At 41.2% G+C, this 67922-nt stretch overlaps 2 protein-coding genes and 1 pseudogene across 2 annotated transcripts in view; 1 reads left to right on the top strand and 2 right to left on the bottom strand.

The window, feature by feature from the left end:
• The window catches only part of REG4 (regenerating family member 4), a 14684-nt gene extending 2346 nt beyond the window's left edge, over window positions 1–12338 (bottom strand). The window contains exons 1-4 of the mRNA XM_054454482.1: window positions 12272–12338; window positions 6630–6727; window positions 3292–3425; window positions 2067–2170 (exon numbers count right to left, since the gene is read on the bottom strand). Coding sequence (XP_054310457.1) covers window positions 2067–2170; window positions 3292–3425; window positions 6630–6727; window positions 12272–12338 — 403 coding nt within the window. The remainder of the gene's footprint in view (window positions 1–2066; window positions 2171–3291; window positions 3426–6629; window positions 6728–12271) is intronic.
• Window positions 12339–45356: 33018 nt separating this feature from the next.
• LOC129040869 (putative neuroblastoma breakpoint family member 7) lies at window positions 45357–54250 on the bottom strand. The gene is made up of 8 exons (XM_054495758.1): window positions 54034–54250; window positions 52183–52285; window positions 51126–51340; window positions 49997–50069; window positions 48918–49129; window positions 47133–47184; window positions 45828–46039; window positions 45357–45562 (listed from the first exon to the last, which is right to left on the bottom strand). The coding sequence occupies exons 1-8, from the start codon at window positions 54248–54250 to the stop codon at window positions 45357–45359; spliced, it is 1290 nt and encodes a 429-aa protein (XP_054351733.1).
• A 6581-nt stretch (window positions 54251–60831) lies between these two features.
• Window positions 60832–63461, top strand: LOC129040795 (profilin-1-like; annotated as a pseudogene).
• Window positions 63462–67922: the final 4461 nt, after the last annotated feature.

Genomic DNA, 67922 nt, shown 5'->3' with positions numbered 1-67922 from the left:
AGAGGGACACACACAATAAAATGCTCTGGAATTCTTTCTAAAGAGTTATAAGAAAGGAACAGCCCTGTTACAAAGAGAGAACAAGAATGTGTGTGTGGCTGTATATTGGGGCATTAATATACATTTTGAATTAAAAAAAATAGAAACTGAGTGGAGAGCAAAATCCATTGTACTGATGTGGCTGAGGGGGATGTGCTTTTAAATTCTACCTTCCACCAGTTTTTCTCAAATCCTTACTTCATTCCTTGCACTTTTCTGCCTTGAGAGCCTGTGTTCTGACCGCCACGAGCTGTGTGAGTAACCATGGGAAAGGAAAGGAACCCAAAGACGTGCTGTTCTCAGAGAGCTTCAGGCTTCTGGATCCCATCCACACAACAGAGGCAACTTCGCTACTGAATTTTGCTGATGTGATCATCGACTCACAGGGAAAGGACTTTTGTTTGAGAACTTTGTCCAATGGGAATGTCAGAATCTGGGGAATGTGAGGGACTTGGGGAGGCATCTAGTCTACTGCTCCCAAAGCAGGTCTGGCCTCCAGTCCCAGAGATTCTGATGCTGCAGGTCTGAAAAGCAAATCCCTGATATTGGTATTTTTACAATGTTCCTCATTTGATTCTTTTGTGCCACGGAGCCTCGCTTCTAACACTTTTAATGTGTCAACTGCAATAACAACTACAATGTCCACCTTTTGCTTGGTTAACTCTGGTTATAAGGTTTCTCGCTACTTCCTGGGGTAGCTCATTATGTGTTTGAGCAGTGCTAACTGTTTAAAATTTTTTCCTTGATTAGAGTAAAAATCCACTTGTTGGTAGCCTCTACCTATTGGTTTTGGTTGTGTTCTTTCCATTTGACCCGACTTCTGCCTTAAACAGCAGCAGCTGTGCTCTCACTGGTCTGTGAAAATCCCCTCTATGGCTGTTTATCTCTGAGGGCTTTCCTCAGAGTGTGTCTCCTCATGCCTGCCCTTTGCCTCATGCTGTTAGAAAGTTTTCTCACTCTCTCTTTCCTTCTTATAAGTTTACTCCTCTGACAACAGTAAACTGCCCCCATGTCCTGCTGTGGGTAACCGAGTCCCTCCCTACCCCAGTCCAATAGCTGAGACCTCAGCCCAGGCCTGCCCCAGGCCAACTTCTTGGCTGGCAGGGGGTCCTGGTGTCACTATGATGGCCTATTAGACCCACTGGGATATTCTCAAGTATACGAACTTTGGCATTGAGTGTTCTTTAATATTCTGTGATCTTGTACAGCTGAAGTTTTCTACACCGCTTATTAATCATGGTTCTCACCAGGGGGTGAATTTGCCCCCCACAGGAAACACTTGGCTATGCCTGGAGATATTTTCAATTGTCATGACCTGGGAGAAGGAGTGCTACTGGCACCTACTGATTAGAGACCAGGGATGCTGCTCAACCTCCTGCAATGTACAGGATAGCCCCCACAACCAAGAAGTATCCAGCCCAAGATGTCACCAGTATGAATGCTGAAAAGTCTAACTCATGAGCATAAAGACAAAGAATGAAAGCAGGCCAGAGAAAGGAGAAGGCTCACGCGAGTGTGTGCAGCCTGCGCTGAGCTTCGGGCCACCACATTCTGGGGACAAGATTCAGGGAAACAGACAGGAGAGAAGAACTCAGGCAAAGACTGGCTTTCCAGGGCTCATGGCAAACCCTCATTTTAAAGAAGTCAGAAGAGATTTATCTGTTTTCACCACATATATTTACTCCCTGTGGTCTGGGTTTCACAAAATGGGATACATATCCCCCTCATGGTATAGAATGTGATTTTAAAATAAGTGTATTTCAGAAAGAAATGAATGGATTTAAAGAAAATATTGAGTAAATAACAGAACAGCTGGTACATTGATATGACAAAGACTGTAAAGTGATCACAAAGGACTGAAGGTTGGTAACCAATGTCTGTGGCAAGGCCACTGCCCTGCTGGAGAAAAGAGTTGTTGGTGTAGAATGAGGAGGGCAGTGGTCCCCTGTGCTTATTTTTGCGCTTACTAGGTAAAGGGAAGAGTCTGCGCATTGGGAAGTGGTGAGGGATGGTGCATTATAACTTACTGTTATTGGAGCTCATCTCAGCACAGTGCTTATTCCCACCCATGGACTTGCCAGACCAGGATCTGTACAGATACATGGCCCCATCAATCCACTGCCACTGCTGCCTCTGCAACAACAGGAGATGGAGAAGTGTACAGCTCAGCAACCCACCTGCCACAGCCAAGGAAGTCCCCTCAGTCCCCTTTAAAACATGGTTTTCATTGCAAACATTGGGAAAGTACAGAAATGCTTAAAGAAGGAAAAAGAGAAAGTCATTCCACTCAACCACTAATAGGAAAACATTACCCATATTACTGCAAAAAATAGAAATAGATGTAAATATTTACTCCATCTGAATGACAGGGTTCTGATTGATAGCAATGTGAATACATAAAAATGTAAAATTTCTGATAGTCAAATAAATGACATTAAAAATGAAATAATTGTATAAAATATTTGTAACAACTATGGTAAAGAATTATCTGTTTTTCTGTAACATAATATTCAAAAAGAGAAAAAGCCATAAGATGTTTATAGACAAGTACTAAAGGATGAACACATACATATTCATGAAAGAGGGTGAACAAATGTGCGGTATCTTCAGCAGTTTTATTAAGAAGTAGGAAGTATGGGGCTTCCCGCTTTATGTTCCCTGTGTTTGTCTGAGTCAATTAAAGAAGCCCCACCAAGAATCTGTGAACTGAAGACCCCACACCTAGACCTCACCAACCAGCTGTTCCTTACAAAGACCACTCACTTCATTTCTTACAAGAAGGTATTGATGAAAAGAACAGGAAGTTACATTGAAAAACATCAAGGATAACATAAAAAAAATTACAGCATCTAAAAAAAAGACTGGCTGAAAGTTTTCAACTTTAACTCAAGATCCAATGGAGATTTGATTAATCTGTCTCATAATAGGCCTGTGTGTACACACACACACACACACACACACACACACACACAAACTTTTTAAGGCTCTAGAAAGCTGGTAATTTTGTGTTCTGCCATTCAGGAGGGCCTTAATTAGACAAAGGTCTATACAATGGAGTCATTTAAATCATATCCTCCACCGAGGGCCAGAACTGGGCCCCTGACCTTGACGCTTTGGTCTCCGTCAGCTGGAGGCACATCTGGAGAAGATCCACCCACTGTGTCCTTGTTATAGGCCGGGAGGCCATTCCCCAAAAAGAAGATGCCAGCCTAGCTTTCCCAAGAGGGCCTTTGTGGCCAAGTCTGAGGTTACCTTCTGTCGTGCAGGCCAATCCATATGGGCTGGCTTCTCTGATAGCCACTTATGTACTCTGCTATGGTGCTGGCTTCCTTTAAACTCCGGATAGATGCCAGGTGGGCTCCGTTTCCGTAAGACTGACACTCGAGCTACATACAAGGAGAGGTCCTGTTAATGATGCTTGCGTCATTATGCCTGCATAATGTGTTTAAAGCACAGCCCTCCCCTCAGAATGCTAGTGTGCCAAGAAGGAGGGACTCATGCAGCCCCCACTTCCTCCACACATCGTGCTCTAAGCCCCACAGAAGGCTTCCTGCCACCCTGGGAAAAAACACAACTGCCGCAGCGTTCGGTCTCAGAGAAAGAGGCAGTACAAGGCCAGGGCAAGAGATTTAGGGTCTGAGGACATGCCCGGGGTCCTGGTCTTGCCTCTCAGTGGTGTATGTGACCTTGACAAATCACTTCACCTCTCTGAGGCTCAGTTTCTTCATCTGTAAAATAATTACTGCTACCTAGGACCTGTCATGAGGCCTATTGTATTATAGTACTGCATTTCAACAGATCTAAGAAACTGCTGATTGTAAAATGTGCCATTATTTTGTGTCCCACGAAGAAAGAAAATAAAATCACTGTCAATGAATCTATGATACACTGTGACACAGTGTGTTTGTAGCACACGCCTGATTTTAGAGGTGTCAGTACGTGAACATAATGTGCATCAAAGAACAGACATTACGGCACTGCTCTTCGCAGGACACCTCCAATACACTGGGCACCTCACCATTCAGTCCTAACAGCAGCCTAAGGAGGTGGGGCCCACCTTTAGTTTATGGATGGGGAGACAGAGGATCAGGAATGGGCAACTGGACACAGGAAGAGAGCCCAGCTCTCCCTAATTCCTAAGCCTATATTGTGTTTATTTTAAATTAATATTACCCTATGTTACATAAGAATAACACATTGTAAATTGTAAACAGTGGTCTGTAACTTATTTTGACTTGCTAGTGAATGGGCATGGATCAACTGCCTAAACATGTGAGGTGATCCTCCAGAGGAGAAGAGTCTGCTCCCCGTGCTGGTGTAGAATTCCTGCCGATTGGGGGTGAATATGCCCACCGCTTTGTCTTTCCTCAACAGTAACCATGCCGCCAAATCTGGTTGGATTTGGGGGTTTCCTGGGCACTAGAGGCAGATATGTAACTATCTGCTTTGTTGCAACTTTTGAAACTTTCAGCTTTAATCCCAAATCTGTTTTACTTCTGTATGTCTGCATATCAATCCCCAATTTTTCCTTCTTCCTTTGCAAAAGTGCTGTCTTCTTTCATATCCAAGGCCATGCAATCTGAATTTTTCTTGTGGGCAAATAAATGGTAATCACTCACATTTTAAGGATTGTATGAAACACATGACATGAAAAATTCTTATTCTGTAACCAGAAACCTATTGTTCAATTAAACAAGGCAAATGTTTATATATATGGGTGTGTGTATATAAACTTTATTTTATTCTCTTCTGGGGTTGTGTTACATGACAAGAAATTGAATTAATTCAATAAAATTTTAGTTTGGGTTGCTTAGGTTTTTACTGCTCCCATTCTTGCTTTTACTAATTTATCCAAGATTAGATGTGATTACTATTTAATAATAATTTAGTCATCACACTTACCACCCACTTACAATACCAGCATGCTTCTATCACTGTGATTCTATTTAATTCTCAGGCCCATGAGGCATGCCAGCCAGATGACCAGATAGCACTTATTGAGTGGCCACTGTGTACCTGCCACAAAAGATCCTGTATCAGAAGGGGAAACAGGCTTGGAGGCTTGGAGTATGTACGTGATAGCCTCCCTCCCAGTCCACACAACCGGTACTGCTGGAGCTGTAACTAGAACTCAGGCCTCTGCCTCTCAGGCTCAAGGTCGGATGTACATGTGCTTCTCACGTTGCCTCCATTAGCTTCCAGGGTTCTCAAGAGCCAAGGGCGGTAGCAACACTGGTGAGGAATCAGGGAGCCGCACAGCCCTTGTTGGGTTTGAGGGGTCCTCTTTGGCTTCGCCGTCCTAGCACCCTGTCTGCACTCTGGTCCTGTTAACTTTGTTAAGGTTCAGTGTCAATCCTGTGGGCTGTTCTTTCTTGAGACCCTGAATTGGCATCTACCATGTGCCATAGGCTTTATGAGAGTCGTTTTAATGAATCCTCCTGACAAGTCCATAAAGTAAAAAGTATTATCCCACTTTCCAGTAGGGAAACAGGTAAAGGGAGGAACCTAGGGAGTGGCAGAGTAGTGATGTAAACTCAGGTCTCTATTACTACTCGGTTCCCAGACATCTTCCTCTTTGTTCCCTTTGTTTTCACAGAGAAAGTCTATTCCTCTCCACGAGCTCATTTTCTTTCCGGGGACAGAGTCTGGGAAACCCTTTCTTCACTCTGTTTCTCTCCCTTTTTTATACAATTATTCAGGACTCAGCTCAGACTTTGCTGGGGTTGCTGTGTCAGTTACTCTCGGTGTAAACTTGGGAAAGTCATTTATACTTATGCTGTATTGAAATGTTTTGTTTAAATGTCGCAATCCTGCATTAATCCTGGGCTTTCTAAGGCCAGAGAATACGTTCATAGCCTCAGTAGCTGGCATGTGGTAGGTGCTTCATTCTTGTTTTTGTTTGTTTGTTTGTTTTGTTTTCTGTTTTTCATTGTCTAGTTTTCTACAGGGATTCTGAGACCGCATGGGCCCAGATCATGCCAAATGTACCTATATGGCTCCCCCAATTAATCACAATTCAGCAACATCCACTCTCCATATGTGGCTGAGATAACTTACTTTGACTATTTGGCTATCTCTCAGACAAAGCTTCAATGAAATAAAATGGACAAGTTTGTGGACTGTGTAGAGCAGCAGAAAAGTTTCCACATTTTCTTGGACTGCTTCACCTTCTGTCAGCGGCTCCAAGGTGTCTGCTCCAGGCATGTCTACACACCACTCTCTTTCTGGTAAATCTCGTACAGACACTCCATTATCCTTTCTGCGAATTCCTCATCTTCTCTTCCTCCTTTGATTGATGTATTTCTGTCTCCTTTACTGACAGTGAGCTTGCTGAGGGTAGGGGCTCTTTCCTATGTATCCGTATGTGCTTGTAGCCCATCTAGGGTCTGGCATACAGCACCTGCTTCAGCAATGCTTACAGAATTGAATGAGTTGAACACACAACCCTCTTCTCTCCATTTCACCAGCCAAACGGGCTTCTCTTCATAGTGCCCAGGAAGGACATTTGATCCTGAATCAAATGAGATCTGGGGCTCTGGCTAGTCCTTTGCTCTGGAAAGGCCAGGCCAAGCAGGCAGCAAGTTTCTTACCTCGGCATCAGACCAGTTCCTCAGCTTCCTGAAGTAACCATAGCAATTGGACTTGTGGTAAAACCATCCAGGAGCACAGCTGGGTCTCATGATGATATCTGCACATAAACAAAAGGCAATTGCACATTATGATAGCAAAAACAATCAATTCCCAGACTTGATACAGTTTGCAATCAGGAACCCCTTGAATGAAGAGAGTCCCTTCATGAAGGGTCCTGCTACACTGCCAAAAATGTATACAGCTTACCCTTCTTCTGGCTTTACCCAAAGGGACCTATAGCCTTTTACCAGCGTGACTGTGTTTCTGCGATTACTGGACACTGCCTCTGAACAGACACTAATTCCAAGAAAACATCACTGTGGTCCACCAGTCAGAGTAGGGGTTATGGAAGTCAGGTGATCAATGGAGTTTTAGCTTGATCTGCCTCACAGTGGGTCCAGTGAGTCCAGTGGGTCCCCTGAACCCATGCTGTGGTTATCTCCCCAGTTCTGGAATGCATAATTGGAATATACATACATACATAATTGGACTAGATAGACACTCATAATTGGAATAGATTCTCAGCAGCTGGCAGAATCTTGTATTAGCAGTGGGTCAAACAACTATAATTTAAGGCATCACAAGAGTGGATGAGGGACACAAATTGGTAGTTTGGGGCATTCCAAGGAAGGAGAAGTCACTTTGGCCTGGGAGACAAGGGACAGGTTACATGGCAACTTGACTGGAACTTGAGCATAGGTGGGCTATGTGTCAGTACTGGGGGAGGGAACATTTTAGGCAAAGGAGGCAGGAATGTGAGGGTGTGCATAGAAACAGCAAGCACTTAAGTCTGCCTTAAGTACAGGGTGTCTGTCAGGCAACCATGGCAGAAATAGGAAAGAGCCAGGGCCTAGAAGCAAAGGAATCCATGATTCAGGGAGGCACATGCTTTTCCTGCTAGTCCATTGGTGAATGTGCCATGTCACTGAATCTGAAGGTTTATAAAGAGGGTGAGATGGCTGGATGTACAGAGGCACCAGGTGATCAAGGGGATGTCAAGCTAGCAAGTGTAGGCTTTGTGACTATGTGGCTACCTTCTGACACCATGATGGGTGCAAAAGTGTTTCCTTCCATAAGGGAGGTCCACAGACTGCAGCTGTCATAACAGCATTTTCTCTCTCCTCATTCAAATGATACTACTGTCGCTTGTTTGCCCCACTCTTCTGTTTTACTTCAGCCCCTGCCTATGCATCTCCCAGGGCTCCCCATTGCTTTCAGATGAGCTCTCTGCTCATCTGGCATGTAAGAGATTTTATAACCTGGTTGTATGCCCCTATCCAGCCACATCCTTCTATGCCACAGTCCCAGCTCCGTCTTGGAACATGAATGCTCAGTGTAGCTTTAGATCCTTTGTATGTGCTATTGCTTGTATCTATGAATAATGAATAATGACCAACCTAGCTAAGGCAAGGCAGAAAAGGTTTCAGTGAATATGTCAAATATACTACAAACAAACAGCAAAGATATTCATATATTTAAATGTTTCATTTTCTACTACATTCAGAAATATGAACATAATTTTATGATAAATAAAACACAGCCTTTATGCCATTGCTGTTACTACTAGTACCACTGTCACCAGCTTTTGTAGATAAGGTGCTTGACTTTCTATCATCTCTCTGTTCTCTCCCTGTCTTTGCACTCTGTCTACATCTCAGTCTCTTTTGTCTCTGTGTTTCTGTGTGTCCCTCCTTGTCTATGACTGTTTTCTGCTCTCATTCTTTTTTCTCCCCCTCCTCCTTCCTCACTTTTCTATCTCTCTCCCCTCCCCTTTCTGCCCCTCACCCTGCAAGGTGCTTTCTTGATGCCAGGCACCATGTTAAGTGTTTTATCCATATTGCATTTTTATCATAATTGCTTGAGGAGGTGAGGAAACAGGCTCAGGGTGGTCATCTGCCCATGGTCACACAGTAAGATGGAAAAGCTGCTTTGCAGTTCTCTATGATTTAAAAATCTATGTTACTGCCACCAATCCTCTCAACCTTTGTAAAAATGAGAAATTCAAAACTTAGCAACAGAAATAATTAATTGGGCTGCCTTGACTATTTTGTCAGGAAGAAAAGAAATCCTTGCACTTCAAGTAAAAATTGATCTTCTTAAAAGAAGGCTGGCGATTGATTACCAGAGGGCAGATAATGACATGGGCTTGAATTTCAGAAAGGGACAGCTGTGAAAACATGCCTTCCAATGTAATACCGGTGAGACTGTTCTGAAAGAGGTGGCAAAGAGGAACCCAAATTTCTGACCTTTGGCCCGAGGACAAAGACCCCTGGCATCACACCTGGTGCTCCTGGTTTGGTCTTGTGCACTCTGAAGCAACTGTCCTTGGCATTCCGTGAGCAAACATGTTAGGACAGACCCTCTACCACCATGGTCTTTGTTTCCCCTGGATCCAAGCCATGAAAGCAGAGGGCCTAGGGACACACGCAGAGGACTTGGAGGACCATGCCGGAGCCCAGACAATCATGACTCTCTCTCTTCTCTTTCTCCCCTTTCTCTGTCTCTCTTTGTGTTTCTCTGAGTGGTGCTCTCTGTCTGACCATCTCTCTGTGTTCAATTTTCTCTGTTTATGCATCTCTGTCTTTGACTTTCTATGTATCTCTCTGTTCTCTCCCTGTCTTTGTACTCTGTCTCTTTTCTCTCTGTGCCTATGTGTGTCCCTCCTTGCCTATGACTGTCTGTTCCCTGCCTCTCATTCTTTTTCTCCCCCTCCTCCTTCCTCACTTCATCTCTCTCCCCTCCCCTCTGCCCTGCACTCTGCAAGTTGCGGCTCTGGCCGTGAGCCCCCTGGTGGAGACATTTCAGCTCCTAGATATGCAACTAACGGCCGCTCTGCTGCGCTATGGCTCTGCCTTGCGCTACCCCACTCCCATCGCCCAGGCTGGAGGGCAGCGGCGCCATCTCGGCTCACTGCAGCCTCGACTTCCCGGGCTCAGGTGATCCTCCCACCTCAGCCTCCCGAGTAGCTGGGACTACAGGCGAGCACCACCGTACCAGGCTAGTTTTTTGTACTTTTTTTTTAATAGAGACGGAGTTTCACCACATTGCCCAGGCTGATCTGGAACTTCTGGGCTCAAGTGATCTACCCGCCTTGGTGTCTCAAAGTTCTGGGATTACAGGCCTGAGCCACCACACCCGGCCTTATGCCACACATTTATTGAGCATTTAGTATGTACCCAATGCAGGTCCAGGCCATTTACATATATTCTAATCATCTTCGTAATAACCCTGTCATTATTCCTACGTTCCAGATGAAGAAACAAAGGCAGAAAGAAGTCATCGTGTCCCAGGATCCTACAGCAAATAAATGATAAAGGCAAGATTTGACCCCAGACAGAGAGTCTGACCCCAAGTCTTAGTCATCTTAATAATGATGCTCAAGTTATTGCTTTAAATCCTACATGGGTCAAGCACATTCGTTGAGATTATTTTGTTTAATTACCAGAGCCTCCCTGAGAGATAGGTGTGGATAACCATTTCCACTGTACAGAGAAGGGACCCTCCTCATAGGGGCGAGTAACCTGCTGACGTTACCCAGATGGGGAGTGCGGTGGAAACTGGGAGAGAAGCCAATGTTTCCATGGTGGCCTTAGAACCTTGACCCCGCCTCACATGGTGCTAGAGCCCCTCATCTCTACACATGCAGTATCAAGAGGTTTCAGCTTCTAGCATCTTGCCTGGACTACTCCAATACTCGTTCTACTCCCTCACTTATTACATGTATGACCTTAGGAATGTGATTTAACCTCTTTTAGCTTTACTTTTCTTGTCTGTACAGTGGGATCAACAATATATGCCTTCTTCACACAGTTGTTGGGAAGATTAATTAAGATAATTCACGTACAGTGATTAGCATAGAGCCTAGTGTATAAGAATTGTTCGATAAACAGTAGCTAGTTAAAACCTGAAGCTATTAAAACCCATCATCATTATTATGTAATAGTTTTGAAAAGATAAGCCAGATGAAGTTTTTTAGTGTCCATAAATGATGTTGCTCTATGTCTCTCCACTCACTGAATCAATGCCATGAATTGCTTCGGGTGAAGGGCAGGTATCAGGACAAAGAATTCACTGTGGAAGCAATAAGAGTTTAATATTCACTACAAGGTCTCATTGAGAGAGAAAATTAAATTCTAAGTCCCCTCGATTTCTCTTAAGTACAGCAGTGCAAAGAACATTTAGGATATGTCATAAGGGAGGTTCCCCCAAGATAGTAAGAATAAGTAGAATGTCCTTCTGCAGCTGGAAGGGAGATCTACCTAGAAAAGAGGAATTGAAGGACCTGTGGTGAATCTTGTGTCTGCATCTCCTCCTCAGGAGAGAAGCCAGAGAGGTTAGTGAGATCCCAGGGATAGGAAGAAGGTTGTATCACATTCCGCAGGATATAGCTTGGGCAAATTTCAAGTTTCATTAAGGAGGTCTGAAGTCAGCACAGAACAAGAGTGGCAGGGAACCACCTGGCCACATAGAGATGGCCGCAGAAGGCAGCTCTGCAGGAGGGGCTCAAGAGCAGCCCCCCAGAGACTTGCACTCTCTTGCATGGTTTCCCTTGCATAGCTGAGTTCCACGGGTCCTGAGCAGCCTGAGATAGTTCAGTGAACTCGTGTAGGGTTGAAGACAAAGAGCCATGAAAGACATATTAGGGATAACTATGACCAGGACCGCAGACTTCAGCCATAGGGGCCAAAACAATGCCCAAAGAACCTTGCTTCTCTTAGTATGTCCTTCCAAACCATCCTACCCTTGGCCGAGGGCATTCCCCAGCAGTAGCAGTACTAAGTAACAGACAGCACTGGTCCCCTCTGGAAGCCCTCTTCTCAACAGAGGCAATGCTCAAGTATGGATTCTTCACTCACTCTTACATGTCCAACACCCAGCAAGGCCACATGGGACTGTGAAAGGCACTAGAAGCCCAAGCATCACTTAGTCTTACTGTGTGACATTGGGCAAATCTCTACCCTTTTCTGGAATTCATTTTCCTTGTAAATAGAATAAAGACATTACACCAGATAAGATCACATTTCATTTCCTTCCATTTCTGGTATTCTGCGACATTTCTTCTTAGCTCACTCGTACACTGTTCCTCCCCTGCTTTCTCTATTGGTGGATTTTACAATATTGCTACCCACTTTGTTGCCATGTTACTTTGCACTTGATGTGTGATCTATAAATGCGTAAGTGCCATCTCTCTAACTAGATTGTAGGTACCTTGCAAACTGGAATCCCTAATAATGCTCAAAATGATTAACCATTGCATAAGCATTGGGGAATTCTAATTATGGCTCTGACTTATTGACAGTCTGCTAGGCAACAGGTGTTTTAAACACATTATCTCTGCCCTTCACAATAAACTTGCCAAATTAATATTATAACTTACACTTAACTGATGATTTAAGTATGGGTTATAATCATACGAAATTGAGTTTTGTTGGATTCTAGAGCCCTTGAATTTTTTAGTACCTATCTTTGTTTTTCATCCCCATGTTTAAAAATCTATTTCCTGCAGTTCCTAAATGTTTTTGTGGGCAAATGGATGGCTGTCCCACATGGGCTGGGTGAACACTGGCTGTGGCTCGGTTCCAGCTACATGATGGATACTCACCACCCAGGACTCCTGTTTTGGCTAGGCAGCTCAGCAATAGGAGCAGCCGCATGCTTCTGGAAGCCATCTTCCTCCTACCGTGAGGATGTAGCTAGTGCAAGGATCTCAGACACCTTGCTAGCACTTCTTTGAAACTCCTGGGTTCTCCTTGATCTGCAAATCTGAACACATTTGCACAGGTGAGAAGGACCCAGGAATCTAGATGCCAACTAATACATATGGAGGAAAATAATACAATATTTTCCTGGCTAAATGCAGACTTTATAATGAAGGGAATCTCAAGTTAGATGTACAGGTTAGAAAATTTTAAGAGATTTTGTTCTTACCTGCAAGACCTCCTGGGCCAGTGCCAGAGATCTAACTATAGCAGGCTGAACAGTTTCATAGTCTGAATGGAGGCAATTTGTAAACCACCGAGCACTCGCCCCGTTAGCTTCAGGAGGGCCAGCAGAGGGCGCCCAAGGCAAGCTTCCTCACGGATAAGGCGGATATGGGCATTCTGTTGTCAAGAAAATCCCGAGTGGCTCCGACATTGAATTTTTAAATGTTAAAATTAAACGTGAGCACAGTGTCCAATACCCACATTTTACAGATGAGAAAACCTGAGGTCAGTAAGTATGAAGTCATTTGTTCATGGACACCAGCTACAAGCGGATCTGACTCCATCAGCACTCTTTCCTTTACACTTAGTTGACATCATTTTTAAAAATAAAGAACATGGCTTTATCTTTTCCCCATTAGCAAACAACACATGAGCTATTAGAAAATCAATGCAAAACTAGAAAATAAGAAGTAAATCCCATCTCCAGGAGATAAATAATTTGGTGAGTAGCCTACAGATATCTTTCTATGCACCTCTCTCTGTGTACAATTTTATAAAAATAGGATCATGTAGTCCTACAGCCTGGTTTTGCTTCTCAGAAACAGATTGATTGTAATACATTGTCTTGCACTCACATAACTTTCATGCATTTTTTATTTTTTCTTTAGTATAAATTATCATGTATAGGGTTGTGGCATCACACAACATGCACATTGTCATTTTAATACCCTTTGTTAAAATGTATGGGCTGTGACATTTACCTCATTAATAGGGCACTAAAAGGATTGGTTCCCTAAGCTCCCAGTGAATGCTTAATTTTGTCAAGTTTTTGGTTAATTTTGGTATATTAAAGAACAGCCTTAGTGTTTTAAAATATTTTATAATTACTAATGAAGTTGAACATCTTTTTATGTAATGATTTGCTTTTAGTATTTGGTGAATTTTCAGTTTACAGTTTTGCACATTTTTCTATTTCATTGTTTGTGAGATCTTTTTTGTATGTTTATTTGTGAGATCTTTTTTGTATGTTTATGGCCTTTCACGTGTTACTAATAGTATTTCTCAGTTTGTATTTTTCTCTTATTATAATTTTTGCCATTCTGAAATTTTCAAAAATATTGTTATTTTTTATGTTTTTAAAAATAATTTTTAAATTTATATCAAAAGACTGGCCATTACTGTCACATAAGGTTAAAATATTTATCAGTGTTCTCTTCTATTTGCATATGTCTGGGCTTTGTTTTAACATAAGTATGAAATTGAGTTCTGGATTTCCCTCCCAAATAATTCTTAAAATGAGTTAATTTGTTGAATTCACATTTAATCATACTTTATGATTAAAAAATCTGAATATAAAATCTAACTCTCAAATAATGGATTGCTTAAAGAGAATAATGTAGATGATGACTTTTCTGGAAAATCAGTTCTGGGGTCCATGTGAACACTTTAAGGCAACGTTAACCGAGAATGAGACAAAGCTTGGAGAGTGTGGATGTGACCTTCCCCACCCCTTACTTCTTTCTAAATCATTGCATGAACCTTGCACTTTGCTAAACTTTCCTTCCAAAAGTAATAGTGTATTTTCAATGTCCTCAAACCCCTTTAAAACGCAAACAGAATTTCTCTGTCAAGGTGACCATCTGGGGGAAGGAGAGGCAGCATCTTTTTTACTAATCTGCGAATAATTTTTAGTGAACTGATATTCATCGAATGCCTACATGTTATGTTCATAAGTAAGCTGCACTGGGCCAGGTGTGGTGGCTCATGCCTGAAATCCCAGCACTTTGAGAGGCTGAGGCAGGTGGATCACCTGAGGTCAGGAGTTCAAGACCAGCCTGACCAACATGGCACAACCCTGTCTCTATTTAAAAATACAAAAATTAGCTGGGCGTGGTGGCAAGTGCCTGTAATCACAGCTATTCAGGAGGCTGAGGCAGGAGAATCACTTGAACCTGGGAGGCAGAAGTTGCAGTGAGCCAAGATTGCACCATTGCTCTCTAGCCTGGGAGACAGAGCAAGACTCCATCAAAAAAAAAAAAAAAAAAAAAAAAAAAGCTGCACTGTAGATCTCATGAATGCATGTTACAAATGAAGACACTGACACTTGTGGTTGAGTAACTTTTCTAAAGTTTCCCAGCCACCAGACTGCAGAGCCAAGATTTAACTCAACAGCTTGACACCAAAGCCAATGCTCTTTGCAGTGAAGGAAGAAAAGAAGGTAAATAATTTAAATCAAACAACACAGCAACAGAAAGCCTGACAAGCCTCACTAGAAATACAGTTTGTCATTTCTGGCCTGGCTAATAGCTGACAGAGCAAAAGAGATGTTTAAAGAAAGTCCCCCATCATCAACCGCAAGGAAGATTACCTGTTTGGCAACCAAGACTCTGAGGGCCCCTGCCTTCTTCAGTGTCTCCAGTGGTCCCAGTCAAAGTTTCTGGAGCTTTTATATCTTCTTGCCTCAGGAATTAATAATCTTTACTTTAATCATAAAGCGATAATATTATTTGAGAAAAATAATCCATCCATAAAAGTCTTATCTACAGTGAAAAAAATGAATCATATGAGAGACATCTTGAGAATGTACATAAGGTGTGCTTTGACTAGCCAGGAAAAGAACCTCTCCCTGTGTGCAAACAGAATCTTTTCTTTACATCCCGTTATTAAAACTGACAACATCCTGTAATCTGTTATAAGCCCATCTTCCTCTCCCCTTATGTTACTTTTTCATGGCTGTCTTTTTATGCCTTGGTAATGTGGATTTCCTTTATTTCTCTTTTATTTCTAGAAGGATTTTCTGTCAGCGTCAGGCATAGGTTATGACCCATGCGGTGGGACTTGAGGCCCACACACAGATTTTCCTTCCTAAAGCACCGACTCCACTCCCTCAACATGCATGAGTTTCCTCAGAGATCTACTATTTGAGCTTCTCCCGCAGAACAAGGATGATCATGTCAAAATAGCTTATATCAACAGAGTGTGTTACAATAACGGGTTTTCAGTTAAGTCATCACATAAGATGCCAACAAAATCCTTGTGAGCAGCATAGGACAGACATCCCCATTACACACTCAAGAAACCCAACCTTAAGAGAGATTAGAAATATTCCGAGGTTCACAACGCTGGTCAGCAATGGACCTGGACACTGAACCTTGTCCTTCTGATTCCAAATATAGGTGTTTGCCAAAATGCAGTCCTACTGAAAAATAGGCTATTTGAAAAGAGTAACAAGATTTTCTTTTCCAGTATAGATGGCAAAGGATTAGGTTGTAGGTGCCAGAGATGACTCAACTTTAAACCACAGATTTAAGTCTGTAAAGGACCTTTATGTCTGGAAATTTTAAGTCTGAAAGGGACCATAGTAGTTATCAAATCTTACTCTTTTGTTCTACTGGTGAGGAAACTGAGGCCTAGAGAAACATTGTGACTAGTTTAATGCACAGACAGTTGTGGGTGAAGCTGATATCAGAAGCCAGCTTCCTTGCTCCCAGCTTAATGTTGTTTGGAAAATGCTACTCAGCCTTTATTATTAGATTTTTCCATCAGGTGCGTAAATTCATGGTAGGATATGAGAAAGTAATGCTTTCATAGTTCACAAAGAACATTTTAGAGAATCTCTCCCATTCTGATGATTCTCTGGGAGAAGAGCACACGGCTTGGCCTCCTACGGCTGTTGGTTCAGGTCCGCATTCTGTTACGCACTCACTGTGTGACATTGGGCATGCTACTGAGCCTTTTGGACCCTCAGATTAGATAGATCACCTGTGTTCTCACCAGCTATCGCAACCTTCACTCTGCTACCTCCATGCCATTATATAAAGATTTAAAGCCTTTAGGACCCTCAGGTTCCTGATCTGTACATGGAACAATGGTATTACTAGATGAATTTATTTTCTGCACTACTTGTTTGACACAAACCTCTTTCTCTTTAGGCAGCTGGATGGGAATCATCATTGCTTCATGGCACAATGGCGTACAAAGATGTTTACTCCAAGCCTTTCAATTTCAGAAGTCCTGGTCCAGATGTAAGACAGAAAAGTTTTAACAAAATGGGTGATTAGATAGATCTTCTGTTTCCATCAGCCATCCCAACCCTTAGTCTGCTACCCCCATGCCATTATATAGATTTAAAGACTTGAGATGAGAGAGAAGAGAGTAGAACAGATTAGAAAACTAGATGTTCATAGGACTTTTAAGAGGTCTCTTACTGAACCCTCACATTGACTAGCTCCAAATGAAGGCATTGATAGGACTCACATAAACCTTTGAGATGTAAGAATGTAAAGGACCAGAAAAATATCTGAATCGAAAAGGTCCACTGAATAGTAAGTTTATTTTTTTAAAAAGTCTACATATAAACACCTCGTACATGAAATGTACAAAGTGAGAATCCTAAAAGCCCCAAATCAGCAATGATCACCTTCAAAGTAATAAGGATGGGGATGGCGCCATAATGGAGAGATAAAGTGGAAGCCAGGCAGCTTTCGAATACTAGCTTTATTTATTTATTTATTTATTTATTTATTTATTTTTAATTTCAATAGGTTTTTGGGGAACAGGTGGTGTTTGGTTACATGAATAAGTTCTTTAGCGGTGATTTCTGAGATTTTGGGGCACCCATCACCCAAGCAGTGTATACTATACCCAATGTGTAGCCTTTTATCTCCTGCCACCCCCCACCCTTTTGCCCGAGTCCCCAAAGTCCAGTGGATCGTTCTTGCGCCTTTGCATCCTCATAACTCTCACATATGACTGAGAACATACAATGTTTGGTTTTCCATTCCTGAGTTACTTCAGTTAGAATAACAGTCTCCAATTCCATCCAGGTTGCTGCGAATGCCATTATTTCATTCCTTTTTATGGCTGGGTAGTATGGAACACTAGCTTTAAAGTGCAAAGGAAAACAACTTTCAACCTGGAATTCTGTACCCAGCCAACCAACCATCAAGGGTGAGTGTGACTCATAGGTGGGAATTGAACAATGAGAACACATGGACACAGGAAGGGGAACATCACACTTCGGGGACTGTTGTGGGTTGGGGGGAGGGGGGAGGGATAGCATTGGGAGATATACCTAATGCTAGATGACGAGTTGGTGGGTGCAGCGCACCAGCATGGCACATGTATACATATGTAACTTACTTGCACATTGGGCACATGTACCATAAAACCTAAAGTATAATAATAATAATAAAAGAAAAAAAAAAGATATGTTAAAGTTATGAGAACGTAGTAAGATCGTTATCCATAGACTCATTGAAATTACTGCTTAAGCGTGTCCTTTGTCAAAAAATAAAAGAATCCAAGAAGATGTGTTAAAATAAAGAAATAAGTGTTGACTGTATTAGTTATAATAATGTTTAAAATAAAATTAATAGTAACTTTATTTTATTTTTAATAAAAGTAGGAACAAAAATACCAGACAATAACAATTGAGATTAAAGAGAGTTAGGAATGAAGTTAAAATATTCTAAGATCTGATCATGATTAAATTGAGACTTCATTAGAAAATATTAATTTAATTATATGTGTTATCAGAGTACTTTTTTGATAATGCAAACTTGATGTTGCTGCACTTATGATGAAATATTACAATTGAGCCCCACATTCACCAAGACTTTCAGTATAGCAGGAAAATCTTTCTGAGTCGTACACCTTCGTATCACTCTTGCCTCCAGAACTAATACTCCATCCAGTCAAATCTGTGCCCATCAACACCACATGTTGGTATTCCCTGGAACAACTCCATTCAAGGTCACACCTCCATGCATTTTTTCATGTCATTCCTCTGCTTGCGATGCCCTTTTTCTCATTCCTTGTTTGGGTGTGTTTATTCGTCTTTTAATTAATTCATTCAATAAATATTGAATGTGATTAAGTGCAAGAATCTGGGTATATGGGTGTAGGTGTGGTAGGGAAGGGGACAGGAGGTGAGAAAAAGTTGAAGAACAGCCATCTGGTTTCTGTCCTGCAGGATCTTGCCACAATGACAGCTTGGTTTGGTTTACAGCATTGCTTTGGAGGCTTTTCCTTATTCTACTCTCCGACAGCAGAGATGCCTTCCATTGTGCTCACATACCCCACACTCAGCACTTAAAGTCTCTATTTTCTGGTTGGCTACCTCATATTTCACAAAGCTACTTCAGGTCAGAGATCACATCTCCTTCCTCTCTCTCACCTTATGCTCAGCAATTTTTAGTAGCGAAACTAACCAGCAACCCAAAGAAGAGTAGTTGCTTCAAAATCTGCCTCTTTTCTTCTTAGGTATTTCCATCTAGAGGTCCTAGGGAACAAGCAAGCTCACTCGTATCTTTCTTTTTCCCACAGAGGAAAACTTCACTTTTTTTTTTCTCTTTTGAGATGAGTCTCGCTTTGTTGCCCAGGCTGGAGTGCAGTGGTGTGATCTCAGCTCTATGCAGCCTCCCCCTCCCAGGTTCAAGTGATTCTCCTGCCTCAGCCTCCCAAATGACTGGGATTATAGGTGCCCACCACCATGCCCAGCTAATTTTTGTATTTTTAGCAAAATGGGGTTTCACCATATTGGTCAGGCTGGTCTGGAACTCCTGACCTCAGGCGATCCGCCCGCCTGGGCTTCCCAAAGTGCTGGGATTACAGGCATGAACCACTGCACCCAGCCCAGGAAAACTTCACTGAACATATTTTTGGAGAAGACATTCACTTCTTTGTCAGGGAGAAATGCCTTATTTCCTCTCTTGGAAGAATTCATGCTCTAAGCCCACTTGAAACAATTAAACTTCATCTATGTGGTGATTTAACTTGGCTTCCTAAAAGACTCCAAATGGAAACCTGTGCATTAGTACATCCCTATAGGTAGATAGTACATTTCTCAAAAGTGGCATGTGGTTAAAAGTGAATATTCTGATAAAAAATTAAAATGTGATCTCTCTCCATAAGTCCACGGATATTCAGTAAGCTCTCATCAGTTTGTGACATGCTGGTACAGCTGTCTAACAGAATTCCCTAAGATAATGGATGTATTCTAATCTGTGTTTTCAGTGAGGTACTCACTAGCCACATATGGCTATCAAGCACTCAAAATACGATGACTAAGAATGGAGAATTGAATTGTGAGCTTCATTTAATTCCAATTAGTTAAACTTAAGTTTAAACAGTTATGTGTGGCTAGTGGCTACCATATTGTACAGCACAAACCAAGAAGATGGGGGCGAATTTTTTTGTGGAAACAAGTTGATGTGGAACAAAAGATGAATCGTTCCTGTTTGCAGGGAAGCTTAGAGACAGAGGGAAACTCGTAGAAGTAAGTTCTGAGTACTGAAGGAATTGTGGGGAGTTTGGGGGAAAGCTATAGAACTTGAATTTGAGCCAAATGTAATTAGGCCACCAAGCAGGAGTGCCTCAGCTGACACCTAGGGTACATTTTAGAAAGAAATCTTTGTCATTCTCTGCGATGTGATAGACTGAGTCTGGAGTTCTTTTGTTACATCTGCGGCACATTTTTCTTCCTCTTCTTTCCCTAGTTGAAGCTTGGATGCGACTCCTTTCCCTTCCCCTTCAAATGACTGATGAACTTCATCCTGAGTCGAATAGTGGAGCTTCTCAACATTTCTTCATTTGAGGTCAAGGGTAAATTGCCTATAGTTTCAGTCTGACAGCTACTCACTTAGGACCCATTTTAACTAATGAACAGTTTCTGTTTTACTAGTAGTTGATGACTGTCAGAAGTTTTTTGAAAGGGTCGAAAGAGGAACCTCAGCCAGACGGGCAGCAGTTTGGAAAATATGGATTGAAATGGCATTAGAAAGAGGTCAAAGATGGTGTATTTTGGGGGAATGTAAAAAAATGAAGTCTGGTAGAAGGATTTGGGGAAGAACTGACATGACTATATAATATGGAGGTGAGTCTTGTAATTTTTTTCTAATTTTAAATCCTAAGAAACAGCATGAACTAATCATTATATTTAAAAAGAAGGAAAAAAGTACTGTGATTTTGTCCCTGCTTCCACAGGGTGCAGAGTTTTATGGCCTTGGACTTTGTCCCTTCATATTTGACAGAGATATTGGCCATGATCACTGATACAAGCAAACCCTTAACATCTCCTGATATTGAAGCAAATCCAGTCAGCGGGAGACAGGAAATGAGTCACTGTGGAGGTGTCCATTAACTTTTATAGCCAGTTTGAAGAAACTCTTGTCTTGAGAGCAGCAGGATTCATCCCCACTCACTCACCCCACAGTGGGAGACACGTGGCATGGAACTAACTCTCCTTCTCCACCACTTCATGAGCAGCCTATTATCTATTTTCATGATAAGCTCTCCAGCTAGAAAGCATCAGTTGATTTGCCCAAGAGGCACAATGGAAGTCCCACTACCAAGATGTAAAATAAAAAGCTTTCATCCGTTAAGGTTTTCAACTCAAACTTAATCTCCATGAATCCTGTCCTAAACCAGCCCCCTCCTCTATAACATTTCCCATAGTGTGTGGAAATTATTTGCTTATGGGCCTAATGTCCTCAATAAGGTATCTTTTCTCAAGAACAGAGATGTGACTTTTCTTATTTGTCTATATGTCTGGCACTTCAGTTGTGTTTAACAAGTGCTCACTGGACAAATCTCAGTGTATTGAAATCCCCAGGATAGCACTTGACACATAATAGGCCCACAATACATGTTAGTTTCTTTACTCTATATTTTCTTCTAAAGATTTTCACAGACTAAGTTGAGCTTTTTGTCTCAATAATTTATATACATTTTACCGATGCATATGTAGAGGTGTAAAAGGCTATTATAATAGCAGGCACTATAATTCATTTTTAGGGGAATAGTCTTTGATAGGGAAAATACCTTGATAAGTAAATTGGGGTGGAAAGTGAGACCCTAAGAATATTGATTAGGAAAATGCAAGGCAGTAAAACGTACTTAAATTGTTCTGCTTTTGAGCAATAAACTTGAAATTTAATGGAGGGGAGCAGGAAAGAAAGGTGAAGAGAGGGACAGAAAGGAGACAGCAGAGTAGTAAATTACTGCAATGTGTTCCAAAGGGCTTTTAAAAACATGTCTGTCTAATATTAAACTAAATTTTTGTTTACTCTTTTGTAAATTGTAGGTGCTCTAAATTCTGCTATATTCACAGAGGCCTTGTAAGAGTGGAGATTTTGGGTTGCTTTGCTCTTATTTTTCTATTAGAATTTCAAAGTGCTGTGTTTATTAAAAAGCACAGTATTATATGTAGACCACAGTTTCATTTTTGTAAAAAAAATAAGCTGTATAAGTATTCACAGGTGTATTAATTTGTATGCATAGAAAAATATGCAAATCACACTGATCTGTGATTATTCTTGGGGAATGAGATGGGAGTGGAAAAAGAGAAGAACTTTGACTTTTTATGTAATTTTGTGTTGTTTGAAAATGGTCACTAGCATGTTTTATTTTGTAATTAGCTAAACAAATAAATACATGAAATAATCCCTTTTCCAGCCACCTCACTAGGCTGCTGGGAAGACCAATTATGATAATCTATGTGAAAATTGTTTAAAACTGTAAAGTGCTCTGAAAACTCAGAAGTGCTATAAACACATAAGGGATTATTTATGTTATTGAGCAAAATGCCCCATGACTTTGGTTTCTCATTTCCTTATCATTAAAATAAGGGAGTTGGACTAGATGGTTTCTTAAACTCCTGCCAGGTTCAGATTCTCTATGGTGTGTCTCTGTTCCTTGCTTTTCAATCACCAAGCTCTCAAAATCTCATCCTCCTGACTTATGGGCTTCCACAGCATGTCCTCAGGGCTCACCTGGTCTGTAGCCTTGGGCTTTGTGAGTCCCTGAAGATTATTTAGCCTGAGTTCAAGGAGGGCTGCTCTCCAGCACTAAATGTACAGGAAGCCTGCCTGTTTGCTGACTTCACTCGGTTTCCATAAAGCTGGATTAGATATCTGTAAACATCTTTAATGACCAGGATTATTTGAGAACTTGTCTGCACCTCTTCTGGCTTGGAAAAAGCTATTTAACCAGAAGACCATGGCCTGTGATTTTTTTTCTTTTCTTTTTTATTTTTTTAAATTATACTTTAAGTTCTAGGGTACATGTGCACAACGTGCAGGTTTGTTACATAGGTGTACATGTGCCATGTGGGTTTGCTGCACCCAACAACTCATCATTTACATTAGGTATTCTTCCTAATGCTATGCCTCCCCCAATCCCCCACCTCCTGACAGGTGTGTGATGTTCCCCGCCCTGTGTCCAAGTGATCTCATTGTTCAATTCCCACCTATAAGTGAGAACATACGGTGTTTGGTTTTCTGTCCTTGTGATAGCTTGCTGGGAATGATGGTTTCCAGCTTCATCTATGTCCCTACAAATGACATGAACTCATCCTTTTTTTTTTTTAATTATACTTTAAGTTTTAGGGTACATGTGCACAACGTGCAGATTTGTTACATATGTATACATGTGCCATGCTGGTGTGCTGCACCCATTAACTCGTCACTTAACATTAGGTATACCTCCTAATACTATCCCTCCCCACTCCCACCACCCCATGACAGGCCCCAGTGTGTGATGTTCCCCTTCCTGTGTCCACGTGTTCTCATTGTTCACTTCCCACCTATGAGTGAGAACATGCAGTGTTTGGTTTTTTGTCCTTGCAATAGTTTGCTGAGAATGATGGTTTCCAGCTTCACCCATGTCCCTACAAAGGACATGAACTCATCATTTCTTATGGCTGCATAGTATTCCATGGTGTATATGTGCCACATTTTCTTAATCCAGTCTATGGTTGTTGGACATTTGGGTTGGTTCCAAGTCTTTGTTGCTGTGAGTAGTGCTGCAATAAATATACGTGTGCATGTGCCTTTATAGCAGCATGATTTATTTTCCTTTGGGTATATACCCAGTAATGGGATGGCTGGGTCAAATGGTATTTCTAGTTCTAAATCCTTGAGGAATCGCCCCACTGACTTCCACAATGGTTGAACTAGTTTACAGTCCCACCAACAGTGTAAAAGTGTTCCTATTTCTCCACATCCTCTCCAGCACCCGTTGTTTCCTGACATTTTAATGATCGCCATTCTAACTGGTATGAGATGGTATCTCATTGTGCTTTTGATTTGCATTTCTCTGATGGCCAGTGATGATGAGCATTTTCTCATGTGTCTGTTGGCTGCATAAATGTCTTCTTTTGAGAAGTGTCTGTTCATATCCTTCGCCCACTTGTTGATGGGGTTGTTTTTTTCTTGTAAATTTGTTTGAGTTCTTTGTAGATTCTGGATATTAGCCCTTTGTCAGATGGGTAGATTGCAAACATTTTCTCCCATTCTGTAGGTTGCCTGTTCACTCTGATGGTAGTTTCTTTTGCTGTGCAGAAGCTCTTTAGTTTAATGAGATCCCATTTGTCAATTTTGGCTTTTGTTGCCATTGCTTTTGGTGTTTTAGACATGAAGTCCTTGCCCATGCCTATGTCCTGAATGGTAATGCCTAGGTTTTCTTCTAGGGTTTTTATGGTTTTAGGTCTAACGTTTAAGTCTTTAATCCATCTTGAATTGATTTTTGTATAAGGTGTAAGGAAGGGATCCAGTTTCAGCTTTCTACATATGGCTAGCCAGTTTTCCCAGCACCATTTATTAAATAGGGAATCCTTTCCCCATTTCTTGTTTTTCTCAGGTTTGTCAAAGATCAGATAGTTGTATATATGTGGCATTATTTCTGAGGGATCTGTTCTGTTCCATTGATCTATATCTCTGTTTTGGTACCAGTGCCATGCTGTTTTGGTTACTGTAGCCTTATAGCATAGTTTGAAGTCAGGTAGCGTGATGCCTCCAGCTTTGTTCTTTTGGCTTAGGATTGACTTGGCAATGTGAGCTCTTTTTTGGTTCCATATGAACTTTAAAGTAGTTTTTTCCAATTCTGTGAAGAAAGTCATTGGTAGCTTGATGGGGTTGGCATTGAATCTATAAATTACCTTGGGCAGTATGGCCATTTTCACGATATTGATTCTTCCTACCCATGAGCATGGAATGTTCTTCCATTTGTTTTTATCCTCTTTTATTTCATTGAGCAGTGGTTTGTAGTTCTCCTTGAAGAGGTCCTTCATGTCCCTTGTAAGTTGGATTCCTAGGTATTTTATTCTCTTTGAAGCAATTGTGAATGGGAGTTCACTCATGATTTGCCTCTCTGTTTGTCTGTTATTGGTGTATAAGAATGCTTGTGATTTTTGTACATTGATTTTGTATCCTGAGACTTTGCTGAAGTTGCCTATCAGCTTGAGGAGATTTTGGGCTGAGACGATGGGGTTTTCTAAATATACAGTCATGTCATCTGCAAACAGGGATGATTTGACTTCCTCTTTTCCTAATTGAATACCCTTTATTTCCTTCTCCTGCCTAATTGCCCTGGCCAGAACTTCCCACACTATGTTGAATAGGAGTGGTGAGAGAGAGCATCCCTGTCTTGTGCCAGTTTTCAAAGGGAATGCTTCCAGTTTTTGCCCATTCAGTATGATATTGGCTGTGGGTTTGTCATAGATAGCTCTTATTATTTTGAGATACATCCCATCAATACCTAATTTATTGAGAGTTTTTAGCATGAAGGGCTGTTGAATTTTGTCAAAGGCCTTTTCTGCATCTATTGAGATAATCATGTGGTTTTTGTCTTTGGTTCTGTTTATATGCTGGATTACATTTATTGATTTGCATATGTTGAACCAGCCTTGCATCCCAGGGATGAAGCCCACTTGATCATGGTGGATAAGCTTTTTGATGTGCTGCTGGATTCGGTTTGCCAGTATTTTATTGAGGATTTTTGCATCAATGTTCATCAAGGATATTGGTCTAAAATTCTCTTTTTTTGTTGTGTCTCTGCCAGGCTTTGGTATCAGGATGATGCTGGCCTCATAAAATGAGTTAGGGAGGATTCCCTCTTTTTCGATTGATTGGAATAGTTTCAGAAGGAATGGTACCAGCTCCTCCTTGTACCTCTGGTAGAATTCAGCTGTGAATCCATCTGGTCCTGGACTTGTTTTGGTTGGCAAGCTATTAATTATTGCCTCAATTTCAGAGCCTGTTATTGGCCTATTCAGAGATTCAACTTCTTCCTGGTTTAGTCTTGGGAGGGTGTATGTGTCGAGGAATTTATCCATTTCTTCTAGATTTTCTAGTTTATTTGCATAGAGGTGTTTATAATACTCTCTGATGGTAGTTTGTATTTCTGTGGGATCGGTGGTGATATCCCCTTTATCATTTTTTATTACGTCTATTTGATTCTTCTCTCTTTTCTTCTGTATTAGTCTTGCTAGCAGTCTATCAATTTTGTTGATCTTTTCAGAAAAACAGCTCCTGGATTCATTGATTTTTTGAAGGGTTTTTTGTGTCTCTATTTCCTTCAGTTCTGCTCTGATCTTAGTTATTTCTTGCCTTCTGCTAGCTTTTGAATGTGTTTGCTCTTGCTTCTCTAGTTCTTTTAATTGTGATGTTAGGGTGTCAATTTTAGATCTTTCCTGCTTCCTCTTGTAGGCATTTAGTGCTATAAATCTCCCTCTACACACTGCTTTGAATGTGTCCCAGAGATTCTGGTATGTTGTGTCTTTGTTCTCGTTGGTTTCAAAGAACATCTTTATTTCTGCCTTCATTTCATTATTTACCCAGTAGTCATTCAGGAGCAGGTTGTTCAATTTCCATGTAGTTGAGCAGTTTTGAGTGAGTTTCTCAATCCTGAGTTCTTGTTTGATTGCACTGTGGTCTGAGAGACAGTTTGTTGTAATTTCTGTTCTTTTACATTTGCTGAGGAGTGTTTTACTTCCAACTATGTGGTCAATTTTGGAATAGGTGTTGTGTGGTGCTGAAAATAATGTATATTCTGTTGATTTGGGGTGGAAGTTCTGTAGATGTCTATTAGGGCCGCTTGGTGCAGAGCTGAGTTCAATTTCTGGATATCCTTGTTAACTTTCTGTGTCGTTGATCTGTCTAATGTTGACAGTGGGGTGTTAAAGTCTCCCATTATTATTGTGTGGGAGTCTAAGTCTCTTTCTATGTCTCTAAGGACTTGCTTTATGAATCTGGGTGCTCCTGAATTGGGTGCATATATATTTAGGATAGTTAGCTCTTCTTGTTGAATTGATCCCTTTACCATTATGTAATGGCCTTCTTTGTCTCTTTTGATCTTTGTTGGTTTAAAGTCTGTTTTATCCGAGACTAGGATTGCAACCCCTGCCTTTTTTTGTTTTCCATTTGCTTGGTAGATCTTCCTCCATCCCTTTATTTTGAGCCTATGTGTGTCTCTGCATGTGAGACGGGTTTCCTGAATACAGCACACTGATGGGTCTTGACTCTTTATCCAATTTGCCAGTCTGTGTCTTTTAATTGGAGCATTTAGCCCATTTACATTTAAGGTTAATATTGTTATGTGTGAATTTGATCCTGTCATTATGATGTTCACTGGTTATTTTGCTCATTAGTTAATGCAGTTTCTTCCTAGCCTCTATGGTCTTTAACAATTTGGCATGTTTTTGTAGTGGCTGGTACCGGTTGTTCCTTTCCATGTTTAGTACTTCCTTCAGGAGCTCTTTCAGGGCAGGCCTGTTGGTGACAAAATCTCTCAGCATTTGCTTGTCTGTAAAGTATTTTAGTTCTCCTTCACTTATGAAGCTTAGTTTGGCTGGATATGAGATTCTGGATTGAAAATTCTTTTCTTTAAGAATGTTGAATATTGGCCCCCACTCTCTTCTGGCCTGTAGAGTTTCTGCCGAGAGATCAGCTGTTAGTCTGATGGGCTTCCCTTTGTGGGTAACCCGATCTTTCTCTCTGGCTGCCCTTAACATTTTTTCCTTCATTTCAACTTTGGTGAATCTGACGATTATGTGTCTTGGAGTTGCTCTTCTCGAGGAGTGTCTTTGTGGTGTTCTTTGTAGTTCCTGAGTTTGAATGTTGGCCTGCCTTGCTAGGTTGGGGAAGTTGTCCTGGATAATATCCTGCAGAGTGTTTTCCAACTTGGTTACATTCTCCCTGTCCCTTTCAGGTATACCAATCAGAGGCAGATTTGGTCTTTTCACATAGTCCCACATTTCTTGGAGGCTTTGTTCATTTCTTTTTATTCTTTTTTTCTCTAATCTTCTCTTCTCACTTCATTTCATTCATTTGATCTTCCATCACTGATACCCTTTCTTCCAGTTGATTGAATCAGCTACTGAGGCTTGTGCATTCGTCACGTAGTTCTCATGCCATGGTTTTCAGCTCCATCAGGTCCTTTAGGGACTTCTCTGCATTGTTATTCTAGTTAGCCATTCATCTAATCTTTTTTCAAGGGTTTTAACTTCTTTGCCATGGGTTCGAACTTCCTCCTTTAGCTCGGAGTAGTTTGATCTTCTGAAGCCTTCTTCTCTCAGCTCGTCAAAGTCATTCTCCGTCCAGCTTTGTTCCGTTGTTGGTGAGGAACTGCATTCCTTTGGAGGAGGAGAGGTGCTCTGATTTTTAAAATTTTCAGTTTTTCTGTTCTGTTTTTTCCCCATCTTTTTGGTTTTATCTACCTTTGGTCTTTGATGATGGTGACATACAGATGGGGTTTTGGTGTGGATGTCCTGTTTGTTAGTTTTCCTTCTAATGGTCAGGATCCTCAGCTGCATGTCTGTTGGAGTTTGCTGGAGGTCCACTCCAGACCCTGTTTGCCTGGGTATCAGCAGCAGAGGCTGCAGAACAGCGGATATTGGTGAACAGCAAATGTTGCTGCCTGATTGTTCCTCTGGAGGTTTTGTCTCAGAGGACTACCCGGCCATGTATGGTGTCAGTCTGCCCCTACTGGGGGGTGCCTCCCAGTTAGGCTACTCGGGAGTCAGGGACCAACTTGAAGAGGCAGTCTGTCCGTTCTCAGATCTCAAGCTGCGTGCTGGGAGAACCACTACTCTCTTCAAAGCTGTCAGACAGGGACATTTAAGTCTGCAGAGGTTTCTGCTGCCTTTTGTTTGGCTATGCCCTGCCCCCAGAGGTGGAGTCTACTGAGGCAGGCAGGCCTCCTTGAGCTGCAGTGGGCTCCACCCAGTTCGAGCTTCCCGGCTGCTTTGTTTACCTACTCAAGCCTCAGCCGTGGCGGGCTCCCCTCCCCCAGCCTCACTGCTGCCTTGCAGTTTGATCTCAGACTGCTGTGCTAGCAATGAGAGAGGCTCCGTGGGCATAGTACCCTCTGAGCCAGGCGCAGGATATAATCTCCTGGTGTGCCGTTTGCTAAGACCATTGGAAAAGCACAATATTAGGGTGGGAGTGACCCAATTTTCCAGGTGCTATCTGTCACCCCTTTCCTTGGCTAGGAAAGGGAATTCCCTGACCCCTTGCACTTCCCAGGTAAGGCGATGCCTCGCCCTGCTTTGGCTCATGCTCGGTGTGCTGCACCCACTGTCCTGTGCCCACTGTCCGACAATCCCCAGTGAGATGAACCCAGTACCTCAGTTGGAAATGCAGAAATCATTAATCTTCTGCATCACTCATGCTGGGAGCTGTAGACTGGAGCTGTTCCTATTCGGCCATCTTGGCTCTGCCCCAAGCTCATCCTTTTTTATAGCTGCATAGTATTCCATGGTGTGTATATGCCACATTTTCTTAATCCAGTCTATGATTGATGGACATTTGGGTTGGTTCCAAGTCTTTGCTATTGTGAATAGTGCTGCAATAACATACATGTGCAAGTATCTTTATAGTAGCATGATTTATAATCTTTTGGGTATATACCCAGTAATGGGATTGCTGGGTCAAATGGTAATTCTAGTTCTAGATCCTTGAGGAATCGCCATACTGTCTTCCACAATGGTTGAACTAATTCACACTCCCACCAACAGTGTAAAAGCAGTCCTGTTTCTCCACATCCTCTCCAGCATCTGTTGTTTCCTGACTTTTTAATGATTGCCATTCTAACTGGCATGAGGTGGTATCTCATTGTAGTTTTGATTTGCATTTCTCTGATGACCAGTGATGATGAGCATTTTTTCATGTGTCTGTTGGCTGCATAAATGTCTTCTTTTGAGAAGTGTCTGTTCCTATCCTTTGCCCACTTTTTGATGGGGTTGTTTGTTTTTTTTCTTGTAAATTTGTTTGAGTTCTTTGTAGATTCTGGGTATTAGCCCTCTGTCAGATGGGCAGATTGCAAAAATTTTCTCCCATTCTGTAGGTTGCCTGTTCACTCTGATGGTAGTTTCTTTTGCTGTGCAGAAGCTCTTTAGTTTAATTAGATCCTATTTGTCTATTTTTAGCCTGTGATTTTTGGTTATTTGCTTTCTGTCATTTTTCTTTTTATTTCACTTTGGATTCTGATGGCTTCAAAATTTCCCCCTCCCTCCCTTCTTCTTCTCTTTCTCCCTGTCTTCCTTTCTTCTCCCCTGGTCCTTTAAGTCATTTTCTTTCTATTATGTATCCACTTGTTTCTTATCTGTTGTGTCTTACCATATCACCTCCTCTAAATGACTAGGTGAAAATACGGATTCCTTTATTACCAAATTCCTTGTTTCATTTTGTATTTTATGAAGATTTTTATGATAGCATTACTTTATTTGGTTTAATTTGTATAGAATAAAATGCACACATCTTAAATATTAAACCAGAAAGATTTTGACATATCTATACACTTGTGTAACATTAATTCAGATCAAGATATAGAACAGTTTCATCACCTTGGAAAATTCCTCCTGCCCTTTCCCAGTCAGTCTTCCCACAAATGATACAACTATTCTTACTTCTTTCACTATAGATTAGTTCTGCCTTTTTGTCAATTTCATATGCATGAAATCATATAATACATACTCTTCCATGTCTGGATTTTTTCACTCAAAATAATGCTTCTGTAATTCATCTACATTGTTGCTGGTATTAATAGTTTGTTTTTTTATATTGCTAAGTACTATTTCATTATATGAATGTAGCACAGGTTATTTATTATTATTATTATTATTATTATTATTATTATTATTAATTTCTTGGTTGATGGGCATTTCAGCTATTTCTGGTTTTGGCCTAAAGTTGCTATGAATATTCTTTTTTTTCTTTATTTCTTCTTAAAAAAAAAAACGGGATACATGTGCAGAACATGCAGGGTTGTTCCATAGGTATACATGTGCTATGGTGTTTTGCTGCACCTATTGACCTGTCCTCTAAGTTCCCTCCCCTCTACTCCCATCCCCCAACAGTCCCTGGTGTGTGTTGTTCCCTTTTCTGTGTGTTTTGGTTACTGTAGCCTTGTAGTATAGTTTGAAGTCAGGTAGCATGATGCGTCCAGCTTTGTTCTTTTTGCTTAGGACTGTCTTGGCTATACAGGGTCTTCTTTGATTCCATATTAAATTTAAAATAGTTTTTTCAAATTCTGTGAAGAATGTCAATAGTACTTTGATGGGAATAGCACTGAATCTATAAATTACTTTGGGCAGTACGGCCATTTTCATGATACTGATTCTTCCTATCCATGAGGACAGAATGTTTTTCCATTTGTTTGTGTTCTCTCTTATTTCCTTGAGCAGTGGTTTGTAGTTCCCCTTGAAGAGGTCCTTCACATCCCTTGTTAGCTGAATTCCTAGGTATTTTATTCTCTTTGTAGCAATTGTGAATGGGAGTTCATTCATGACTTGGCTCTCTGCTTGCCTATTGTTGGTGTAAAGGAACGGTTGTGATTTTTGCACATTGATTTTGTATCCTGAGACTTTGCTGAAGTTGCTTATCAGTTCAAGAAGTTTTTGGGCTGAGCTGATGGGGTTTTCTAAATAAAAAATCATATCATCTGCGAACAGAGACAACTTGATGTCCTCTCTTCCTGTCTGAATACCCTTTATTTCTTTCTCTTGCCTGATTTCCCTGGCCAGAACTTCTAATACTATGTTGAGTAGGAGTGGTGAAAGAGAGTATCCTTGTCTTGTACCGGTTTTCAAAAGGAATGCTTCCAGCTTTTGCTTATTCACTATGATATTGGCTATGGGTTTGTCATAATAGCTCTTATTATTTTGAGATATGTTCCATCAATACCTAGTTTATTGAGAGTTTTTAACATGAAGGGGTGTTGAATTTTATTAAACGCCTTTTCTGCATTTATTGAGATAATCATGTGGTTTTTGTCTTTGGTTCTGTTTATGTGATGGATTGTGTTTATTGATTTACATATGTTGAGCCAGCCTTGCATCCCAGGGGTGAAGCTGACTTATCTTTCAATAGTCAGGTCCCTCTTCTGTAGGGCATCTGCAGTTTGCTAAGGGTTTACTTCAGGCCCTATTCATCTGTTTTTCTCCCATGCCTGGGGATGTCACTCAAGGAGGCTGGAGAACAGCAAAGATGGGTGCTTTCTCCTTCTCCTGGGACCTCTGACCTCGAGGGGCACCAACCTGATGCTACTGGGATCGCTCCTGCATAGGATGTCTGACAACCCTTGTTAGAGGGTCTCACCCAGTTGGGTGGCATGGGGAGCAGGACCCATTTAGCAAAGCACTTTGTCCTTTGGTGGAGAGGGTGTGCTTTGCTGCAGGGAATCCCACTTGTCTGGGCTGCCTGGATTCCTCAGAACTACCAGGAGGAGAGGCTAAGTCTGCTGGCCTGCAGAGACTTCGTCCACCCCTCCCGCTAGGGGCTCAGGCCCAGGAAGATCCGAATTCTGTCCCTGAGCCTCTGGTTGGAGTTATTGGAGATGGTGCATGGAGGCCCCACCCAATGACGAAGGATGGGTCAGGTTTAGGCTTGAAGAGGCACTCTGGCCACAGACTGCCACAGCCGGTTGGGTTGTGGGGACAAGTCTTGGGACCAAGCTGTCCAGCCTCCCTGGCTCCAGCAGGGGAGAAGCCCAGCCTGGAGCTATAGAAATGGGTGCTGCCCTTCCCCTGCCCAGGGAGCTTAGCATGTTAGGCAGTTGCGCGTCCCAGTGCTGGCTGCTTCCCCTTCCCCAAAGAGCTCAAAGGGCTTAGACAGCAGGCAGCTGCAGCAGGTGCTGGTCACCCCTCTCCCTGGGAGTTCAGTATGCTTAAGCAGATTCCAGCTGAGAGGCCATAAGAATCTGCACATTCTGGAGCTGGGACACAAGGCCCCAGTGGTGTGGGTTTTTGAGTGGGATCTTCCAATCTGTGAGTTGCCCAGTTCCGTGGAAAAAGCACAGTTTCCCCAGCTGGGTAGCACGTTCACTCACCACCTCCCTTGGCTTGGTGGAGAGGGTTCTGCTTTCCCATGTGGCTCTCAAGTGGGCCATCATACCTCACTATTCTTTCTCTTTGTGAGTCATGCCAGCCTTCTAGTCAATTCTGATGACAGAACCTGGATACCTTGGTTGCCAGTGAAGGATTCACACAGTTATTATGGTTTTTTTGGTGGGAGTCTCTGATCACTGCTGCTTCTAGTCAGCCATCTTGGCCCCACCACCCCGTGTCTGAAATCTATAGGTGAAATGGATTTATGGAGCCAAACTAAATATAAAAGTAGAAGCAGCAGCAAGAAGAGCTGTGTAGGCACTCCTGGTCCTCAGCTTGAGCACAGGGAAGCCATTCCTGTGCTCATGGAGGTCCTTGGGGTATGAATATTCTTATACAAGTCTTTTGGTGGACATGTGTTTTAATTTCATGCAAGGAGTGGGATTTTTGTGTCACGTGACAGGTGTATATTTAAGCTTATTAGAAACTGACAAGCTGTCTTTCAGGGCTTTTGAATCATTTTACATTCCCACTAGCAATGCATGAGAGTTCCAAGTGCTCCACATCCTCAGTAATTGTTTGTAATTGTTAATCTGGCATTGTTAGTGTTTTAACACTTTTTGTCTTAATTCAAAAAGTGAGAAATTTATTTTATGTGCTATAACTTAACACAAAGTAAGGGATTAAAAACTGCCCAACTATCAACATAGCAAAAAGGCAACCCAAAGAATGGGAGAAAATATTTGCAAATCATATATCTGATAAAGGAATAATATCCAGAATATATAGAGAATTTTTAAAAGTCAGCAACAAAACACAACCCATGTTGAAGTGATAATAGCAATCTGCACTCCCATGTTCATTGCAGCACTATTCACAACAGCCACAAGGCATTGAATCAACCTAAGTGTTCATCTGTAGATGAATGGATAAAGAAAATGTACTATAAATACACAATGGAATACTATCCAGCCATAAAAAGAAGGAAATTCTAGCATTTATGACAACATGAATGAACCTCGAGAATATTAAGTGAAATAAGCCAGGCACAGAAATACAAATACTGTATGATCCCACTCATATGTGGAATCTAAAATAGTTGGTCTCATAGAAATAGAGAATAGAATAGTGGTTCCCAGGGGTGGAGCTCTTTGTAGAGGGTGGTGATTGGGGGGATGTTGCTCAAAGGATACAAAATTTTAGTTGGGGAATAAGTTCAAGAAATCTATTGTACAACACAGTGACTATAGCTCATAATGTATTGCATTCTTGAAAAATTCTAAAAAGGTGATTATAAAGTGTTCCCTTCACTAAAATATAACCAGGTGAGGTAATGCATACGTTGTTAGATTTAGTCATTCCACAATGCGTATGTACTTCAAAACATCACATTCTATGTGGAAAATATATACCAATTTATCTGCCAATTTCAAAAAAAAAAATCTGATTCAAAAATGGGCAAAAGAGTTGAATAGAAATTTCTCCAGAGAAGATATACTAATGGCCAATAGGCATATGAAAAGATGTTTAACATCACTAAACATTAGGGAAATGCATATCAATACTGTAATGAGATAACACCTCACATCCATTAGGATGGTAACTATCAATAAAACAGAAAAGAACCAGTGTTGGCGAGGATGTGGAGAAATTGGAACCCCTGTGTGCTGTTGGTAGGAATGTAAAATGGTACAGATGTTGTGAAAAACAGTATGGCTATTCCTTAAAAAGCTAGAAATAGAATTACTATATGATCCAGCAATTCTACTTCTGGGTATATACCCCAAAGAATTGAAAGCAGAGTCTTGAAGACATATTTGTATACCCATGTTCATAGCAGCATTATTCGCAATAACTAAAACATATAAGCAACTTAAGTGTCCATCAGCACATGAATGGATAAGCAAAATGTGGTATATCCATGCAATGGAATATTATTCAGCCTTAAAAGGAAATGAAATTCTGCAATATGGCACAACAGGGATGAACTTTGAAGGCATTATTCTTAAAAATAAGTCAGTCACAATAAGGCGAAAACTGTATAATTCCACTTCTATGAAGCACTTAGAGCAATCAAAATTATAGAGGCAGACAGTAGAGTAGTGATTGTCAGGAGCTTGGGGAGGTAGACAGGGGGAGTTATTGTTTACTGGGTGCAGTGTTTCAGTTTTACAAGATAAAAAGAGTTACAGAGAAAGACAGTGGTAATGGTTGCACTTTATGAATGTATTCAATACCAGTGAACTATACACTTAAAAATGGTTAAGATGGGCCAGGCACGGTGGCTCACGCCTGTAATCCTACCACTTTGGGAGGCCGAGGTAGGCGGATCACAAGGTCAGGAGATCGAGACCATCCTGGCTAACACAGTGAAACCCCGTCTCTACTAAAAATACAAAAAATTAGCCGGGCATGGTGGCGGGTGCCTGTAGTCCCAGCTACTCGGGAGGATGAGACAGGAGAATGGCGTGAACCCAGGAGGCGAAGCTTGCAGCGAGCGGGCATGGTGCCACTGCACTCCAGCCTGGGCAACAGAGCGAGACTCTGTCTCAAAAAAAAAAATGGTTAAGATGATATATTTTTTGTTATTTGTATATTACCACAATAAAAGAAAAAAAAACCAATAGCTACTCAAAGAAAATGTCCCAGTTCTTCTCTAGAAGATAAGTCTTTTGTGGGGGAATCAGTATGCCTTACCAGGCCTCAGTTTTCTCATCTTTAAAACAAAGGGGTTGGAGTGGGTGATTTCTGGCTTCATTTCTAACTCAAATAATGGATTTAGAGGAAAGCAGATGAGTACGGTTGTCAGCGCCTGGGCTTTGGCATCAGAGACTCAGGTTCTCACGGGGTTCTGCTGCTTATTAGCTGGGGGGCTTTGGGGTACATAGCCTCAAGAATCCTCTATTTTCCTTCTAATAAAATCAGATATTAATTACACATCTGCCATAGGGAAGTTGTGAATATTAAATGAGATAATGAATGCAAAGAATTTAGTATAGTGCTTGACACATAGTAAGAGCTTTATTAAGCTCTTAATATTATTTTTAAAAAGTGGACACTTGGGAGGCCAAGGCAGGCAGATCGTGAGGTCAAGAGTTCAAGCCCAGCCTGACCAACATGGTGAAACCCTGTCTCTACTAAAAATACAAAAAAATTAGCCATGCGAGGTGGTGCACGCCTGTAATACCAGCTACTCTGGAGGCTGAGGCAGGAGAAGCACTTGAACCTGGGAGGTGGAGGTTGCAGTGAGCCGAGATCACACCACTGCACTCCAGCCTGGGCAACAGTGTGAAACCCCATTTCAAAAAATAAAAATTAAAAAATTAAAAAGTGGACACTTCCTGAAGTATCCCCAGTTGTTCCTGTGACACATACAAGTTGGGAATAAAGAGGAGAATATCATTTACTCCCAATATTCTAACCAAAGTACTCACATTAGGTGGGATATAAATTTTCATGCACAGAGTTTATGCTTGAAAGCACAGATGTTACTAAGCGAAGGCTCAAGGCCAACTGTAGGTCTCCAGTACTTTCTACCTCCCTCGATTTTTGGTTTGCTCAGGTTTCCAATCTCTTTAAGAAAAACAAGAAAGACAGGAAGAAAATTATTATTTACCTTCAGTTCTGAAAATTATTCACATCCTTAAATGCTCTCAGTCTTTTTAATTTTGAATTTCAAAAGATGTCTTATCCTTCGCATAAACAATAGATACATTTTCTTTTAAAAATAGAAAGTGAATATGAAGAATTTATTTTGAGGGTGATACTATGAATTCATATGAGTTTCTTTTTTTCTATGCTTTCAAAGATTTATAAAAATTTAAAAAGTCAACAAATAAGTGGACTTCATGCTTTCTGGCCAAGGGAGCCTTGAAGCCCTGGTACTGACATTAGGGGAATGAGAGGGCCATGTTTGTTTCAGGTCCTCCACAACGTGGTGGGGCATTGGAGTTCATATCATGCAGTCCTATGTACTGAAAGACAGGCCTTGCAGCTCATGATTTCAAGTGAGAGCAATGGGTGTGGTTTGCTCTGGGAGCGGGAACTGTTGGTGATGGGTCCCAGGGTGTCTCTCAGTTGTTTCAGCAATCTTGGCCCTGACTAACATTGACAAGCCATCTGGAAGCACCAGAGCCAGAAAGTGGAAGCTGAGGAAGTTCCCATGTGAGGATGTGGCACTAAGGATCAACTACAGGGTGCAGCAAAACTGACATTGTGACCTTGGTGATAGCAGAGGCTCATTGGTCTGTTTCAGCATCTACCACAGTGCCCAGCATATAATAAAGGCTCAATGTATGGTTACTGAATACATGAGGGGAACATGGTGAGAATCAATGGGTTTATGAACTAGCTGGGCTAGAATCCCTTTTGGGGCTTTCTCCCCTAGAGACTCCCAGCCATTTGGAGGAAGAGTTTATCCCCCATTGATCAGCTTGGGTAATAGAGACAAATCCATGTCTTCTGCAAGAACAGGTTGGAAGCAGTCAGGAGCCATCTTTTCAGTTAGTAGACTGTGCGGCTCGAGCAATTTCATGTAAAAACTAGGAAACAAGATTTGTGTTGCTCCACTGAGAAGAGGAACAAGCTATCAATGCTGATACTCAGCTCCACCCTCAGGTATGGGGAGACCAAGTCCCCTGAGAGTCCCTCTGGCCATGGCACTGGCTACTCCTGGACTGGCTTTGACAGTTTCTCTTCAAATTGATGACAAAGAATGACTTTATTTTGGGCAAGAAATTGGTATTCTAATGAACATGGTCATAGTAGAGTTGACAGATTATATGGATGGTAATTTCCCTCCTTGTGGGGTCTCCAAAGGCTTGAAGTATTTCCTTATTTAAATTTTCGAACATAAAGCAAAATTGAAAGACTTTTACAAAGGTGGGTGTTTTTACCTGTATACCTATCTCCTACATTCTATCATTAACATTTACTATCTTTGCTTTATCACATATCTATACATTTACCCATCTCCCAATCCATCCATTCATTCATCTTAGTTTTTTGATGCATTTCAAGGTAAACTGCAGACATCAGTACACTTCCCACTGAATCCTTCAGCATTCACATCCTTTACTAAAGTTCAATATTTATCTACAGCTTTTTTCCTTTTGAGGTAAAATTTATATACAATTAAATACTCAAATCATAAGTGAATATTAGATGAATTTTGACAGATGCATATGAAGGTATGGAACATTCTCATCACCCTAAAAAGTTCCTTGTGCCCCTTCACCATCAATTTTGATTCCATCCATAGGCAACTACTGTTCTGTGGGGACTTTTATCCACCAGAACATTTATCAGTGTGATTAAAGAATAGGTACTCTTTTGCATATGGCTCCTTTTGCACTCAATAAAATATTTTTGAGATTCATCAATGTTGTTTTGTGTGTCAGCAGTTTGTTCGTTTAGCCATTCCATGGAATGAATGTATCACAATTAATCACTCCATTCTCATGTTGACAGATACTTCAATGTTTCTAGTTTTTGCTGTTACGAATGAAAGTGCTATAAACATTCTTGTGTAAATCATTTTGTGGACATATGTTTTAATTTTTCTTGGATAAGTACTTAAGAATTACTGAGTCATAGAGTAGGTAGCTGTTTATTTCTATAAGAATCTGCCAGACTTTTCCCCCCAAAGTGTTTATACTATTGTACATTCCAACCATCAATATATGAGAGGGGAGAAAGCTTTTCATACTTCCAAAGAGGCCTTTCTACATATGTGTAAATTTTTCCAACTGGAGACATGGCTGATGACTTCAGGGACACGAGCATGGGATACAGGACACCTGGCATCACCACCACCATGAAGCTGGGATTCAGGAAGGAATCCTTGACCAGCATCAGCTCCTGTCAGGCTACACAGAGTATTGAAGTGTTCATGGCACAGGGAGCCCTGGGGTCATGGTAAGAAACTATCTCATTGGTGAAACGTTCTTTCCATAAAGCAGGTAAATAAATTATTTGTTCCTTCTTGGTAGCTCTTGAAGGATGGTCAAACAAGATAATATCATATCTGCAGAAACTCAGATCTTGGTAAGATTTACCAGTTGGGAATCCAATGTTAATGCCAAGAAGCAGCCGCCAGTTGGGAACAAATATGGGCCTATGGATCAAGGTATGTACTCAAACACAGAGAGCTTTCTGAAAGATGCTACCCAGTAGTTTTTCCAGGGCAGAGATGGGTCTTTTATTTTTCTGTCTAATCTAGCCTGTATGCTTAGCTGAGAAGGTTTCTTCATATCACTTTAAATGATGATGTCCCTTGATTTTCTAAACATTCTTTAGATAAGAATTTTATGGGCATTCTTTATTGCATTAGGATTAAAATTAATGCATCTTAAGGTTTTATTCCAAAGTCTTGCCTTGTTTCCTTTTTAAGATGATACAATTTATAACATGCAAGTTTGCTGTCTGTCCCCTCCCTTTATGTAGATAGAAAATGAGCAAACGTGGCCATGAAACAGATGGTCATAGAATTGGTTCAGTGGTTGTGAGTGCAGCAACCCAAGAGTGTCTTGTCTGAAATACCACCAGGAACGACTGGACACAGTAGACAAAGGTTGTTCAACTGGATGCCTTAGGATACATGCTTCCAAAAACAAAGTAGCTGAAAAGAAACTAGAATAACAGAATATCAGAGCCAGAGGAGCATTTGGAGGTAAGTCAGTACCTCCTCCTTTTCAACCTACAGGGGAGATAGTAGAACAGAAGCAGGGATGGGTCTGCCTTCTGTGCCTACAATTCACTGGGGATTGTTGTGGTGAAGAATTTCATTTATAATGAAGGAGAAATAAACCCCCGTCAGCTTAAATTCAGGCAGGTTTATTGAAAAGGTGAAGAGGCCTCTTGCAGAAGCAAAGCATAGCTGAGGCTTGCGGACTCTGTCTGGGAAAATGAGCAGTCGACAGAGACTGATGCTGCCTCTGACTCTGGGGCCTTGTGTTGTCTTGCTCCCTGTGAGCATCTCTTCTATTCTTTTGCATCTTCCCTCAGCCTGGCAATCTCTGTTTACTCTTCAACACATAATTGAGCAAGGCTGTGCCAGCCCCAATGCCACCTGGCACTTTAGATCAAATTAAAAAGGCATGAAATGAACTGGCCCTTTATAATACAGCTGTTGGAACAACAGTTGGAAATACAATATCTTGACTCCTGGTTTAGTGCTTTATGCTAAACTTTCTTTTCTGAAGAGAGCACAGACTTTGGGATATTAGAATACATTATGTTTCTGGGTTACTTGGGGTTTATGGTTTTCATGAAGCTTTGAAAGCTTTCATCCAGTATGTTTTAAATATTTTTCTATCCCCCTTATCTACTCCATTCCCTTCAGGGATTCCATTTAGTAGAGTGTTTAAAATTTTCCCACTGATGGGCTTTTGATTTCTTAAATTCATTTTTTCCTGTGTGTTTCATTTGTGTTCATTTCTATTGCTGTTTCCTCTAATTCATTAATCTTTTCCTCTGCAATGTTCAATCCAGTGCATTTTTTTAAATTTCAGACAGTAAAATGTAGTTTTCACTCATGGAATTTGATATTTTTAAAATATCTTCCACATCTTCATTTAATTAAAATTATAATAACTGCTCTAATGTTCTTGCCTGCTATTTCTAATATGTATGTCGTTTTCAACTGAATTATTTCATTCTTCATTATGTCTCCTGTTTTCCTGCCACTTTGCCTGTTTGAGATTTTGGGATTTGATGCCACACAGATTTCAATGCCCAAATGTGCCCAGTGGCACAACCTGGCCTCAGTGTCTATGCACACCCAAGCTTGTGCAGCAGGAGAGGCAGAGAGAGCAGAGGCGAGTGTGCCACACATGGGGGTAGGGAGTACCTCACTTGTGCTTGGGGCTTTCCTCTGCCTCATTGAAAAAATATGTGTTCCTTTTCTTTTCCATAAGACCTGCCCTACTTCAGGCCCTGTCCCTCCAATGATCAGGACAGTCCTCTCTCCAGTCTCATCCCTCCAATGGACGGACAATGGTTCAAAACAATTCAGGAGAGAAAGCATTGTCTTGTCAACAAGTTGTGCTGAGAAAACTAGACATCCATAGGCAAAAATAGAAAAAAATTCACAGATGCTGGTGAGGTTGTGGAGAAAAAAGAATGCTTTTACATTGTTGGTGGGAGTGTAACTGTCAACCATTGTGGAAGACAGTGTGGTGATTCCTTTAAGACCTAGAGGCAGAAATACCATTTGACCCAGCAATCCCATTACTGGGTATATACCCAAAGGAATATAAATTATGCTGTTATAAAGATATATGCACGCATATGTTCACTGCAGCACTATTCACAGTAGCAAAGACATGGAATCAACCTAAATGCCCATTAATGATAGACTAGATAAAGAAAATGTGGAATACATACACATGGAATACTATGCAGCCATAAAAAGGAATAAGATCATGTCCTTTGCAGGGACATGGAGGGAGTTGGAAGCCATTATCCTCAGCAAACTAACACAAGAACAGAAAACAAAACCCTGCATATTCTCGCTTGTAAGTGGGAGCTGAATGATGAGAACACATGGACAGATAGGGTGGGGGTGGAGAAAACACACACTTGGCCCTGTCGGGGCGTGGGAAGTGGGAGGAGAGAGAGCATTAGGAAGAGTAGCTAATGGATGCTGGGCTTAATACCTAGGTGATGAGATGATCTGTGCAGCAAACCACCATCGCACACATTTACCTATGTGCAAACCTGCACATCCAGCACATGTACCCCTGAATTTAAAATAAAAGTGGAAGTAAAAAACAATAAACAAAGAAAAAAAATCCACTTAAACATCCATACTTGTACTAAAACTAACTCAAAATTGATTATAGAACTAAATGTAAATTGCAACTCTAGTAAACTTACAGTAGAAAACAGAAAATTTCATGATGTAGAGTTAGGCACGAAGTATTCTTAGTTATATCAACACAAACTATTAAAGAAAACATTGATACATTCAACTTCATAAAAATTAAAAATCCTTGGTCAGCAAAAGACATTGTTAATAGAATAAAAACATATGCTACAAATTGGGAGAAAAATATGAAAATCCAACATATGATGAAGGACCTGTATAATGGTTAATTGTGTGTCACTGTGACTGAGCCCCAGTGTGCCAGGACATTTGTTCCAATATTATTCTGGGTGTGTGCTGGAGGGTGTTTCTGGATGACATTAACACTGGAATAGACAGACTAAGTGAAGCAGATTGTCCTCCCTAATGTGGATGGGCCTCGTCCAATCAACCAAAGGTCGGAGGAGAAGGAAAGGGCCTAATAAAAGAGAAACACTTTCCTGGGTATCCAGCTTTCCATCTTGGGAATTGCAGCCTCCATAATCATATGTCCAAATTTATATATATATATATATATACACACACACACACATACACACACACATACATGCACATGCCTTATACATATATATGTATACATACATTTCATAAGTAAGTAGGAAGGATTGTATTTTTAAAAGTTCAGTATTCAATGATAATTGCTGAGCTGGCCAATGAATATGAAGGAGTTCTATTATATGATTCTGTCTCCTTTTTTATACTATTGAAGTTCTGCATTTGAAGAAGTAGGATAGGATAATAGTTGATTTTCTCCACATACCCTTCAAACCCCTAGGAATTAACAGGGAGTCAAAAATACCACATCCCTGCCCCTAAACACCAGGGCTAGACAACCCTGTGGCCCTCAGGTGATTTTCTTTAGCAAGGTCTGGGAGCCACACAACTGCAGAAAGAGCAGGAAACACTATGCAAATAGAGGCCACAACCGCAGGTAGGGCCTGTTCATGACAGAACACAGGTAAAACTCTCCTCAGAAAGTGAGCGTGGAGAAGCAGAGATCATGCCTGAGACCTGATGGATTAGAGCACTGGCTACTGGGGAATTGAAAGGAAGGGGCTTCACTGTGCAGAGGACCAGAGGTGCCAATCTTGGAAACGCAGAATTGTTGGGAGATGGGGAGGTATAGACAAAGGAAGCATTCTCTGGAGACTCGTGGTGAAGAGAACGAATGAAGTAACCAGCAGAAATTAGAGGTCCTGGTGGAACAAAATAGAATCCCAGAATGAGAACAAACACCATCCTTGTCCCCTAAAGCAAGACAATATTTTCTAAAAACTCAAGAAAAATCTTTTTTGGCAAGTACCTTATATCTAGTGGTGTGCACCATGTACCAAGGCAGTGGGAAAAGGTTATTAAGCATGCTAAACTCAGCGACACCCTATTCCCCCATGAGGACTCTGTCAAGAATCAATTCCCTTCAACAAGTGATGCCCAGGACACTCCCTTTTGAATAGTTCATGAGCCTCAGCATATTTAATTGTGGATCTAAACCAAAAGCCAGGGTGGAGACAAGGTGGGAAACACAGGCTGTCACTGGTATATGCTTGGGTTGAACTAACACTATAAGAAATGACAGGTTAAGAGGTCAGAGAAGAGGAAAATAATATCTTTGGTTGTCATAGTGGTAAAAATTTAAATTCAAAAGAGATGATTAAAAATGTATAAACCAAATATTAGAAGTGTGTCAAGTTAAAAGGGGATTTTTAAACATGATGTCAAAACATGTTCAGTGCACTTTCAAACATGAGCTACACAACTCTTCCTAAATAACAAACAAAAGACACACACACAAAGACAACAAAATAACATTGACAAAGAAATGTGGCAAATACCATCTACTACTACATATGATAAATGTAGACTAAAATATGGAAGAGTTTGGAATGTAAACAGGGAAATAAGAATGTTTTTATTAATCTGTACCCTTACCCACCGAAACCAATCATAATAATAAAAGCTTAAAACATTGTATGTAAAAAAAATTCACTAGTCCAGAGTGATAGGCAAGAGTATTTTAATTAAACAGATTTAAAACATAAACACTTTAACTTTAATAGACTAAAATTAGTCCTGGATGAAAGTTAAAATTTGGGCAGGGAATATTCTTTTTCATAACAGAATGCTAGCAGAAACAAGTTCATAGTAAGGACTGAGATAGAAATAAGGTACAAACATAAATATAATAACTGACACAGCCAGGGGTGATTAATTGATGATAAAATGCTCAGAGGAAGATTGTTAGAATACAGGGTATTTATACTTTTTCAAACTACTTTCTAAATTAATTATAAATAAGGTGTCTTTACAAGGGACAGATCTCCTAGACCCCTCCTTAACCAGGTAACCAGTCGTGATATCACAATAATGGTGATGGACAAACTGGACCTTCTCTGCCAACAGATGGGCTGAGGTTGGAAACTCACAGCATTGACTCTGCAGTGTTCCTGGCAAAATGGTTAGGGTGAATTTAATCATAAGGAAATTTTCCGAAAACTTCAGAATGAAGACAATTGAGCTGACCTGTCCTCTACAAACAAATCCATGTCACCACCATCAATGACAACAACAAAAAGATGAGGAGCTACTTTGGGTTCAAAATGACTAAAGAAGTGTAGCTACATTATCTTTTCAATCTTTTTGAACCCAAAATGTCTCTTCTCTTTTTGTTGTGTGATTCGTGGTGACGTGGACCGTGTGAAGGAGACAGGTCAGTTGTCCTGCTCAGTGGTCTACATTCTGCAGTTGTCTGGTGATTACTTCCTATGAAACTCAAGCTAAGTGTTTTCAGCAAGAATGTGGCATTGTTCATATTCTGTACCGGCAGAGTCCCAGGTGACATGCTGTCTCCTGCCAGTGGCTCCTGACTCCTGTTCTCTACAGGATGGAATTGAGAGGAGCAGGGCTAAGGCCTCTCAATGCTGTTTGTCCGTCTGGGAATTGGTTTCCTTGGGTATTCATCTCAAGTGGAAATGGGATGAATTGTGGTTTCTCAAATCAAAGGAGTCTAGTGGTTTGCAATCATCAAGAGCATTCTGTGTCTAAAATTCAATCCTCAGTGAAGGACCCCTGCAGTGTTGTGTTTGGAATTGAACTTGCTTTCCTGTTTAGTTTTTTTCATCAAGTGGAAAAGCTACTTTTTGTGACATCCTTTCATCCTTTTCATCCTTCCAGCAGTATTTGGTATCTGTAGGAGAGAGGAAAGAAAAAATGAAAAGAGCACCTATGTCAGGTCCTGCTGATGGCTGAGTCTGGAGGGATTGCTAAGTGGTGATAGCCCAGGGGCAAACTGAGCTCCTGCTGGGAGGATGAGCTGAAGCCTGAGCCTCAGGCTGACTGAAGAGGCAAGTGCCGTCCACAAGTGAGAAGAAAACACCCCTGAACTTCCAGTCAGCCTGGAATGCAGATATGGGGACCTGCCTATGCCCAACCAGCAGCCGATGACATCAGCCCCTTTCTGCCTGATCCCCTTTGTCCGGAGCAGAGTGATGGCTTTTCACACCTCCCAGGAAGGATGTGCTCAGCATCAACCATGCACACTCAGAAGCAGAGGGCTGTAGAAGGAGAGGGCCCTTTGCAAAGAAAACCACCCCCTTACAATTCCATGTCCCAGTCTTTTGAGAAGGAGCAGGAGAGCAGACTATGGGAAGAACCCAGGATATGAGAAGCAGCAGGGGCCTCAAACAATACTCACAAATAGGGAAGAGAAAAGCAGTGGGAGAATGAGCTGTCATCATAGACAGAGAAATAAGGAGTGAGGGACGCTAAGAGCCATAGATGTGATTACCTTGCTTCTCTAAGCTGGCAGGCCAGGGAATCTGCATGCCAGTCTCCACTTGCTGAACGGCAGTTTTCTTTTGATCATTTTTGGTTTTAGGACACTTGAGGCATGAATGTGGCCAATGACTTGATGCCCATGTGTATTGTCAGCTGAGCCTTCAAGAGCATCACCTTCCAGCTGGGGAGGGTTCTTCATTGCAAGGGAAGACTCTAAACCCAGCTCTGAAAATAAAACCACAGACAATGGGATCCACTGGCATTGATGATCTCCTTCTACCCAAAGAACATCAAGTAAGGAAAAGTGGCATCCAAAGGGTGAGGGGAAGCCAATGGAGTCACTTAGATATTTTCTTTTTTGTTGATCTTTCTCACATTACCCAGCAATGACAAGATTGCCAGGAAGCAAAGACACTCCCAATCCACAAAAATATTTAAAAAAATCTGTCATTCTAGACAGGTTGTGGGATGCAAAGAATAGGAAGCCTACCTGGGAAACCAAGTGGGGTTTCCTCCCCTTTGGAATTGGAGTGTTCACTGGCTACATCCTGAGCAAAGCAAACTTTCTGTTCATCCAGTGCCAAGAAAGTGCCTTCACAAGGTTGGTAAGATTGGGACACATCATGGTCACTACAAGAAGTCAAAACACTTTCTTCCGGGGAGTCCTGCAGGACTTCCTTCTCTTCAGACTCCTGTAGCTTCCTGATGAGTCAGACAGGATAGGAGTGACAAGAGGGATTAAATACCACAGTATCTCAGGTGATTTCATGGGACACATAAGGGAGCTGTCACTGAAACCAAAGGGGTATCTTCTCCAAGAGAGAAAAATCTATCCTTCTAAATGTGGGGTGGAGTGTGACTGCCCTTGGAACAGAGCAAACATGAGCAGCAGGTGCTCAGTGTGGTTGCCACAAATGAGCTGCTCCAGGAGGACCCAGACTCCCCCTGTAAACTGCGATCACGACTCGCATCACAGAGAACTGACACAGGGCTTCACTTCCTATGCCTAAACGTGCTGATGTTTACATGCAGCACACAAGTAAACACAGCTCTTGAGGCATTCCAGATACACAGATCTTGTCTTTTCAAAGCCATTTTTAAAATATTTTGACATAAATTACGATTTCCCTGTTTTGTAATGAAATACTTGTCAACATGCTGACATCAAACACATAGAAAACATACATGCATCTCACTCTGGATTAACCACACGGGAGAGAACAAGTGACATCCCTGAGTTTGGTGAGTTCACCTGGCTCAATGGATTGCATATTCCTATGCAAGAGGGGGATTAAGAAATTGAAACCTGGCCTAGTGCAGTGGCTCATGCCTGTAATCCCAGCTCTTTGGGAGGTCGAGGCAGGCGGATCACGAGGTCAGGAGATCGAGATCATCCTGGCTAATGCAGTGAATCCCCACCTCTACTAAAAACACACACACACACACAAAAAAAAAAAGCCCAGCATGGTGGCAGGCATCTGTATTCCCAGCTACTCAGGAGGCCGAGGCAGGAGAATGGCGTGAACCTGGGAGGCAGAGCTGGCAGTGAGCCGAGATCGTGCCACTGCACTCCAGCCTGGGTGACAGAGCGAGACTCTGTCTCAAAAAAAAAAAAAAAAAGAAAAATTGAAACCTACTCAAGCACCACAATCAAGAAGACAGCATTGTTAAAATGGATAATTTGCAGTTGGATGAATAGATGAGGCAGTTCTGTTCGTCACTTTCTATTTTTCCCTGGATCTGCAGTCTCCAGGTGTCACTATTGAACTAAGAGCCCACAAATCCACAGAGTTACCTGGGGGGCACTGGCGCTTTCCATTCCTCTTCCTCATCATCATTTTGATTTTCTGTAAACAAATTCGGAAGAGCAGGTCATATTAAGCAAATCACGCTTCACACAAGACCAAATCAGTGTCCAGTCATAGCACAAGGACATAAATATTCTCAGTGTAAGAATGTGATATTCTGACAGGAATGTTCTAATGTGCCCTAAATTAAGTCTTGTCAAAAGTAGATGAGCCTGCTTTTCAGATCCATGGGACAAAATCTCCTTCATCTGGTAGATCTTAATCTTATATCCTCTGCCCTAAGTCAGCACAAACAATTAAAGCATTTTCCCTAAGATCTTCAAAAATTGCCCTAACAACTTTCCATAAGTGTTGCTGCAATACTGATTTATCTCTTCATATATCATGGTCAATGAATGGTTAGAGAAATTTATGTAGAAAACTGAACTGATGGGTGAATTCTAACAACTTTTGCTTAAAAAAGAATCTGTGGGGATGGCAGGGTGGCTCATGCCTCTAATCCCAGCACTTTGGGAGACCAAGGCGGGCAGATCACTTGATGTCAGGAGTTCAAGATCAGCCTGCCCAATATGGTGAAACCCCACCTCTACTAAAAATACAAAAATTAGGCAGGTGTGGTGGTGCACACTGGAAATACCAGCTACTCAGGAGGCTGAGGCAAGAGAATCACTTGAACCGTAGAGGCAAAAGTTGTAGTGAGCCAAGATCACGCCACTGCATTCTAGCCTGGGTGATAGAGTAAGACTCCATCACCAAAAAAAAAAAAAAAAGAAAGAAAGAAAGAAAAAAAAAAAAAAGAAGAAAGAAAAGAAATCTGTGGTGCTACACAGAAACAGCGGCCACTCATGGGGTGAAGAACTCAGGACCCAGCCTTGCTTTATGGAAACTTATACGCAAGATAAGGGTACAAGTGTTGATGTCCTGGTTTCAATTGACTGTGTAGCTAAGATAAGCTGGCTTAAAGGAGATCCAGACTGGAGATGAGGAGAGTGAAACCAGGGAAACATCATCTTCAAATAAATGGACAAGGCTGTCAGTGGCCTCAGACAGGCAGAGAAACTCCATGGACATTGTTCAGAGACACAAATTACACCATTGCAGCTGACAAGAGACATAGGAACCGAGCTAGGAGGCCTGACAGATACCTCCTGTACTCCTCCTGTACACAGGTAGCTATGGCTTTGTCACACCTGCCTCTGTTCCAATAACCTGATACTGGGGCCAGGATGACAAAGGCATGACATGGGCCAAGGAGGACAGGAAAGCTCTCTCACCCACTGGTATCTGTGTTTAACATTCCATCCTAATTTCTCTTTCTCTCTCTCCTCTTTCACTTCTCTCTCTCTCTCTCTGTTTCTCTCTCTCTCTCTCTCTCTTTCTTTTTGACACAGGGTCTTGCTCTGCCTCCTAGGCTAGAGTATAGCAGTGCAATCACGGCTCACTGCAGCCTCTACCTCCTGGGCTCAGACAATTCTTCCACCTAAGCCTCTTGAATAGTTGGGACTATAGGCATGCAGCACCATGCCTGGCTAATTTTTTGTATTTATTGTAAAGATGGGATTCGCCATATTGTCCAGGCTGGTCTTGAACTCCTGATCTCAAGTGATCCACCCACCTGGGCCTACCAAAGTGCTGTGATTATATGTGTGTCACCACACCTAGCTCCATCCTAGTTTCTGACTCAAACCAATATGTGTGTATACAGCCCATCCTCAGAATTGATCTTCCATAGCCTAAACAGAGGTATGAGACACAAGGAAAATAAAGGTTACCTGGGAGAATGTTTAAAGCATCCTGCCATTCATCATGAGAGGATTCACTGTCTACAACCAGAGTTGAGTTGACTTTGTCTTCCTCAAATGTGATTTTGGTGTTCTTGTGAGGCGGGTTGGAGTCACAAGGGCCGTGGCTATTTGAACAAGTGACGGTACATTCCTCCAGTGAGTCCTCAGGGACTTCCTTTTCTTCAGCCTTCTGTGCCTCCCTGATGAGCCAGGTGGGACAGAGATGACAGAAGATTAAACAGAGAGGGATTGGACCCCAGGGAGTCCTGGCTGTTTTTGATAGGAGGCACAAAAGAGTGGTTCCAGAAAGCAAACAGGAGGTTCCCTTTAAGAGGGAACATGCAATTCTCTTCTCTTTGCAACAGAGCATGGCTGCCATGAGAGCCAAAGAGGAAGAGAGGAGCTGGTGTTCATTGCACTGGACAGATAGGAGCTGAGGAGGATGAAGTCTCAGCTATCCCTGTATGGTACAGACATGATACTCGGCACACACAGAGAAACACAACATCTGCCACACCCTGTTTCTAAGCTGGGTTGAATTTCACATACTGTGGCCAAGGGAATGCAGGCTTTGGACCCATTATAGACTCCAGACATGGTGTGCCTTCTAGGCCTTTTTATTTTAACACTATGACTAAAATGTAAATTTTTTTGTCTAGGTACTTTTCTTGGTGTTTAAATTTGTTAGATACTTCCTAATTCCTCTGCTTGTTGCCTCTTTGCTATTTATCTTACCCAACAAGAACCTAAAGACACCATGGAGAAAGCAGCTTTGCACCTCCTCCTGGTTTTCACAACAGGGGAGAACAGGTCTTCTCTGTGTGTGCAGGAAATCCCTAGGGCTGGTGAGTTCATCTAGAGTCATGCTTACAGGCAACATGGAGACAGTGGACAAGCATGTTAACAGGGCTATTTTCTTGTTGGGTGAGCACATGAAATCAGTGCACTCTGCAGCTTTCTTTATCCTGCATGTGGAATCTGTGACTACCTTCACCTCCCTTGTGTTCTTGCTGAGACCTTTTCCATATTTTACCACCCATTACCCGCTCCTGATTATTCAGTCTTACCTGGGGACAGGTGATTCCTGTACTTTATCAAGCTCCTCAGCTTTATCATTTTCATCCTCATTTTCATCATTTTCTGCAAATACAGAAGTGTTCATTCAGATATTTCCCACTTCACACTCTGCAAGAACAGTCAGTCCAATGTGCACAGAGTCATAAACATCTATGTATGGGTCAGCATTGTGCTGAAAGCCCTCATGTTTTACCTTTAACAAAATGCCCTGGTGTGGTTTCCTGATCCATCTGGAAATGCATTTCTCATCTGAAGGGCCACCATCAAGATGTGGCAAAACACTCAAAAGACCTTTTGCTCCCCCTATCACTGGAGGCTTGTGCAGCCTCTCTCTGGACTTGGGCAGCTGTCTCCCCCATCCTGCCACAGATCTGATTCCCAGGCACAGGCTTGGTGTCCTGTCACAGTTTACATTTAGAACCTATTTATTTCTCTTAGAAGAGGACAGATAAACTTGTCCCACAGTCCTCTACACATCAGGGGACTTCAATGGCCCTCCATGTGGCTTCTGCTGTGTTATTCAGGGACATTCTCTGCATGGGAAGTGCTCCAGTCTGAATCACTTTCTACCACCAAATGCCACCACATCAAGTGCCTTCTCCAACACCACACGGTGAGGGGCTCTATCTCATTTTGAAAAGCAGTCATAAGTGTTCCGGCATTTGCATGCCAGAGACACTTGTAAGAGACAATATGTCTGCCTTTGCAGATTGAGAGACAGAAACCCAGGAAAGATAAATCAATCACTCACCAACAGTTACTAAGAACATTGCTGAAGACATAGCCTGGGAAACTTCATTCTTAGTCCAGAGGTCTTTTCACTCTAACAAGCACCCTCCTTTCACAGCCTCCTTCCTGTCCTTTAAAACTAAATAGATGCTGCCTCTTGTTCCAAAGACCAACTTCCATTAAGGAAGGAGGGACACTTGCAATACTGTGACCTCCAACCCCATGGGTTTCCCATCTCTGTTCTTACCCAGGAAGTCCTGGTTGTGTCATGGCCACATATGTTTAGTGGAAAAAAACACCAGCGATACAACTGTCATTGTGGAGGTATGGAGGTCTGGAGTCTCTCATAAGCCTGGGGTTTTGGGTCATCAGGGCCTGTGGCCACCTTACCTGGGCTGAGCTTGTGGACAAGGTGCATTGCCAGCCTACACCCCTCAGCCAGCTGTTCTCGGAGGTCCTGACCCTTGGAGTTGTCAGGCTCAACCGGAGTGAGGAGGGCCTGGAGATGCTGATTCAATGAGCAGGAGGCATCTCTCCCTTCCCGTAACTTCTCCCTTAACCGGGTCAGCTCTCGTTCCTGAGAGTGAACCAGGACTTTATATTGCCTAAGGTGAGATAGTAGAGAAAATTTAACAGCGGAAAGGGATGAGTGATCAGTTCTAATATTGCAACAGAGATTTCTGAGGCAATGTCCTCAAGGAGACCTCCAAGCAGAAGGTCAGCACATGTTTAAAGATATGTCTGTGGCCAAGAGAAAGAATAAAAAATGGTTCACAGGCTTCCTCTATATCAGAGAGGGCTCCTGTAAGATCCTCGATGATGTTCCATTCATCTTTCTCTTCTGTAAACAAAAGTAGGTGTCTTCCTTATTCAGTTTCAAAAAGACATCCTTTCAGTTCCTCACTCTGGCCATGGACATTTCCATGTGAAAATACACATAGTGCATCTTGTGGTGACTAGATGTATCTCTACAAGCCATGTAGAGAAATGAGGCCAGGTGCAGATGGGGTGAATTGAAAAGACAAAAGAAGAAAAGAATGACAGGGTTGAGAAGGCAACATTGATTGAGTGGAAGAATGAGAAGCCTCAGTCAGTCAGGAGGTGATTCTCACTAAGGGTAAGTGGGGTGGTGATGGCACACCATTTTGAGTATACTGAATGCTGCTGGGTGGTTCCCACTCCTTTGGTAAATTTTGTATTATGCAAATTTCACCTCTACAATTACTTGTTTGAAAAAGAGAAAACAAGGCTCTGAGAAACAACTGCAACCCATAACTTATTATTATCCTTGTTCTCTGTTTGATAAATATTTGTGTGTCATAAGCCTGCCATGGCAATTCCTTCCCTTCCTCTGGCCCAGCTTAGCTCTTACTTCTCCCCGCTGAGCTGCTGTACTTCAGAGACTTACACACCTGCCCACCTGCCTGCCCCAATGGGGCCCCCTCACCTGAGCTCCTCAGCTTGCTTGAGCTGCTCTGCAAGCTTCTCCTCCTTGAACTGCAGCTCTTCCCTCAGCATAGATTTTATGAGGTCTTTGCATTCTTCATACTCTGAGAAAAGAGAGACATGCCTGCCTCAGTGGAAGGCTGGACGTGCTGCTGTGGTCACTGCCTACGGGGCAGGAGCCAGGTCCATCCCAAGGACAAAACTGTCCTGAGTACCAGGCTCTAAGCAGGGATTTCCACATCTTTACTCTTCAGTCCCCCGATTTTCTAGCATCCGATCCCCCAAAATTTAGAGATGAAGAAAGAGAACCTCAAGGGCACATCAAGGAAGTTGACAAGATGATTCAACCACAACAAAGTGGAGTCAGAATTCACAGCCCCTGAGCTCTGACTCTGAATGCGGGGCCACTTTCCCAAGGCTTGCAGCCTCTCCTCTAAAACACTGCACTGGGGCATGAAGCAGTGATTTCCTGTACAGTCGGGAAGGCCCCTAGGACTATGGGACTGATGGTTTCCCTTTTACTGGGAATTTCAAGGACAAATATGTCAAAGATTGTTAAAATCTTCTATTTTTAAATCATATCTTCAGATATGATTTTAAGAATCATATCTGAAGCATAAAGCATGAGACATAAGACCATAAGGCCATGAAGGAAATATGCCCAAACTCCAATAAAGTTTGTATTAATTTAGAAACAGTAGAATGAAGAACTAATAGATAGTGTTTACTCTGTGCCAATAACTGTTCCAGGAGATTGACAAGAAATAGCTCATGTAATTCATTTCTGCAATTTACAGAGGTAGGTATTATTATAGTACCCTATGAACAGATGAGGAAACTGAAGGATAGACAAGACAAACAACTTGGATGGAGCCCAGGAGACAGGTCCAGGGTCCCTGCTCTGCACACTGCACTGCTACTTCCACATATTCTCGGGTGCGATCTTTCTTCCTCTTTAGGAGCAAGAGTCTGCACCCCAGGAAGTAGGACTTCCCTCTCACCAGGGTACTCTGTGCTTCTTTTTTTTTTTGACGAATCTTGCCCTCTCGCCCAGGCTGGAGTGCAATGGCGTGATCTTGGCTCACTGCAACCTCTTCCTCCCAGGTTCAAAGGATTCTCCTGCCTCAGCCTCTGGAGTAGCTGGGATTACAGGAGCCTGCCACCACGCCTAGCTAATTTTTGTATTTTAGTAGAAATGAGGTTTCTCCATGTTGCCCAGGCTGATCTCAAACTCCTGACTTCGTGATCCACCCGCCTCACCCTCCCAAAGTGCTGGGATTACAGAAGTGAGCCACTGCACGCAGCCCCTACTCCCTGCTCTTGATGCTGTCACTTATAGATAGCACAGGTTCTATTAGGAGCACAGTCTTCTTGAAGTTCCTCACAGCGGGTACTGGGTACTAACACCACGCTTCCCCCAGGGTCCCTAGAAGACAGCTTTCCCTATTGGGCCTCAACAGAAGCTTGAACTGAATAACAGTTCACTAGTCCCAGACATTTCAAACAACAGAATAGATGTTATTTGTCTGCAGGATCTTATCTGGTACAGAGAGGATTCTTGAAAACATGATATAGCCTCTTGGAGAAAACAGGTCGTTCTGTGCCTGTGTCAGAAATCAGTAACTGGGAGTTTAACTCTAGTCCAACCCCAACCTGACTGCAAACATAGAAAGTTGTTAAATACTTTGGTACCTCTGTCTTCCAACTTTACAAAGTGTTAAAATACCCATTTATATTTTCCTAGAAGTATGGGAAGGATGAAATTATTTTTGATGGAGAGAGCATTTAGTTTCTCAGAGAGAAGATAGGACATCGTTCATCACTTTCGTGATGGTGAGCCTATAGATCTTACTGTATTTGTTCTGCTGGTTGGCTAGGAAGTAGGCCACTTGAGTTACAAGAAATTTCTCTTTCAGGTTTCTGAACTGCTGTGGGCGCAATTTCTCATTGATTTCTAGAGTGTTCATCTCTGCCTTCTCACTGGACCGGGGGCCAGCAGATACCACCATGCTGATGTTTGTGGCAGAAGAGGTGGAGCCAGGGACTGCGGAGAAGAAACCCAAACACATGATGGGTTAAAAACTGGTGAAACCGAATAGGTTTAATCAGGACTAAGGAAGGTCAGTAACTGAAATTCTTAACTTACTGTTGAGAAAAACGTGATCACTCCCCACAGCTCTTTAGGATCCTTCACCACAAAAACAAAGTTCGAGGTGCCTGAGCTCAGAGCTGAAGGCACTGCCGTAGCTCAGACTCTGACAAGAGTGAGGGAGATTGTGGCCAGCGTGCCAGGTAACCATCTGCAGTTGCAATAACAGAATTAGAAGGTGAGGGTGTCATGGAATCTTAGGAGCCCTGCATTCCAATTGCCCAGGCTTTGCTGAAACACAGGCACCCTAGTCTCACCTGAGGGTCACCACCAATGGGGATCATTCCTTCAACATTCACTCTCAGTATTCATGTACCCTTGTGACAATGCCACAGACCCATCTCTTTCCCAATACATCTGAGCATATTTCTCACTGTTCATCTCTTGTCTGTACAAAATCATCAAGGCAGAAACAGTTTCCCAACAGGTTATATTTTCCTAATGGTAGTCATGAAGTCACCCCCACCTGCTCTGAGTTAAAGCACATCTTAAGGCTTTTCCACAAGTGTAAGATATCAAACTTTTAGCCTGCCCTGATATCCTCTGGGTCTTCTGCAGTTTTTTCTGTATCCACTAGAAAGTGAATGAATAATTCATTTTTTAAAAATGTTTTCTTTCCTGTCTCAGTATTCTTCTTGCTGCATCCCATTGTTATGTTGATTTCTTTTTTTCTTACTGAGGCACCATCTTGGGTTTTCATTACACTCTAGACCAGTTTGACATCCCTACATCCAAAGCTCTTCCTCTATGTGAGTTGATTTGTTTTTTAATGTCACTGAGCACTACATTTTATACTTGTCACTTATGGATGTCATTCTAGTGCCACAAGAGCTCTTTTCAAGGTATCAAGTGATCAAAATCATTTATATAGACATCTCCTGAAAACATGTGTGACCATCTATCTTGGGAAGTTTCATAAACCTGATGCTATTCTGTTGTTTCCATTTCTTTTTCCCATATACTGAAAAGAACAGGGCCACGAACGGTTCTTACGGAATATGGTTTGATTTATATTTTGTTGAGTTGGACTAACACCATTGATTTTTGGTTGCATTCCACTAACAGAACATGGCAAGATAAGGTTATGGTCAGGGTGGGTTGGTGATCCTCAGTGTTGCTGTGCAGTAGAAGGTGAGTTTGAAGTGAAAGGAACGAGTAGGGGAGAGTGATCCCCTGAACCACCTCCTCACTTTCTCAGATTTCATCACCACCTAGGTTTTGTGAGCCTGGAACTTGGGAGACTGTCCTATAGCCCAGGTCTCCTAAGAGTGAGTGCTGTGGCTGTGACCCTGGGCTGCCCAGCATTCATGTGGAAGTGAAGGAAGGAGGACTGGATCAATCCCATTTGAAAGCATCCTTCTCTGTAGCCTGCACCATCCTCCAATGACACTGTAAGGATACTGTTTTGAGATGTATCAAATGCTTTAAGTCAATATATTTTCTGGGGTCTGGGAGACCTGACATTCTGTGTCAGAATGAAAATCTGTCAAGTTTCTTCATTTTACAAATGAGAAAATTGCAGGTTCACAAAGCTGCGTGGCTTACTTGAGGTCACACAGGGATGAGTTTTCAGCACTGCCAATAGAAGCAATCACAATAATTTTTCAGTAATTATTCATAGGATCCATGTAATTCAGTAAATATTTATGTAACTATTTAGTAATTATTCATTGACCAATTCATACCAGGCATTTTGCTCAAAACTGTGCTCATTTTTGCACATTGTATCTTCATCATAATCCTTAAGGTAATGCTATTATCCATAAGCAACAGGTGAGAAACCTGAAGATGAGGGATAGCTAATCATGTATTTGGCCATATTTCCATTTTTTGGTTTTTGTGATGCTGGAAGAATAACCTTAATGAGTCACAGGAAGAGTATTCATTCCTGTATTATTTTCCAGGACAGATGTGTGCCCTCCTAGAGTACTGGGACCAAAATTCAGAAGTGTCTGCAACCTTGCTTTAACAGTATGGGAAATAACCTCTATCACTTGGAATTTCCCTGGGACTTGGGAATATACAAGAGAAGTATGAGACTTGGGTCTTCCCTTGGCTGTGTTTAATTCACTCTTCTATGGAATACCAATGATTCTCACTAAGTAAGACCTTTGCCTTTTTATAACCACAATGTATGTTTTATGGAGAAGATTTTACTCTTTGCTCTACTTAGAAAGAATAAATATGTGCAATGGTTTAGGTTTTATGCCCTGGACTTAATATTTTTCTGATTTCTGTTTTGAGATTAAATTCTCATGTAAATAGAAAAATGCTTATTATTTCTCATAAGGCCAAGTTTGTTATTAGTTTGAGCTTTTGAAGATGAATTACAAACTTTTGATTTTGTCTTTGTCTGTCCCCATCAGCGCCACTCATTGCCTCTCAGTATGACCTGGACTTGCCCCTGCACTTACCCTTGTCCTGCTGAGCCATCTCCATGCACTGTCCAATTCCATCAGCGATTCTGGCTCCTCCCAAGGCTCCCTGAAATGGGCACAGGGATCAGGACGTCAGACACATTCCAGACACAAAGGCAACCCATACGGTAGAGCTGGCAGCTGTGTTCCCACTTCCCTAATGTTCCAGTGATGTCCTCAAACAGAAGGGAACACTTTTCCTTTTTAGGGGTCTGTTCATGTCTCAATGCCTCTGATCTAGTGAACACAATTGTCCTGAAAGTGAAAGAACTTGCTAAATTTTGGGTTTCTTGTTAGGTGGCTAGAATAGGTTTATAAGACTTCCTTACTTACCCATGACTGCTGAAGTCTGAATTTTTAGCAGTATGATTCCTTTTCTTGTTAGCTGAGCAGCTTAGGAAAGATTGGCCATGTTGCTGTGCAAAAAGGGGTAAACTTAATTTCTACTCAAAGCGTGCTTGAATTTGAAACTTGGCCTTCCACTCTTCCAAAGTTGGACTGTCACTGCCTCAGGCATGTGTCCCAAAGGGCTCGTGCCTCTGCTGTACTCAAAGTTTAAATGGAGACCAGCAAGCCAGGTTTCCTTTACTTCTAGGTTCCCTCAACAATTTCTCCTCTGCTTCAGAGACTGCATTGAAAATATTCTTGTTCTGCTGTTGTGTTTTGGCTTTGGAATGATGTGATGCAGCTCAATGGGTCCTACTCCCAAGTTGATCAGAGTAAGAAACAGCTGGGAAAGTCAGTGCAAATACAAGTTCATCATCCTTCTTGCAGGGATTCAGATTCAGAGGGCTCAGGTAGGGCCTAGAATGTGTTTGTTAACATGACTCAGATGTGCAGTCAATTTGGGCACCCACTGATATCATCGACCTTATAGTTTATGGGTTGATTCTTTCTGTTTTGCTGATGAAGAAACTGAGGCACAGAGAGTCTGTAACTTGCCCAAGTTCCCCTTGTTGTAAGTCCTGGAGCCAGATCTCAGGTGGAGCAGCCTGTTCCCCATCCCCTTCCCACATTTTCCAATTCAGCTGGGTCAATTATTTCCAAGTACGTGTTTCTCTCCCCTATACCTCATTTCTGAAAAAAGAACTGGAATTTAACTTCTTTCATCTCATACATTTCCTCACAACATGCTGCCAGCATCATATTCTGGCCACTCACTATTAAAGTCAGATGCCTTTTTTTTTGAGACAGGGTCTTGTTCTGTCACCCAGGCTGGAGTGCACTGGTGATTATAGATCACTGTAACCTCGAACTCCTGGGCTCAAGTGATCCTCCTGCCTCAGCTTTCCCAGTAGTTGGAACTCTAGGCACACATCACCATTTCTGGCTAGTTTTTTATTTTTCATAGAGACAAGGTCTTGCTATGTTGCTCGGGCTGGTTTTGAACTTCTGGCCTCAAGCGATCCTCCCACCTAGGCCTCCAAAAGTGCTGGGATTACAGGAGTGAGCCACTCATGCTGGCCCTGAAATGCTTTTGTTTTTGTTTTTGTTTTTGTTTTTTGTTTTTTGTTTTTTAATGAAAATACAGGACATGGAAATGTGGAAAGACATCTTGCTTTATTACTGTTGTTATTATTATTATTACTACAGTATAATTCATATATCACAAAATTCACCATTTTTAAGCATACATTTCAGTATCTTTTACTATATTCCAAAAGTTTGCAGCCAGCAGCACTATCTAATTCCAGAATATTTTCATAATGCCAAAAAGCATGCCTGAACCTATGGGCAGTCACTCTGCAATTTCCCCCTTCTTGCAGTCTCTGACAACCACTAATCTACTTTCTCTATATATAGATGTACTTGTTCTGGGCACTTCCTCTATATGGAATAACAAAGTGTGGCATTTTGCATCTGCTTCTTAGCATATTGTTCTCAAGCTACATCCTTTTTAGCCTGCAGCAGTACTTCGACATTTTATGGCCAAATAATATTCCACTACATGGTTATACCGCATTTTGTTTATTCATTTAACAATGTCTCCACTTTTTAACTATTATGAATAATGCTGCTATGAACAGCTTTGTACGTTTTTGAGTGAACATCTGTTTTTCATTTTCTTGGCTATAAACCTAGGAGTGCAATTGCTGCATCATATGTCACTTTATGTTTAACTTTTTTATGTTTAAGTTTTTTTTATGTTTAACTTCTTGAGGAACTCACACACTGTTTTCCAACCTCAGTGGCTATGCCACTTTACATTCCCACTAGTAATATATGAGAATTCCATATTCTCTATAACTTTCCAAACATGTGTTGTCTTTATTTTTTTCTTAAGTCATCCTAGTGGGTGTGAAGTGGTATCTCATTTTGGTTTAAATTTACATTTTCCTAATGATGAAAATCATTGAACATCTTTGCATGTTCTTCTTGGCCATTTGTGTGTTTCCTTTAGAGAAACCTCTACTTACAGCTTTTTTCCCATTGTTAAATGTGGTTGTCTTTTATTCCTCAGTTATATGAATTGCTTATATACTCTAGGTTCTAGACCCTTGTCAAATATATAATTTGGAAATAGTTCTCCCATTATGTGGATCATCTTTTCACTTCCTTGACAGTGTCCTTTGAAACATACAAGTTTTTTATTTTATGAAGTCAATTTATCTATTTTTTTGGGTTGTTTGTGCCTTCTTAAAAAATGTCTAATCCAAAGTCACAAAGATTTGTACCTGTGTTTTCTTCAAGACATCATTTTTTGAATGAGAACTTTCCCAGGTTTTAGTGGAGGGTGGACATTGTTTATTTATGCCTTCTGTCCATTACTGATATTTCTCCTGATTGTTATTCGTATGCTCACTTGCTCGCTACCCCTCCATGGAGCATCCGTGACCTGTAACAGAGCTCTGGGGACTAATATCCTTCCACTGACTTTGGCACTGGTGAGAGCCCTGGTCATGTGGTTGAGCTTGGCCTTAACCCGACCCAGTTGCACATATTCTTCAGGACATTTAGAGTTGAAGTTGAGAGGCTCTCTGAGAACGCTTGCCAGCCCATGCTGTTCTAAGGCTGGAGCAAACTTCTACCATCTATTCCAGACAGAGGGGACTGCAGGGGTTGGACTCAGTCAAGACATCTCTGGTGTTAGAAAGTAGACCTGTTTCAAGATTTGGGGAAGATTGTTCAATATGAACTACGTCCTCCCTAATTATTTTTACTATATGTGTGACTTCTTTCTAGAAACAAAGGAAGAATATTTATGTTAGAACATTTTGTCTATTCTTTGTCAATGGTTGTTTGTCTACAATTTTAACATGGATTAAGGAGAGCTCAGTGTAAATATATTCTTAACAATTAATTATGGTTCATGTCCACTGCCATGCGATCATATTTAAATCTATGAACTATCCTGTTACTTAGGTATTATCCTGCTTCTGATGAGAAAACAAACTCAGAAAGATTGCAAAATTTCCCTAGGTCACAAAACTAGTGAGGAGAGGAGTAAGAATTAGATACCAGTTCCTTTTGGCCTTCAAAGCTAACCATGTACCATTAGATCAAACTGATTTACATGCGTTTGCTGGAATTAGTCTCAGAGTTTTGTGGTTCTCGCTTGATTTTCCCAAGGAAACTGTGTGCCACTTTAATATCATTTCAAACTTTGAAATTTAAAACTTTTTTATTATACTTTTTTGTCTTTGTTCTATTCCATTCCTTTTGGTTTCTTCTCAACGGATCCCTCTTATTTATATGCTAAATATCTGTTACCTATTTTCTGTCAATTTTCACATTTTTGAGTGTTTGTTTTCTCTCTCTTTGTTGTATGCTAACAGTTCTTCACTGAGGTATAATTTGCATAGAGTATACTGCAAGAAACCTAAAGGTACAGCTTAAGAAATTTTGACATAATCATACATTGTATAACAACACCTAGTTCAAGACAGAGAACATTTTCCTCCATGCCACAAAGTTCTGATGTGGTCCTTGCCAGTCAATACTCATCCCCCAAAGGAAGAATGTATTCTGAATGTTGTCATTGCCTTAGTCCCTTTGTGTTGCTAGAAAGGAATACCGGAGGCTGGGTAATTTATAAAGAAACAAGGTGCATTTTGCTCATAGTTCTACAGGCTGCACAAGAAGCATGGCACCCACATCTGCTCCTAATGAGGGCCTGAGGCTGCTTCCACTTGCAGCAGAAGGTGAAAAGGAACCAGCGTGCGCAGAGATCATATGGTGAGAGAGGAAGCAAAAGAGAGTAAAGATGAGAGGCACTTTTTAATAACCAGCTCCTACAGGAAGTAAGAGAGTGAGAATTCACTACCATCTCCCAAGGTGGGGATTAACCTATTCATGAGGGATCCACTCTCATGACCCAAACACCTCCCATTAATCCCCACCTCCAACACTGGAGACCACATTTAAACATGTGATTTAGAGGGGACCAATATCTAAACTATAGCAACCACTATAGATTAATTTTGCTTATTTGTGTGCTTCATAAAAATGGAATCATTTTGGCCGGGCCTGGTGGCTCACGCCTGTAATCCCAAGACTTTGCAAGGCTGAGGCTGGCAGATCATCTGAAGTCAGGGGTTCAAGACCAGCCTGGCCGACATGGCAAAACCCTGTCTCTACTGAATATACAAAAATTAGCCGGGTGTGGTGGCAGGTGCCTGTAATCCCAGCTACTTGGGAGGCTGAGGCAGGGAAAATTTCTTGAACCCAGGAGGCGGAGCCGAGATCATGCCACTGCACTCCAGCCTGGGCGACAGAGTGAGACTCTGTCTCAAAACAATAAAAAAAGGGAATCATTTAGTATGTTCTCTTGCTTTGACTTCTCTTTACTCAGGTGGGTATATATGCCACTAATTTGTTTGATTGTGTGTTTTCCTTGTTTCATTTTGTTTTGGCCAAGTAATATCCTATTGACTGTATGATTATCACACAATTTAATATCATTTTACTGATGGGAGACAGATTTACTTGTTGGCTACTGTGCATAAGTAGCTATAAATATTCTTATACAATTATTTCTGTGAAGATACATACTTATTTTCCTGGGTATCTATAGCTAGGGATGGAGTTGCTTGGTGAACGGGTAGAGAAACAGGTTTACTTTTTGGCTACTGTGCATAAGTAACTATAAATATTCTTGCATAATTATTTCTGTGAAGATACATACTTATTTTCCTGGGTATCTATAACTAGGGATGGAGTTGTTTCATGAATGGGTAGAAAACAGACACAGAGTTTTGCAAAGTAATTGTGTTATTTTACATTTCTGTGAAAGATGTAGGCCATTTCCAGTTGCTCTACATTTCCACACACTTAATGTGTTCAGTCTTTTAAATAATAGCCATTCTACCAGGTGTGCAGTGATATCCTATTTTGGTTTTCTCATGCCTAATGTTCATTTAGATATCTTCTTATGGAAAATATCTTTTCAATTTTTTATGTTCATTGAACCACTGGGGTGTTTGTCATTTTCTTTGTAATCTATAGGAGTTCTTTATATATTTTGAATGAGTCCATTTATATATACTTATTTTTTGCTATATTATATAGCAAATAATTATTCCTGGTCTACAGATAGCTTTTAAGTTGTTAAACAACAACATAATAAGCAGAAGGTTTTCAAAAATGAAGTGCAATTCACTTGATTTCTTATTGTGGAAAGTGCTATAGTATCTACTCTAAGAAATATTTTCCTATGTCAAGTTCATGAAACTATTTCCTCTTTTTCCTTTACCAGGTTTCTAATTTTAACTTTCACATCTTAAGTTAATTTCAATGTATGATGGAGAGTGGTTGTTAATATTAACTTTTTAAAACAACAAATATTATTTCACTCAAAATCGTTTTACTTAAAAGTCTTTCATTTCCCCAATGAAGGGCATTGGTGTCTTTGTTTTTAAAACATTTAGAAGTGGCGGTGCGAGTATGTTCTCACACATGGGTGGGAATTGAACAATGAGAACACTTGGACACAGGGCGGGGAACATCACACACCGGGGCCTGTCGTGGGGTGAGGGCTGGGGGAGGGATAGCATTACGAGAAATACCTAATGTAAATGACGAGTTAATGGGTGCAGCAAACCAACATGGCACACATACACCTATGTAACAAACCTGCACGTTGGGCACATGTACCCTAGAACTTAAAGTATAATAACAAAAAATAAATATACATATATATATATAAGAAGTGGTGGTGCGAGGGCTGCTGCACAGCTAGCAGAGCCGTGGTGAGGAGGACAGCGCCTGCCCTGAGCTCTCCGCCTCCCCCGCCCACCAGCCCGGGTGCCCGCCAGCAGCAGCAACCAGAGGGGCCCCTGCAGCAACGCAACGGCCAGGTGGACGCCTCCATCTACAGCCTCGTGGCGGAAGGGACCTGTTAGGATGCGGCCGTTGTGCGCAACAAGGACTCGCCCTCCATCTGGGCCGCCGTCCCAGGGAAAACCTTCGTCAACATCACGCCAGCTGAGGTTGGTGTCCTGGTTGGCAAAGACTGGTCAAACTTTTTCGTGAATGGGCTGACACTGGGGGGCCAGAAATATACTGTGGTCCCGGACTCACTGCTGAAGGATGGGGAATTGACCGTGAATCTTCATATGAAGAGCGTCGGTGGAGCCCCCACCATCAATGTCACTGTCACCATTACTGCCAAGATGCTAGGCTGCTGATGGGCAAAGGTGTCCACGGCAGTTTCACCATTTCATAACAAAGAAATGTTATGAAATGGCCTCCCACCTTCAGCGTTCCCAGTACTGACCTCCTTTGTTCCTTCCCCTCCACCGCTCCCCACAGCTTTGCCCCCCTTTCCTTCTCATACACACACCATTTTAATTTCGGGGGCCATTACCCCACACCCCTTATTGCTACCAAAACCACGTGGGCTGGGGGCCAGGGATAAATGGACAGACACCTTCCCCTATCCATACCCCTCCTGTGCGTGGTTGGAAAACTTTTTTGTTTTGAGGGATTTTTTATGAATAAAAAAGATTCTACTAAAAAATTAAATAACTGTACATATGTGGGCATATTGTTTGAATCTGTATTCTTTTACTTTGATATATTTATGAATACTTACACCAGTACTACCATTTTTAAATTACTGTAGTTTTAAAATCAGGTTTGAAATCTAGCAGAGTTAAGTCCTCCAACTTATTGCTTCTTCAAGATCGACTGGCTTATTCTAGGTTTTTTGATTTTCAAATACATTTTGAAATTAGCTTTCAAATTTCTCTAAAATCTCCTACTAGAAATATTAATCAGAATTGTGTTGATGTAATATGCTAACAAATTTGAGTTTTTCAATCAGTGAACATGATATATATTTCTCTAGTCTTCTTTAATTTTTCTCACCAATTGTTTTTAGGGGCCTTGTACCTGCTTCATTGTATGTGTTCTTAAGCATGTAATGATTCTGGCTATTAATCTCTATTATGTTTTATTGAATTTCATTTTCTAGCTGCTAGTTGCTAGTATGGAGAAATTAAGATGATGAAATCAACTTTATAAAGGTATAATTTAGGTACAAGAGACTACACCGCTTTAAAATGTGTAATTCAATGCATGTTTACAAATGTATACACTAATGGAACTACTGCCACAATCAAGATAGAGGAAATTCCCTATGCCCCAAAGTTTCTTGTACCCCTTTGCAGTTCATCAGTCTTTCAACCCTCAGCCCCAAGGAGCTGCTGTCACTTCAGGTCTGTTTGCATTTTTAACCATTTTCTATAAATGAAATGATACCTGTGTTCTTTTGTGTCTGCCTTCTTTCATGCATTAATGTAATTTTAAAATCCATCAACAGTTAATGCCTTGTCATTGCTGAGTAGTATTCCTTTGTGTGGCTATCCCATGTTTGTCCTTTTACTTGTTATTGGACATTTCTATCATTCCACATTTGGGCTATTATGAAGAAACTATCATGAGCATCCATATGAGGCAGGCCAGGTCTCACTAACACAGGCCTCCCTAACAACTGTTTCAGTACCGAATGAGTGGTTCAGTTAAATATTAAGAGAAAAAAAAAAAAAAAAAAAGAAGCCAGTGCCCTTATACAAAGGCTGGAGTGTAACAAAAGCCCACCAAGAGTTTTGCTTAGGCTTTTCCTGGGCTTTAGAGCATGACAAAATAACAAAAGAATTCTTAACAGAAGTCATTTAGTATTAAACAAGTTTTATTGGGGGTCTGAAGAAACTCCCCAGGCCTCCACAAACAAGTTTATTGGAGGTCTGAGGGAACTCCCCAAACCTCTGTGATTTAGCAGGAGGCAAGATAAGGGTCCCCAGCACCTGGACCCATTTAGATTAAATGAATTTACTGAGGCTCCAGAGGAAGGTCTTCAGGACTCAGACCTTAGTTATAGAGTAAATGAAGTTAATCACTTATGTATTTAGATGAATGCACACTTCCACCTACACATATAGCTTAGAAGGTACATAAGCTCTGGAAAACTTTGTAATTTTGAGTTGGTCTGGTGATAATTTCCAGGCCTTTTCCCTGTAACCAGTTGCAGAAGTAAAAACTCTCTTCCTCCCCAGTTCATCTGCATCTCGTTACTGGGCCACGAGAAATAGCTGCCCTTCCCTCAGTTTGGTCTGGAAACACACATACAGATCACTGTGCAGACATGCTGTGTAAATTCCTAGGAATGGAATGACTGTCCATCTGACTTGTATATGTTTAACCTTTAAGAAACTGTTAGATTTTCAAAGGAGTCGTACCATTTTTCATTCCTACAAGTATAAGACTTCCAAGTGCTTTATATCTTCACCAACATGTGCTATTTTCAACCTTTTTAACTTTAGCCATTCTCAAGGATATATACTGGTATCTCATTACTGTATTGATTGATCTCCCTGATGACTAAACAGTAAAGCATCTTTCCCTATGATAATTGACCATTCATGTGTCTTCTTTTCTGGGAGTATCTTTTCCAGTCTTTTGAGAAGTTGTTTCATTGTGTTGTTTATCTTATCAGACTGCAATAGATAGATAGATAGATAGACTCTAAAAAAAACCCTTTGTTAGAGATAAATATGATATCTGCTATATTGTGGCTTCTTTTTATGTTCTCTTAATGTTCCCTATTTGGAGATAATGGTAGATAATCTTCAAAAAAAAACCTTCACATATATATATATATGTGGGTGTGGGTGTGTATACGTATATGTATGTCCTAAGAATCATTAATTAGACATACATGTGAGTATCTATTTCTGGATTCTCTCTTCTCTTCCACTGATATATGTTCTATTTTTTTCAACAAAACACATGATCTTGATTTTCATAGCTGTAGAGTCATTCTGGACATAGGCAGTGAATTCATTCACCATTATTCTTTTATAATATTGCTCTTTTATTATTCTTGATCATTGACATTACCATATAAACGGTAGAATCAGCTTGTAAATTTCTACCAAAATGCCGGTTGGAACTTTTATTAGAATTGCATTGGATCCGGAGATCAATTTGTGAAGAACTGACTTTTTAAACATAACAACTCTTCTGATCCATGACAAAGTTTATCTCCCCACTAATTTAGTTCTTTCACAATTTCTCAAAGCGATTTTTTTTGTAGTTTTTGGTGTACTGGCCTTGCATAAATTTTCTTGACTTTCTTTCTTTCTTTCTTTCTTTTTTTTAGACAGAGTCTTGTTGTGTTACCCAGGCTGGAGTGCAGTGATGTGATCTCGGCTCACTGAACCTCTGCCTCCCAGGTTCAAGTGATCCTCCTGCCTCAGCCTCCTGAGTAGCTGGGACTACAGGCACATGCCACCACGCCCAGCTAATTTTTTGTATTTTTAGTAGAGATGGGGTTTCACCGTGTTAGGCATGATGGTCTCAATCTCCTGACCTCATGATCTGCCCACCTTGGCCTCCCAAAGTGCTGAGATTAGAGGTGTGAGTCACCCCGTCTGGCCTGTTGAATTTATTTATAAGCACAACATATATTTAGATGTTACTTTAAATGAAATTGTATTTTTATTTCATTTTCCAAATACTCATTGCTAATATACAGAAATACAAAAGACTACTTATATTAAGCTTATATTCTGCAATGTTACCAAACTCACTAATTAGTTCTGGTAGACTTTTGTAGATTTCTAGGATTGTTAACACACACAGTCATCATCTATGAATAAAGACAGCTTCAATTCTTTATTTTTAAACTTTTCAATACTTTTATTTATTTTTCCTTTATTTTTCCTACTTTTTTGCATTGATTTAGATCTGTAGTATAATGCTGAATTGAAAGAGTAACAGCAGGTATTCTACTTTTTTCTCTGATTTAATAGAAAAGCATTCAATCTTATGCCATTTAATATAATGTTACCTGTGGGTTTTTCAAATCTGCCCTTAATGGGGTTGGAAGTGTTGCCTTCTGTTCTTATCATGCTGAGAGTTTTCTGGGGTTTGTTTTTATAAATCATGAAAAAAGTTTTCAATTTTGCCAAATGCTTTTACTGTGTATTTCAGGGTAATCATATGGTTTTTCTCTTTTGCCCTGATAATATATAAAATTATATTTTTTAAATATAAAAAAGATTTCTTGAATCAAGCTAGGACAGTTTTTTTAATTATAAACTTTTAACAAATATATTGAAATATAACTTACATGCAAATAACTGCACATCATTAAAGTGTATAATTTTAAGAGTTTGATCACAGTATACACGAGTCAAAGAGAAAGGACAGAAAATACTAAGTATGGCTCAGCATATGTGGTCTGTCTTGGTGAATGTTCTATGTGAGTTTGAGAAGAGTTATTTGTTAGCTGTTCTTAGATGTATTTTGCTTAAATGTCGACTTGGCTAACTTGTGTCATTGATTGTGTGAGTTAATTTTGTTCTAGTGGGCAGTAAAATTACTGTCTGATCACTTTGGACTTATGTGGACTTGGTTTATGTTTTGTTACAGTGGATTCATGGAAATCCCACAGCATTTCCCAAGACTCTCTAATTTGGCAGGACTCAATCACCAATCCACCCCTTTGTGGATTTTGTCAGGGTTTGGTTTTAGGCTTTACTAGGGCTGGTCTAGAAGAGGTTGTAAAGCATGACACTTATTCCTAAAGCACAGCCATTCCAGTGTCTCAGTTGGATACCTGGGTGCTAATGAGGTGTGCATGAGTTCTTCCCACCCTGGATGGCAGGAACTCCATCAACCATTCCCCAATCCTCCTCCACCTCAAGTACCGCTGGTCCAAACTCAATTTTA

This window comes from Pongo pygmaeus, chromosome 1 (assembly GCF_028885625.2).
Source record: "Pongo pygmaeus isolate AG05252 chromosome 1, NHGRI_mPonPyg2-v2.0_pri, whole genome shotgun sequence".
Classification (NCBI taxonomy): Eukaryota; Metazoa; Chordata; class Mammalia; order Primates; family Hominidae; genus Pongo; species Pongo pygmaeus.
The sequence above is the reverse complement of the archived record's forward strand: the minus strand, read 5'-3'. Positions and strand labels throughout refer to the sequence as shown.

Excerpts from the sequence above, each read along its gene's own strand:
- LOC129040869 (XM_054495758.1), bottom strand. The coding sequence starts at position 54,250 with ATGTGTTTGGGTTTCTTCTCCGCAGTCCCTGGCTCCACCTCTTCTGCC. Across the intron at positions 51,341-52,182 it reads AAGCAAGCTGAGGAGCTCAG|GCAATATAAAGTCCTGGTTC; the intron begins GTGAGGGGGCCC and ends ATCTCACCTTAG. Across the intron at positions 50,070-51,125 it reads TGTCCACAAGCTCAGCCCAG|AAAATGATGAAAATGAGGAT; the intron begins GTAAGGTGGCCA and ends CTGTATTTGCAG.